The following is a 71,208-nucleotide window of genomic DNA, read 5'->3' on the forward strand; positions in this document are numbered from 1 at the left end:
CCACGTAGCCGGCTTCATCCGTCATCTCCGGAGGGTGACCTTTCTCCATTCCTGGCTGTGGTTTCCCCCACTGGAGCCAGCAGCCTGTGGATAATGGAACACGATATATCATTGCCTACTTCAAGGCTTGCTATCTGTCCTCCTCCCTTCCCAAAAAATCTGCCCCCAGCTGCAAAACAACACAGGCAGGTTTTCCCAGGATCCCTTAAGCTGCTTCTTTGGAACACAAAAATGCACAGAAAAGCTGGATGGAAAGCATCATCACAGGAAGCACCCCACACCTCAGGGTCTGGCTCCTCTTCTTCAGTCCTCCTTCAGAAGTGTGCATATATATCCATTTTCCTCATTTGTTAGACTAGTTGTGTTGCCAGGAAACTATGCACATATGATAATAACATGCCATAAATATGGTACCTGTCCCTGCACTTTTTTGCACTTTCAACTCAGTTTGCAGCAGTACAGTACAAGAAATCTGAAGACAAAGGAGGAAAGTGAGAGGAGGAAGAGACAAACTAAGATATTTTAAAAGCAGCTGAAAAAGTGGGACAAGAGGACTGTCTTTGCCAAATCTGGACAGGTAGAGGGCATGAAATGGCCCTTTTCTGGACGACAACTCCTAGAATCCCCCAGCTGGCATAGAAAAGTGGCATTTTCCTCCCTGGGAGATTTTGGGAGCGATAGTTGCCCCTCTTGGAACTTTTTGAAAGTTTGGATTAGTTTTAGCTCCATCCTTCTCAAGAGTGGCTTTGTAAATGTAGTTATTTACTTGTTTGCTTGCTTCATTTTAAAACAGTTTTAATATTTTATTTTTGTATTTCTCCAAGGAACACAAGGCAGTGTTCATAGTCTGCCTCACTGTTTGATTCTTACAACAACCTTGTAAGGCCAGTTAGGCTGAGAGACAGTGATATGCAGACGGTCATCCACTGAGTTTCATGGATGGACGTGGATTTGAACTCAGGTCTGTCCAGTCCTATTCCAACAACTCTGCCAGGTGCGCCACCCTGACCATATTGCAAAACACAAGCCTCTGAGCCATCATCCCAAAGCCTGGGCCAGAGTAAACAATCATTGGCTTTTGGATCTCCGGCGGTGCCACCGGGTTGCAGCTCCAGACGCTCTCCAGTGCCAACTGGGGACAAAGAAAACCAAGTCACAGATGGTTTCCGCCACCAGACACCGCTGCAAAGAATTCCACTCACAAAAAAGTCAGCTTCAGGGTTTTCGTTTCCTCGATTGTCGGATCCTGCCTTGGATGGGGCTGGTGCTGAGAACGATGCAGGGACCGAAATGCCCATTTTTGGTTTGTAAAGGACCTTAAAATAGAACATGGAGCCTTTGGTGAGGAAGAAGGAACTCTTTTGCCCAGAGAGAGAAACAAGGGAGATTCTCTCTTGTGTTCCTTTGTCAAGGCCTATCTGTGTCTTCCATCTCCAGCTTGGTTTCCTGCAGGTCTCCAGGGGCTCCATTCTTTCTTGTTTTGGAAATGACCTCAGGCGGTTCTCAGGGACTGGCCACCCTGGTCAGAGTGACTAACCCGGCCGGTTGTCTCCATGGCTCCATGGCAAAGGCTTTAGCAATACTCCAAGAGAAAGGCCAAACAGTCAGATGACAGACATTTAACTCTTTGCAATCAGACCTTCAGATGATAATTGCGGAGGCTAAAGATGGGTTTTGTTTTTCCTGGATGTCTATTCATGGCACTGGTTCACACAGATCTGTGCGTCACTCCTTGGAAGGCAAATCCCATCTCTGCCGAGAGAGACCAGAGCTCAGTTGTGGTCAGAGCACAAGCTTTGAAAGCAGAAGAGCCAGACCTATCCTAAGGCAGAGTGAGGGTCAAATTCAACATTAAGTGTGTGCCTTGCAATTAACCTCTCTCCACTTCTTCAGTGGGATTGCCACAAAGATGTGTGCCGCAGCCATCAGACTTATGAACTCAGCCCACGCTTCACCAATTGTGAAAGAAAGAATGCCAAATGCAATATACAGAGGTGAGGACAAACACCTGCTATGGTAAGCAGATGTCTTTCAGCACTCGGGGGAGCTCTTTTTCTAAGGAATGGTCAGGCATGCTAAGCGTTGCCTCTAGCTGGACCCTGAGGCAGATTTTATTTGGGGGATGAAGAAGACTCCTAGCTCTTCCACAATAACTCTCCAGCTGCCCTACTCTTTTGGAGAAATAAACCGGTTTGCTGACCTCTAAGTGATCTGCAAGTGCAAACACAATAATCAAATCTGTGAAAAATCAAATCCTCAAAAGCCAAAGCCCCAAATATGGAGGACTGACTGTCGTGCCATCCATGTTCATGGCGCTTTGCAAACAGTTAGCCTTATCCTCTTTTCCAATGAGGCCTGCTTTCTCATGATGCATCCAAAGTATGACAGCCACATTGCGCCTATTTCCTTGGAAAACAGAAACTCCTGTTCTTTCCTCCCTGTAACAAACTAACATTTTTGGAAGTGGGGGGTCTGGGAACAAACTGTGGTTCTGTGGTCTGCTCTGGAGCCCTAAGGGCCGAGGATTCCCATGGCTGTGTTACATCAAGGCACGCTCTGGTTCCTTTCTTCCTGCCTGGAGCAACCCTGGCCCTGTCCTTTTAAGCCTTGGAGCCGCAACACTGCAGAAAATATTTACTGAGTTGGTCGAAAGTGGCTCTCTCTAGTGAGCGCCTGGCGTCTGCCTCTGAAATATGCCAGACGCCAACCTCTTCAGCAAAAGCTCCCACAACAGGACTTATGGCCCAAGGCAGCTGATAGGGGGAAAGGAAAGGGAGGGCTGCTGCTGGGCCCAGGCGCCTGCCTTTGGATTTTCCAAGGGAGGGGAATTATTCTTCCTTTCATTATTTCGTTTAAAAGCATGCTTGCTTCAGCTGCCTCTGACCTTCTCCTCTAAGCAAATCCCACCATAATGCATAAGTAGTCTTTTGCATTAAGGGCGGTCTCTCCGTTCTGCAGGAGACAAGGCAGCGGTTGCATCCGCATGCTGCAGCATTAATGCAGTTTGACATGGCTTTAACTGCTCTGGCTCCAAGCTATGGGATCCTGGGATGTGTAGTTTGCTGTGGCACCAGAGCCTTCCGACAGTGAAGGCTAAATGTCCCGCAAAAGTACAGACCCCTGAAATGCAGAGCATTGAGCCATGGAGGTTAAAGCAGCGTCAAAGTGAATTATTTCTGCAGTGCAGATGCAGCCAAACTCTTATGTGTGCAAGAGAAGGAACCATTTTTCCAACTTGCTTTTGCTTGCAAAAAAAGGAAAGGAAAATTGTCATCTACTTTACTCAAACTCAACAATTATATCTGACCCTGAAAAATCCAGCTCTTCAGGTGGTTCATATGGGAAACTCCATGGAGTCCAAAGCGGCATTAAATCCCACAGAGTCCAAACTGAGTTTGTGTAGCTCTCCAGCCTTTTGGGGGAAGGTGGGAAGTCAATGAATAAACCACCATGAATGTGGCCTTGGCAAGTTAATTCTTAACCAGTCCAAAGGGCTGAATGCACCGGCAAGAATGAGATGTGTTTCTTTATTTTAATCCCTCGCCATTATTTCAGTTTTTTAAAGGGATGAACTTGACGCTTTCAGATTGCAAATGTCAAATAAGTTGCATTTGTGGGACGGCACATTGTTTCCTTGGATTTCCTTCCAAACAAACCATGCATCTTCTCCCTGGGCAAATGCTTCACAACCACAGCATCCGGTTCTGATTTCAAATGCCATGTAGGGATTGCAGTTCCCATCATTCCCAAACAGCATGGCCAAGAGAACTGGAGGACTCCGGTTTGGGGATCTTCACAGAAGGCTTCAAACCAAGAGGTTTGGACATCTGGAAACAGGGACAGAAATAATCTGGTTTAACACCACTTTAACTGCTGTGGCTCAGTGCTATGTTATTCTGGGAATGGTAGTTCATTGTGGCACCAGTCAGTGGGTGCATCTACACTCTAGAAATAATCCAGTTTGACACTGTTTTAACTGCCTGGGCTCAATGCTATGCTATTCTGGGAACAGTAGTTTATTGCGGCACCAAACCATGGGTGCATCTACAATGTAAAAATAATGCAGTTTGACACCATTTTAACTGCCATGGCTCCATCTGACAGAATCCTGGGATTTGTAGTTTGGTGAGGCACTAGCACTCTGCGGCAGAGAAGGCTAAAAGCCTTGCAAAACTTCAAATCCCAGGATTCCATAGCACTTAAAAGTGGTGTCAAACTGTATTATTTCTACACAAGGGCTAATTTTTGTGTCACTGCCGGAGAACAATTTGCTTGTATTTTATGTGGGTTTTGATGCCTTTGGCGTTGTTGACCTTAAGTGCCTGAAATTATCTGGAGCTTAAACTCTTTTGCACAAGGAATATTCTTTCTATTCTTAGTGGAAGGTTTTAAAAGCATGCCATGGCTCCAAGCGCCAGCTGCTCCTCTACCGCCTCGTGGACAGAGATGGCAATGCAGCATTTGCTCATTTCCAAGGCAACTAAGGCGAACTTATCACGGGGGTTTCTTGGCAAGTTTCTTTAGAGCAGGGTTTGCCATTGCCATCCTTTGAGGCTGAGAGAGTGTGACTTCTTGCCCATGGTCAACCAGTGAGTTTCTGTGGCCAAACTGGGATTCGAACCCAGGTCCCCAGAGTCATAGGACAGCACTCAAGCCACTATGCCAGGCTGGCTCTTCTTCACCAAAACTATAGTCCTTAAAAGATATAAGTTGACTTAAGTTGCCAAATAGTAAGGCAGCCAGCATGGCGCATGGTTTGAGCATTAGACTATGTCGCATGCCAGGGGAACCTGGGATTTTTATCTTTGTGGGCAAGGAAGGGTTCTGTCTTTTCTCTATAGGCAATAAATACCTCAGTGTTTCTCTATGTCTCCCTTTGAGTAAGTATCCCTCAATGTATTCCTATAGGTAAGTATTCCCTATGTCTCCCTATGGACAAGTATTCCCCATGTTTCCCTATGGTCAAGTATCCCCCTATGTCTCCCTATGGGTAAGTATCCCCCATGTTTCCCTTTGAGCAAGTATCCCTCAATGTATCCCTATGGACAAGTATTCCCCATGTTTCCCTATAGTCAAGTATCCGCCTATGTCTCCCTATGGGTAAGTATCCTCCTATGTATCCCTATGGGTAAGTATCCCCCATGTTTCCCTTTGAGCAAGTATCCCTCAATGTATTCCTATGGGTAAGTATTCCCTATGTCTCCCTATGGTCAAGTATCCTCCTATGTATCCCTATGGGCAAGTATTCCCCATGTTTCCCTATGGGCAAGTATCCCTCAATGTATCCCTCTGGGTAAGTATTCCTTATGTATCCCTATGGGCAAATATTCCCCAGTGTTTCCCTAAGAGCAAGTATCCCTCAGTGTCTCCCTATGGGCAAATATTCCCCAATGTCTCCCTCTGGGTAAGTATTCCCCATGCTTCCCTATGGGCAACACGTCTTTCCCTGTCTTTCCCTATGGGCAAGTCTCCTCTGTTTCCCCATGGGGACGTATTGCCCTATGGGTGAGTGTCTGGTGCCATCACAAACTACAGATCCCAGGAACTGCACAGGATGGAGCCATTGCAGTTGAAGCGGTGCCAAACTGCATTAATTGTACAATGCAGATGCACTGCAGTTCCAACAGGCGCAAGCCCCGCCCCTCGGCCCCTCCCCTCCCCGCGCGCTTCATTCAGAACCTGGGCCAGTGGAATGTTGCATAAATATCCCGGCGAGCAGCCAATGGGAGCAGCGGAATTCCTTTCATTCAAGCCACGCTCAGCGTTCCAAAGGGGCGGGGCCGGGCTCCTGCGCCCAGCCAATCCTCGCTCTGCGGAGGCGGGGCCTCCTCCCTTTAAAGGCCAACCAGGGCTTTCGGAACCTGAACTTAATACATTCCAGGGGGCGTGGCCTAGCCTGGCTGACTCTGGCTGGGATTTAACTCTTGTCGCGCTGGAGGGTTTTTCGAATAAGGGGTTTCTAGGGCTAAACCGGGGGTTGCCACATTCCTCACCTGGCTGTGCGCCTCTGCTTTGGAACAGCCAGCCCTGGAGGGGTTTTCTCGGTCCTTTGCAAGGGAAAGATCCACCAGATGAAGCCAGTTCCAGTGTTGGTGCAGAAGGTTGCCAAATGTTTTTCTGGGCCCTGAGAGGACTCGCTCCTTAGCTGTGTATGCTTTTGGCCCTCAACAAGTGTGTGGGCAAGGCTTCTGCCATGGATCTCCGTGGGCAATGACTATCTCCATGTTTCCCCTATGGGTGAGTATTCCCTGTCTCTCTATGGACGAGCAATCCTCCATGCTTCCCTATGGGAGAGTCGTGTCATTTGTGGCTCCAGAGGGGCTTTTTTTTTGGGGGGGTGTACATCCCCCAAAGCCGGAGGGCAGGGACTGGGGAAGGTCCCGCTCTGTCTCCCTCGGGGCAAGGCTGCTCCCTTCTTCGCTGGCTGCCCTGGGATCCCTGCCTAGGGCTCAGCTCCCTGCTTCCCTGCGGGCAAGGGGCGTCCTTTCTGGCGGAGGGTGCCGAGGGCCTTCTTCGGGGCCGCTCCTTCTCCTTCTCCTGGGGGCCTTCCTTCCTTCCTTCCCAGCCGGCGAGCCTCTGCTCTGGCCGGGGGGGGGGCTTTGGGAGGGAGGGAGGGAAGGAGGGCCTGGCGCCGCCAAAGTGTCTAGACTGCTGCTGGCACATGATGGGAGGCAGCCAATGGCTCCTCCGGACGCCCGACGCCGCCGCCGCCTCCTCCCACAACACACACACAGACACACACAAGCCCCGCCGCCCGCAACACACGCCGAAGGGCCGGAGGAGAGGAGAGGCTGCTGCTGCTGGGAGCAAGAGGCGCCTCGGCAGGAGGAGGAGGAGGAGGAGCCCCGGGCAAAGAGCCCCCAGCCCCCGCCTCGGCCCTCCTCGCCGCCTTCGCCTCCTTCTTCTTCTGGTCGGAGTTTAATCTTGGGCCACTTCGGGGGCCAAGGCCAAAGCCATGTGCCTAGTCCTGGCCCTCTTCGTCGGGGGGGCTCCGGGGCTCCTTCCCTCGGCCGCCCCCGCTTCCTAGGAGGAGAAGCCCCCGAAGGTCGCCTGCCTCCTTGGGAAGCGAAGGAGCCCCGACGCCAGCTCTCCCGGGGAAGAAGCCAGGCCAGCAGAGCGAGAGAGCGAGCGAGCGGGAGCTCTATCTGCCGATCCTTCCCTCCCTCCCTCCTCCTCCTCCTCCTTCTTTCGGGTGCATTTTTCTTTTTTGGAGGGGAGCGCCGCCGAGGAGAAAGGAGGCCCGGAGGAGCCCCGAGAGAGAGAAGGCTCGCCTGCTTTGCTTCCTTCCTTCCCTTCTTTCCTCTCGGTTGCTTTGGATTTGCCCCCTTTTTGGAAGAGAAGACCCGGAGGACCTCCGGAGGAGCAGGAAGGAAAAGGCCCACCAGAGAGTTCCCCAGAAGCAGCCCGGGCTTCCCCCCCCCTGCCTCCCTCCCTCCTTTTGGGGCCTCGTTCTTGGAAGGGACGCGCCGTCGAGGAGGAGGGAGACCGACCACAAGCCGGGGGCTTTGGTGGTCGAGGCCTGGGGGCTTTCCTTTGGGGCCGGGAAGGGGCCTGGCGCCGCCGGATGCCCGGGGCCCGGGGCTGCCCTGCGGGGCTGGCCGGCCCCTGGGCCTCCTGCTGCTGCCTCCGGGGCCGGGCTGGTGGGCGCTGAGCCTGGGACGGGAGGCGCATGTTCCGGTCCAGACGGGCAGGGCTGCTCCGGAGGCTTTGGCGAAGCCGGCTGCTCCACTCCTCCGACGACGACGAGGGCCAGCATGAGCCTTGGAAAGCCCCCCGAGAGGCGCCCTCCAGGCGGCCGAGGAGCCAGGCGGGGGCCGCGGAGGCGGAGGAGGGCGCCCTGCCCGGCGGCTGCCCCGGGGACTTGGAGGAGGAGGAGGAGGCCGAGCTGAAGGCGGCTGCCCACCGGCTGCTTAAGCGCCTGAAGGAGCGGGCCCTGGACCAGCTGCTGGAGGCCGTCGAGTCCCGCGGAGCCATGCCGGGCCCCTGCCTGCTCCTGCCCCGCAGCGAGCTCCGCCAGCTCCCGGCCCCGCCGGCCCTCCTCCTGGGACGCCTCTTCCGATGGCCGGACCTGCTGCTCCAGGGGGGCCCCGCCGACGACGCCTCCGTCTCCGCCGCCGGGAGCCCGCTCAAGGCCCTCTGCAGGGAGCTCGCCGGCCCCGGGCTCCCCCGCCAAGCCCCCGACGACGCCCCCGGCTCCGGCTCCGGAGGCTGCTGCTGCTGCAACCCCTTCCACTTCAGCCGCCTCTGCGGGCCAGGTGAGCCCTGGCCAAGAACCCCAGCAGCCCCGCCAGGGCTTGCTTTCCCCGGAGGCTATAAGCTCTGGGGAAAGGGGGGGGGGTGCTGGGGATAGTCCCGGGCTCCCCTATAGACACCTCTTCCGCCAGTGCCCCTCTGTGGGCAAGTCTTCCCCTATGTAGCCTCCCATGCTTCCCTAGGGGAAAGTTGTCTCATTTGTTGAAGTAGATCCAGAGGGTCTTTTGGGGGGGGGGGGGGGGGGGGGGGAACTTATGACTTGGAACCCCCCCCCCCCCCCAGGTTTCTCTACGGGCAAGTATGCCCCCTTGGTATCCCCTATGGGCAGCCTCCTCCCATGCCTTCCTATGAGCAAGCTTCGCCCTGTGTCTCCTGCCATGCTTCTCTATGGGTTGCTCTTCATGATGCCTTCAGGTCCTTCCTGAGCCCTGGCATCTCTAAAGGGCTTTCTTGGCAATGTGGGCCCAGGGGAGGCTTTGCTGTCGCTTTCCCCTGAGGCTGAGAGAGTGTGACTTGCCCAGGGGCACCCAGCAGTTGCTCTTCTGTGTGTCTAGTCTGCCTTCAGGTAGTTTTTGTCTTTGGGTGACCCTAAGGCAAGCCAGTCCTGGGGTTTTTTTTGGCAAGACTGGCTCAGAGGAGGCTTGCCATTGCCTCTCCTGAGGCTGAGAGAGTGTGACTTGCCCAGGGTCACCCAGTAGGTTTTCATGGCAAAGTCAGGAACCAAACCCTGGTCTCCAGAGTCGCAGTCCAACACTCAAAACCTTCTTTCTTGTTGTGTGCCTCCAAGTTGTTTCCAACTTTTGGCGACCCTAAGGCAACCCAGTTATTGAGGTTTCCTGGGGCTGAGAGAGTGTGACTCGCTCAAGATCACCCAGTGGCTTCCCATCATGGATCGAGGAATCCAACCCTGACCTCCAGAGCCATGGCCCAACCTTCAAGTCATTCTGCCAAACATTAGGAAACGTTCTAGTTACTGTAAAAGGTGTTGTTTGACAGTGAAATAGACTTTCTCTGTGGGGATGGATTCTTGTTGTTGTTGTTGTTATTGTTGTTGTGTGCCTTCAAGTCGTTTTCAACTTAGGGCAACCCTAAGGCAAACCTCTCATGGGTTTTTCTTGCCAAGATTGGTTTAGAGGAGGTGTGCCATTGCCTTTGAGGCTGAGAGAGTGTGATTTGCCAAGGGTCATCCAGAGTCTCCAGAGTCATCATCCAACACTCAAACCACTAGGCCACACTCTCCGTAGGGGCCTTTATAGAGAGGTTAGATGGACATCTTTAAAGACGGCAGTAACTGTGTTTTCCTAGAATGGCCTGAGTTTGGTCTAGAATTCAGTTATTCCCAAACTCTGGTCTTCCAGGTGTTTTGGACTTCAACTCCCAGAAGCCTCAGCCAGCTTGGCCAACAGTCAGGAATTCTGGGAGCTGAAGTCCAAAACACCTGGAAGACCAAAGTTTGGGGATCATTGAAGTTTGGGGAAGACTAGATGACCTCTGTGGCCCTTTCTAACTCTTAAGATTTGGAGGATGCCTTTAAAACACATGTCAGAAACTAAGAGCAGACGGAGCGGGTCGGATTTCTAAGCAACGTTTCTATAACTCTGTGCCAGTGAAACATAGAATTTCGCCAGTGAAACATAGACTAGCCACAGCATCCAACCGGCTCCAAGAAATGGATAAATCAAACCTATGATTAGGATTGGACTCTTCCTGCCAGCGTTACATGGGACGCCTTTCAGGAATAAGTCTGGTTTTAATGGTGGAGAGGGCCTGGCAGCCACGTTTTACTCACTTCTTGGCAAAGCTATGCATTCTGGTTCGATTTAAAACACGGAAAGTGGTGTCTATCAGTGAGACGCACAACAGGCACAATATACAAACCAGGGAATTAAAAGGGGGTTGTGTGTTTATATACAAAGATTTGTATGCTGCTTAAGTCCAAAAATAAAAGCAAGGCACACATTGTGCATATGGAGGCTTTTACAGGGGCCCAAAAACGGAAATTAAATTGGAATAATCAAGGAAGGATTCTTGCAAGAACAATTGTTTTTTTAGTGCATGTCGGGGTGCATTTACACTGTCGAAACAATGCAGTTTGACACCACTTTAACACTACAAAACCCAGGTACCAGGAATGCACAGCATTGAGCCCTGGCAGTTAATGTGATGTCAAACTGCACCAGTTCAGCAGTGTGGCAGCAGTCTTGGAACATGCAAACCATAGAGGAGTTACTTTTTGGGGACTATAGTTCCAAAGCTGTCTGGGGATAATGGGTGTTGTGGTCCCAAAAAACCATAACGTTTCCAAATTTTGCAAAGATGGCCCATGGTGACAAACTCCTGATGGCAGAAACTTTAATCATTCTTTTGCATATGAAGTTTCATAAAGGGGTGCTGCTGTTGAAAAGCAGATTGCTCCCCGGAAGGGTGCATCGGAGCATAAGCAGGATGCATTCTGGGATAATGGCGCATTACATTTGTGGTCATAAGGTGTGGCTTTTCCATAAGGTGTCCTAACTCTTGTGTTTATGGTTAGTAACTCCCAGTCTGCCTTATCCTGGGAATGTTGGTTTAAAAACCAGTGTCCCCTAACCTGGTTGTGTGTTCACTGGACATCTTGGACTACAAATGCCCATCATCCACACCATGGGCATTGGAGAAAGGTCAGTCTAAATTTAATTTGCCCAGCCTATGAATGGTTCAAGTTGCACTTTCCGGGGCCACTTTCCAAGGCCTAGTAGTTTCGGATGTCATTAAGAAAGGGTGACCTCTTGGTATTCTTTCAAAATAGGGCTGGGGGAGCATGGGTCCATGCAGCAGCCCCAAAGGATTTTTGCAGCCCCTGATGTCCCTTCCCAGATTTGAAAATTGAGAAGACCCCTTACTCCCCATTATGGGCAAAGTGCCACTAAGCTAAAGAGCACCCCCCCCCCCCATCAAAAGAGACACCTCAACTACAAAAAATTATTCCTGTTTGGGTTAGTTCTCACTCATTTTTGGGAAGCATGGGCCATGATGCAGCCTGCAGTGCAAATTGGCCCTCCCATCATCCACAGGTAGGAGTGTGCTGTGAAATCTTTAGGATCAGGGCGTTTAATATTTTTAGGGTGTATCTACACTGTAGACATAGTGCAGTTCAACATCACTTTAAGCGCTGTAGCTCCATCCAGAGGTTTCTAGTTGCTGACCGCATCACATGTGTCTTCTTCTTTAAGCCTAAATGCTGCTCAAACTGTCAGCCTCGAGTTGGGGAAGGTATAGAAAAATGAATGGATGGATCAGTAGATAATGAATGGATCAATAGATAATGAATGGATCAATGGAGAACCCTCTCCCTGCAGTCCTGTTCATTTAAGCAACCTTTTAATGTGCAACTGCTTGCAAGAAGCGTCTTATGATGTGTGCGCGTGTGTGCGCGCTTTATTTATACATTTTGTGTGGCTTTTAAAGATTCTGTACTCTTTAATGTGATGGTTTTAATTGCTTTGATAAAACTTTATTGTTAGGGTTTTGGTGAATCTTTTTTGTGAGCTGCCTTGGATCCCACTCTGGGAGAAAGGTGACCTATAAATGAGATGGAAGGATGCATGGATGGATGGATGGATGGATGGAAGAAAGGATGCATGGAAGGATGGATGGAAGGAAGGAAGGATGGATGGATTGATGAGGTGAGTTGGACATTGCTTCCTAGATCAGATGTTCTGCCCATAAACCTCCAAAGGTTTCATAGATTGCCAGAAAACAGACAACCCAGAAACGTCCATTTCTGGTAGAGAAAAACATATGGCTTTCCCCCCATTTCCATCAGTGCAGGGAGACCTCTGATGCCTATTTGGAAGGTGAATTGCCTCAGTTGGAGCCTTGCAGGACAAACAGTTGATCCTCTTTCTTCTTTTGCCAGAAAAAGGGCCATCCAGGGGATCTAGAGGAGCTCAGGACCAAACAAACCCGTCTGGGACTCAAACTTTGGTCTCCAGCAAGGACCAAAGCAAAACAAACCTGACCCCCGGAGCACCTTTGCTTGCATGTCAGTTCCACCCTCTTTTGCAATAGATTGTAGCCTAAATTAGGGAAAGAACTCAGGCTCTATTTATATACGCATGTGTCCTTTTATATAGAGTTACAGACAGAGCTCAGAAAAGTTACTTTGAGAGGGGTCTACCACTTCCAGAATCTGTTGGTATGGTCAGCCAGGGGATTCTAGGCCTTGCAGTCCAAAAAGTAACTTTTTAAAAAGTGTGAAGGCTTACAAGAACACACCCCACTCCTCCTCATTTTCATCACTTGAAAAACCATAACAACAACTCTGCTGTGCTTCCATTGATCCATGTCCCAAAACACAGATGGTGCAATGTACGCAGTGGTAATACACCTTAATAATTTGTGGGGTGTTTCAGGGTAGCACCTATGCGCTAAGGCTGAATCTGCACTGCAGAAATAATCCAGTTTGAGACCACATTAGCAGCCATGGCTCAATGCTATGGAATCCTGAGATTTGTATTTTGGTGAGATATTCAGCCTTCTCTGTCAGAGAGCTCTGATGCCACTACAAATCCTAGGATCCCATAGCATGGAGCCATGGCAGTTAAAGCAGTTTCGAAGTGTATTATTTCTGCAGTGCAGATGCAGCCTCAGTCTATGTTTGACCTCCCTGAAGCAGGGGCTGGCAACTGGGAGTTTGTCGGCTGGCTGACATTCCCTAAAATCCTGTGCCACACACCTATGGCTGCCATTGCCATTGCCACAGTTGTGCGAAAGACTTGGTTGTGTAGGATAATGGTTCTTCCTTCCCCAATGTACCTAGGCTTCTGAGGTTTCCCCTAAGCTGTTCCCTTGCAAGCTGTTGGTAGACTGATGAAAGTCAGAGGAAAGACACTCAAGGGTGTGCCACTAGCCTGGCGCATCCTGGCAAGGTTGGGTTGGGAACTTGAGAATGTGGGCAGAGCTGTCTTCTGGCACTTCCTCTCCCATTGGGATGAGGCTCTTTGGAAACCAATATAAGGGTTCAGCCAGAGTTGCATCCTTATACAACAATATACAATCCTGATACAACAGCCATCTCTGTGGTTGCGGGTGTGGGAAAGACTGCAACTGGCCCAGGCTGCATCTACACTGCATTGATGCAGTTTGTATGTGCGTGTTGTGTCCTCCCTTCAAATGGCTTCCAACTTTTGGCGTCCCAAAAGAGAACCCATCATGGCAAGATTGGTTCAGAGGAGGTTTGCCATTGCCTTCCCCTGAGGCTGAGAAAGTGCGACTTGCCCAAAGTGGGTTCAGTGGTTGAGTGGGAATCGAACCCTAGTCTCCGGAGTTGTAGTCCAACATTCAAACTACTGTGCTACGATCTACATAGCTTTAAAGCAGATGATGAAGACAATAAAATAGTTGAAGATTTTTCATACTTTGGCTCAAGACCACAAAACCATGGGAACTGTAGTTTGTCTTGGACAGAGAAGGCTAAATGTCTCACAAAACTACAGTTCCCAGGATTCCCCACTGCCAGGGCAGTTAACGTGGTCACAAACAACTATTTCTGCAGTTTGTTGTGGACCTAGGAAAACTCAGGCTGCCGACTTCTTTCTTGCAGTGAGTCTCGAAGATGCTACAAGATCTCTTTACACACTGATCTTGCAGACTAACACGGCTATCTCTTTGAATTCTACCATTTTTCTATGTCATTGTACTTAATGGGACTTGAGCATCCTTGGATTTTGTCATCCATGGAAACAAATTGCAGCAGATACCAAGGGCTCGCTGTATGTTATAAATGGAGATTTGTATCAGGCTCCCGTCCTGTTGAGAACTAATGGCGTCCCTGAAGTGGAGGTTGCTGGGGGGCATTTTTCGGTGCCCTGGCAATGCAGGAGACCAAAGCCCCTCCTCGCGTGTAGACCTTCCACACGCAGACGCTCATTGTCCAGCCCTGATCTGCATTCCGCTGCTCTTGTTTTGCTCCAAACCTCTTGGCAGGGATTGTGGCACAGCATTGTTTTGTACCGTGCCTGGTGCATGGAGTAGTTGGCGCTCAGTGGAGCATTAAAAGCTGGTGGGAATCCCAATGAGGCTGCCTCGCTTTACCCAACCATCCGCTTCATTTCTGCTTCCAGACTTTTCACCATCCTTGATCCAAAAATGTTCACATGGGTACAAACAGAGGGACTGAGACTTGGGTTGGGCTGCATCTATGCTGCAGAATCAATGCAGTTTGACAATGCTTTAACTGCCATGTTGCAATGCTGTGCAATGCTGGGATTTGTACTCTGTCAGAGAGTGCTACAAACTACAAATCCCAGGATCCCATAGCATTGAGCCATGGCTCAATCCCAGGATCCCATAGCACTGCGCCAGTTAAAGCTTTGTCAGACTGCACTATTTCTGCTGTGTAGATGCAGCCCTGAATTCAAGTTTCACATCACTTCTATTTTTGAATCTTGCAAAGTTTAGGTTTTGGATAGATCCTCTGTCCCAGCCAGCACTGTCACTCAGCTGTCTGGGGAATGCTGGGAGTTGTAGTCCCAAAGTAAATAAACTATCCCAACTTCTAAGCCAGGCAGAAGGCAGCTTTCTTTTTCAGCCTCGGTTTCCCCAGTCGGCTATGGATCTAACTGTACAAGGTTTTAATGAGTCGTTGTTGTCGCTGTGTGCTTTCAAGTAGTTTCCAACTTATTGCAACACTAAGGAGACCCTATCATGGGGTTTTCTTGGCAAGATTGGTTCAGAGGAGGTTTGCCATTGCCTTCCGCTGAGGCTGAGAGAGTGTGACTTGCCAAGGGCCTTCCAGTGGGTTTCATGGTACTGAAAAGCAAACTGAAAAGAGACCTCCTGTATCATTAATGGCTGTGTAAAAGGGGGAATTGCAGCAGGTGTTGCACAACCAGGTACCAAGCAATACAGTACCTGCTTCCTCCCAACCATTAAAAGTACAGGAGCCTCTCCATTTAGTACTCTGGCAATCCTACCAGAGATACAAACTGAAAATTAGAAAGGGTTCCAAGTACTTTTAAAGATTGTGCAGAAGAAGGAAACTGGCTTCTCACACAACAAGCATTTCCATTTTCTTTGTAAGATGGAGAATGAGAAAGCTCCAGGCAATTTGGACTAGGCTTGTCCAAATGTAGGTCTCTATAGATAGTTATTGGGACTTCAACTCCCATCAGCCTTACCCAGCATGGCCAACGCTGGCATCTGATGCCCGAGAAGGGATGGAGGAGATGCTATGGAGATATGTGGAGCAATGCGTGGAAAGTTGCTTTGAAGGCGAATGAATGTAATGCCACGCTGAAGCCGGCGGTGGCATAATGACGGTTCCATTCTGGGTAACTTCAGCATGTTATTATATTTCATTTGTCTTAAATGCAACTTTCCAAACTCTGGGTCTAGCCTGTTGTAAACTAGCCTCCTAGCTTCTTGCGGTATATTTTTGTCCCGGAGTGGTTCCTTCATGTCTCTAAAATATGCCTGAAGTAGGTCAAAACACCCCCTCTCTCTTTCTCACCCTGGCTGCATCCACACTACAGAAATAATTCAGTTTGACACTGTTTTAACTGCTGTGGCTCAGTGCTATGGAATTTGGGGGATTGTAGTTTTGTGGGATGTTGAGACTTCGCCGTCAGAGAGCTCTGGTGCCACAACAAAGTAAAGTTCCTAGATTTCTGTAGTGTTGAGCCGTGGCAGTTAAAGGGGGTGTCAAACTGGAATCAATCAATCAGTCAATCAATCAATCACCTTTACTGCAGGTTAACAAACCATAGGCAAAATAAGAACAAAATACGAGACTCGTCAGAACATAAGAACAAACAAACTAGAATATTTCTGTAGTGCGAATGTCAAAAACTTCACTTTAGAGAACAGCCATGAACCTACCTGAGTTTTTAAGATCTTTAACGGGGGGCTTTCTCTCTGTCCCACCACCAAGTTGTGTCCACATTGCAGAAATGATCCAGTTTGACACCACTTTGGCAGCCATGGCTGAAAGCTTATGGGATTCTGAAAATTGTAGTTTGTTGTTGCAATAGAGCTCTTTCACAGAGAAGGTTTAAATGTCTCCCAAAACTACATTTCCAAGAATTCAATAGCATGGAGCATGGTAGTTGAAGTGGTCTCAAACTGTATCGTTTCTGGAGTGCAGATGCAGCCACAGGGTCCATGACAGAGCCTTCTCTGTGGCTGCCCCCAAGATGGGGAAACGTCTTTCTCCGATCCCTACTCTCTTTTCCTCCGCCAGACAAATATCTTTTTATTTAGGCAGGCCTTTTGGTGTTTGAACAAGTTGCTGCAGACGCGCTGCTTTCTCTTTCGGATGGACGCCGCGTCTGTCTGTGCGTGTGATAAGCTACTACGTGATTTTTTGCATTTTCAAATTGCCCCCTTCTTTCTTCTTCTTTCGGGAGGGTGACACATTCCTCCATATGAAAAAGTCCTGGCTCTTTCCTTTCTTCGGTTGCCCTCACACCTTTCCTCCCGTCCCCAGGTCCCCCGAAAGCTGAGCATTGCCTCGGTTTTCTGCCGAAATTGCTGGAATAGCTGGCGTTCACTGGAGCAGATCATGATAAGTCTCTCTCTGGCTGAAGGAGGGAAGGCGGGAGTGGTTTTCTTCTGCTTTGACAACAAGCACTTTATTATTTGACTTAAAACCCAAACCTTGGACACCCGTTGCAAAGATACAAACTCAGGGTGAATTTAGGAAGATGGGTGCTGGTTTGGGGATGTGGGCTGAATTGTGCAGGGAAAAGCCCCATACATATAGTCACCTTCCTTCCTCCATCGTGTTGGAATGGAAGAAAAGGATCGGAGGAAACTCTAGTTGCATCCACACTGCAGAAATAATTGGGTTTGATACCACTTTTAACTCTCCTGGCTCAATACTGCGGAAGTCTGGGAATGGCAGTTTGCAGTTTTGCAACAAAAAGGGAAAAAATTGCAGAGCAAAGCTCCTGTGCCACAGCAAACTGCGATTCCCAGAATCCTGTAGCATTGCGCCGTGGCAGTTAAAGTGGTTTGAAACTGGATTATTTCTGCAGTGTGGATGACCACCTTCAACCGGCTTCTCAATCCCATCAGAAGTATATTTTACACGGCCATAAAGCCCCATCATCCCACAAGAAGCATGCATTGGGATTGCCATCGTCTTGGGTCCGTTTGCTTTGCAAAACAAAACTTAGGCCTGGCTTGTTATTTTGTGGTAACTGTATCCACTGCGAAATGATGATACAGTATTCTTTTTTGGCAGTGTGGACAGAGAGATAACTCTTTCGTTCGTTCTTTCTTTCTCTCTTTTTTTTGCAAGCGCAGAAAATCACCACTTTCTGAAGGCCAGAAGAAGAAGAAGAAGATGGGAATTAAAGGGGGGAAACACACAGGGACAAATTCCTTTCCCTTTGGCCTGGCATTATCCCCTTTCAATTGAGATCAGTTTCAAGTTGGGCTTAAAAAGCTCTTCCTCCCTCCCTCCTCCTCCTCCTTTTATTTTTGCTTCCCTCCTTCTTTTCCTAAGGAGGGTTCCCCCCTTCTTGCTATTTAGGTGAAGAAGTGGTGATAATACGCAGTTTGCATTTTGCTGGCGCCAGGCAGGCTGGCAATTTATCTGACTGCCTTTCTTAAAGCTGCAGCGGCTCTATTTCCAACTTTTCGCCTTGCAAAGTGGATTCCCCCCTGCTTTTAATTTTTCCCTTCTTCTTCTAAAGCAGCAGAACCTGTACTTCTTTGGGGGGAAAACCCCAAAACCAAGCCATCTCAAATTGAATTTAAAAAAGTTGGTTTCACTTGAATTTTTCTTTCTCGTTTTTCCCGGAACAATGAATTCCAGCAGAATCTGGGAATGAAAGAGTCCCAGAAAGTTTTCTTGGACGCTAGTTGCAAGGTCCTGGTTCTTGTTAACCCGTTTGTGGATTGTGTGTGTGTGTGTGTTGTGCATATATGCATTTTTGGGTCTTTCCCTAATTTTCGTTCTCTCTGTTGTTTCAAGAAGAAGAAGAAAGTTTTGGACGTTTTACTCTCCTCCTTTAGTTGTGTGTTCATGTTTGAGGACGGGTGGGAAATAAACTTTCCTTAAGTCGAGTTTTGCAATCCCAGTGCCTCATGCGGTGCTTCCAAATCCAGTTTGCTCTGTATCTTTTCCTGCAGGGAGTGATGGGATCCTTTCCCTTAAATTCGACACCAGATACCGGGTTCTTTGTAACAGAGGCGCATTGTCGTGACAAAGAGGGTTTTTTGGCTGGATCTACCATTTTTGTAACAACTGCAATGGAAGTAGCTTTCCAACAACTTGACGGCATCCTTAGGAACATTCCAAAGTCTCTCTCTCTCTCTGGCTTTGCTTTGCGAATGAAGATTCAGGAAGGACTCATCCTGCATGTGAAACCAGTTTGGCGCTGCACAGATATAAGCCAGTTTCTTGAGCAGATGTAAACCAGTTTGTTTGACTATCTCTGTTCCCGCAGGAGCTCAGAATTCGTAGTTCTTTTGAGCTGGCCACAAGTTTTGGAACAAGGCACTTGGCAAAGAGTGACTACAGTTCCCAAGTTTCCTTCAAGCTAGGGAAAGTAACATAAAATGTTTGATTTCCCCTCCAGAGTTTGACTTGTTCAGGTCCCTTGCTGTGTGATTGTTCCCTACATTGACTTGCAACTGAGGCTGGATCCCCAGTGAATACGTAATCCGGTTTGACACCACTTTAACACTTTAGCCACGGTTCAATGCTATGGATTCTTGGGGGTTGTAGTTTGCTGTGGCACCCAATGGAGAAGGCTAAGTATCTCCAGAACTACAGGTCCCAGAATTCCATAGCATGGAGCACATGGCAGTTAAAGTGGTGCCAAACTGGATTATTTCTGCAGTGTGGCTGCAGCCTGAGTTGTCTCATAAACATGATCCTTCCTCTCCAGTAAATGCACCCGAGACTTGCATGTAAAAGGGTCACTGCGTGTTTTAACCTTTTATGGTGGGCAGGTGAGGCTTGTCCCCATTACCTTGGTCTCTGTTCCTGCACCATGGCTGTTTGCACTGGTCCTCCCAGTATGTCCATCCCAGGCTGCTTGCTTCTGAGGTCAGGACAGAGCACCCAGCAGTAGGCATAAGACTGTGCATCTTGTGCTGACCTCACAACGAGTGACCCATGGGGACATCAGACACACAGGGATGCCCATATAGACAGCCATGGTGGCATAGGATGGAACGTCCCAGTATCTTCCTGGAAGACCCAGAGCAACTATTGTCCTTGGGCAAGTCACACTCTCTCAGCCTCGGAGGATGGTAATGGCAAGCCCCCTCTGAAGAAAGTGGCCCTATGATAGGGTCGCCATAAATTGAAAATGACTTGGAGCCACACAACAACAACATAGGCTGTGAAACCCTGGTTCTGGTGTGGAATGTGCTGGATGTCATCTGGACTGCTTGCACTACAATTGGGGTTTCGGACATGTGTTGTCCAAACAGTGCAATGTGGGAGGAATAGGTCTTTTTGGCCGGTGCAGACGTCCTGCATTTCCAGTAAATATCCAGGTTGGGATTGACTAACCAGAGCAACCTCCTTGCATTTGATGCTACTACTCTGGAGGGATTATGGGATTAAGAGGTGCAAGTCAGTGGCTTCCTCAAGACCCACATTGTGTGTGTAGGTGCTCTAGGGTTGTTTGGGCTATGTTTAGCAATACCCATTCATGCCCCATCCCCTGGCAAAGGAGCTCCTAGTACTTGGTGTTGGATTACTTTAAAAATCTGATTATTATTATTCTGGGTCTTTCTTGTGAGTCTTTGATCATTTTGGGGTGACAAAATGTTCAGACAGTCTCTCCATGACTACAGTGAATCACTGAGGCGCCACTCTACTGATTTCCTGGCTAGGGAAAAAAAAGGGGTGTGTGTGTGTTCTTGAGCTAGGGTTGTCAAATCTCAGGTCCTTGCCCTGTGTCTCGAGTTTTTGTGGGTCATCTCATTTTGTGGGTGCAAATTATCCAGTTTTGGTGGGAGAGGACTGTGTGCAAATCTCCAGTTCAGCTAGTCAGGCACCAGCTTGCTACTATTTTTATTGGTTATTGCAGCTTGCAAAGACGTTCCTGATGGTCTTTGCAGGTACTTAGAGCCTTATGTTGGGAGGATGCAAAATTTCTGTATCTTAAACTCCCCAGCTGAGTGTTAATACAAGTCTTCCTTCTTTTCCAGAATCGCCACCCCCTCCTTATTCCCGGCTGTCTCCAAACGACGAGCAAAAACCATTGGGTAAGGACCTCAAGACTTTCTTTGCTGTTTGATCCCCCATTTATTTGCACTTGACTGTTGGCCAAGTTGGTTGGGGCTTCTGGGAGCTGAATTCCAAAACAAATAGAGGACCAAAGGTTGGGAATCGCTGCAAGGTAGACAGGTGAAAAACAGGATCAGGGCTGCTGTATCTATAGTAGTTGTTTAGAAGAAGGGATTTCAGCAGGTTTTGCTTGTTCCATGAGTTTCTTCTGCATGGCCATTGAAGGTACAATGGCAACCTGGCAACCCTAGTTTCATGGCCCAATGGGACATGAACATGGATTTCCCAAATCCCAGTCAATTGCAATGGTCAGTGCACTACACTGAGTGGGCTGTTGTACTGTCACTGGTCATGTTCGATGCGCTAACTATAGGATGCAAAGTTCTAGTTATTCTTCTAAGGAGACATGCATTAACAGACTCTACGGTTCAGGCAAAGAGGCGAACAAATGAACACACAGCTAAGCTTGGTTCTGTATCACAAAATGGCTTACTTCTTGATCAGTTACCAATACAAGTAGTCGAGATGCAATGTCCCTGTGCCATGCTCACATCCATCTTTCAAGGATATAAAAGGTTCTGCTAAAGTACAGAGAATGAAAGAGTGATGTTAAACTATACTTGTACTTGTAGCAAAAGAAAGTTAAACCCTTGATATCTCAGGTATCTCTAGGTATTTGTCCTAAAATAGTGTTCCTTCAGGTGCAGTCATTTGGTTAAATGTAAGGGAAGTATATGCTATTCCCATTGCATTATTACAAACAGTCTAATAAAATAATTTCCACATAAAACATGGGACGTGTATGAATATAATATATGTGCTAAATCAGATAACGTTATTTAGAGCAATGGAAAGAGTTCTGTAAAATGTTCCAGTTCTACGTTCTCCAGAAATCCCACAACACTGACAAAATTTTTCACGGAGGATTGGAAAATGCCAGAAAAAACACCAGCAGCAGAATTGGCTGGGAATGTGCTTTAGGTTTTGATCAAATGGCAGGGTTTCTTTAACATTAAACAGCACCTGGCAGGTAGGTAGGTGGGCTACAACCCATTTAAAAGGTGCATTTTCAAGTCTTGGTGTCTTCTAGGAAAAGCAGTCCATTATTTTTGGAGTGATAAGAAGACTAAGGGTTGGTTTGCACATGTAAAATGCTCCTCATCCCAGTTGAATAGAATGTGACCCAGCCACATGCAATTCGCAGGGGTTTGGGCTTTTTGCAGGGCCTTCTCTGAAAAACTCTTAAACCTTGCGCTAAAAGGCTTTGTGGAGTAATTTGCAGAAATGCACATGATCACACTTTTGGCTGTCTGTTCGCTTTGCATGCATTTGGATGGCTGTGAATTTTCAGCAGAGGGAGAGTGAATTGATGCAAATTTGTGCAATTAAGTGAAGGCTCTCGATGCAAATGTGTGAAAATGCACACCAATTTGCATAGTGAACTTAGATGTAGACTAAGCCCAGACCGTGGAGTTTGGCGGGATCAAGGGCCACAAAAACAGTCTTGAGAACCATGCTATTTTTGACTGAAATTGTGGCTGCATTTTCTACATTGAAAGCTTTTGAGTGAGTTGCTCAGGAATGGAAATTTGCTCTTTAAGGTTGGGATGTCTGGAAAGGAAAAGAAGACCCCCCCCTTCCCCCAAAAAAGCCCAACCCAGAGTTGGTTGGTTTTGAAGCAATCTTTTTGAGTATATTTTTTAATTAAAAGGCTATTCATGGTGGGGGGGAACAGAAAGAGAGCGAAAAAAAGACCAACAAAAGACGTTAAACTTGTTAAAACAAAGTTTTCTTGGTTCCAGCAGAGGAGGAAGGAAGGAAGGAAACAAGAATAAACAGCTTCAAGAATTTTAATAGTGATAATTAAGTATAGTAACAACGAGTTGTTTGGAGGCTTAGCGTAACCTTATCCAAGGAGCTCCAAGTTGCTACTCGTTTGATCTGCTCAGCCTTGGTTATTTTTGAGGGCAGTTTGGATGTGTCAGGAAAGTGAACAAAGGGAAACCTCGTCCGCCAAGGGCCTCTTTGCTGGCAAAAGGGTCCCAGGTTCCAGCGCCAGGGTCTCCGTTCAGGAAAGACCCCCTTCCCTGCCTCTGACCTCCAAATGGCATTGCCAGATGGAATGGGAAGTCCTGGGAAGGATGGACCCGTGAACTGTTGTTGTTGTTGTTGTTGTTGTTGTTGTGTGCCTCCAAGTTGTTTCCGACTTACGGCGACCCCAAGACAAACCTATCACAGGACTTGTTCACACGGGAGGCAAAGCGGCCATATCCCGTGAATAAATGACGATTAAATCCAGTGTATTTCCCCCAACAATGGGATTGTTTTCAGATGATATCGCGCGATGTCGCCATTGTCCCGGCATTATCCCGTGAATCGCGTCACTTTTCATTCACGGGGCTTGTACAGGGTTCTTAGTTGCTGGCGGATGGGGATATTTTCATGTGTTTTTCCATTTTGCTGGGGGAGGATTCCTCTTTGACTTGGAGGCAACAATTGCCCGGAAATTACACTGACTTTTTATTGGGGGGGTTAGGGGCTTGCACACAGTCTGGGGCCCATATCATGCCAACGGGGGAGAGTTGAAGGGGAGAAATGCATTAATGTGTTAAATTGCTAGAAATGTACTCAAAACTTTGGCTACAACAGCACAAAAAGAGGAATGGAAGAATCAGCTTGTGAAGAAGGGTTTTCCCAAAACACGGCAGCTGGACAAATAAAACCCTTTTTAATAACGATGGTTTGTTCCACAAAAACGCCGGCGTGCATCTCTCCTTTCCCACCATATTGCGCCCGTGCCAGTTGTAAGCAGCATGGTGGGAGCGCTTTGCACAGATGCTCTCCTTAGTTTGTGATTCCCAGTTGCTGCCGTCTTAGGCTTCTTCTCCTTCTCCGGCATCTCCACCCCATTCCTCTTTTATTGATTTCCCTCAAAGAAAGTGGGTGGGCTATACAACTTCCAGCATCTTGTGAAAAGCTGTCTGCCAGAAAAGGGTTTGGGTAATCCAAATGTGGGCTTCATTATTTCTGTTCAGGAAGGCAACATGTTCATGGATGGTGTGAGAAGAACACCCAGGCGTTTAGAAGGTTGCGTTGCGCTTGCTTGTGCGAATGCAAACCTGGGTTCAGAGCATGTCGCAACTTGCATTTCGTACTCAGGGTTTTTTTTTAAGAATGGGAAAATTAATGCTGTTCATTTAACCATTCCCCTTTCTCATCTTGCTTCCTAGATCTATCAGATTCAACATTGTCCTACACTGAAACGGAGGCTACGAACTCGCCCAATATCACTCCGGGAGAATTCTCAGGTTGGCAGACATTTTAATGTTTTGAATGCAAGTGGCAGCTTCCTCAAACTCTGCTCTTGAGAGGCTTGAGATAAAATTGCCGATCATGGAAATGGAAAACAGAGAGGAGATGGTCAATCATCTCAGATGAGCCTAGGTCCCAGAACTTCAGGATTATACCAAACATCATGGCCTTGTTTGTATTGGAAAGCAGGCCAGAATCAAGGCAGGACTGTATCATAAAGCAAAAATTAGTTTGAACATGGATCTTGTAGCACCTTTGTGCAAAAGACATTGTAGCATGAGCTTTCATAGACCTGGTCTATGCCCTCAGATCCATGGAGTGAGCTAGTGCCCAGGAAGTACCTTTATAATCAGGCTATGTGAACAGCCATGGAAAGGCAAAACTTGTGGGAATGGTGATGTCCCTCAAGTTTTCCATTTCTATGGCTCTTCATACAATCTAATTATAAAGGTCCATTCATTCCTGAGCACCAGTTCACTCCATGCATCTGAGGATGTAGACCAAGTCTACGAAAGCTTCTGCTACAACGTCTTTTGCTCAGTTAATCTCAAAAGTGCTACAAGCATATTGATATGTTCCAGACTAACATGGCTATATGCCTGTGAAAATGAGTTGTTTGGGATCTCATTATATGGGTTTTGAAACCATTACTAAGCCAGGGTTCTTTAGGAGGTGTCATGGCAGGTAAATTAGTTAAGATCAGTTGAAGCTTGCCTTGTAAAAGTCGCCTCAGAGTAGGATTCTTGAAGCCCAAGCTTTATAAGAATTCCTTTTTGGAGTTGACCTCTCAAATAGTTATGCTATCTGGAGAATCCTGGAGACAGTTGCAGTCCAGTTAACTAGCTAACTTTTCCAAGTTCTTGTAAAAGTGCTTATGAAATAAAGAACTCACATCCATTTCTTGCTAGCTGACAGTTACAAGATTCTCTTGCTCCATATTTCTGGCTTGGGGAAGGAAAAACCACATCAGTTTTCCTTCTCTTGGGACAGTGTCTCTCTGCTCTTTTTGGCGGCTGGTTGTTTCCTTCTCAGTCGTCTCTCCTGTTTTGCAGGACTTTGCTTGCCCAAGGGAGCCTTTGCTAATCGCGTTCTCACACTCGCTCGGCTTTGTTATTTGTTGTGGAACCGCAGGTCTGGAGAGAGAGAGAGATCGCTCATTTGAAGCAATCCTGGCTGCGTTTTTTTCAAAAAATAAAAATAAAGTGTGCATCACACAATGAGAGGTGTTTAAATTTAGCCTTGGCTGCCTCATTCAAAACAGCCAGGCTCATGTGGTTCGCTAAAGTCAGCTGGCGTGACTTCTTGGTGGTTTTCCCATTGTGTCCGGTGGTCATTTTCATTTAAGGATAGGCTTGGAAGAGGTAAAGGTAGCCGCTCATTTGCAGGAAATACGGTTTTTCTTACAGTTTGTCTGATGACAGCCAGAGCAGGAAAACCCATCGGCAGGAAAGCCTGCCTGACAAAATAATCCATCCTTTTACGTTCTGCTGAAGTTGTGGTCAGCAAGTGGTTATCCTTCAGGCTGGATCTCTGGCTGTGGATTTGGGTAAAATTGTGCATTTGCCTCTGTTGGGTTTCATTTTATTACTTTCTGCCCAATTTTCTAGTTTGTCTAGGTCCTTTTGAATTCTCTCCCTATCTTCCAATGGGTTAACCACCCCTCCTAGTTCTGCATCATCTGCAGACTTGATAAGGATTCCCTTTGCCATGTCATCTAAGTCATTGATAAAAATGTTGAAGAGTAATGGCCTTAGGACAGAGGACCCTGAAGCACTCCACTCATTCACTCATTCCAGTGTAAAGCGTATTGTGATGATGACCCTCTGAGCATGTCTTTCCAGCCAGTTATTATGACAGTGTCCCTATCTGTTCTGTGTTTGACCAGTTTGTTAGTCAAAAGATGCAAGAAGTAGATGAACAGGAGGGAGATGTTTTTTGCAAGGCTGGACTGGAGAAGGCAGTTACTAGGGGAAACACAAACACACTTTTCACACTCAACACCCCTTCCTCCCATGAAGGAGGTTGCTGCTTTTGGCCATATCAAAGGGAGGAAGGCATCTGCACACATCTTTGAAGGGAAGCCACACCAAAATGGTTGGGACAAGGCATCTCTTAATGCACAGGTAACAAGTCCAGAGGAGGGTGACCAAAATAATGAACGGTCTGGAAACCACCAGCTGGGTATGTTTAGTCTGAAGAATAGAAGGTGAGTAGGGTGACATGGTAGCCATGTTTAAATATTTGAAGGGAGCTCATGTTGAAGATGGAGCAGGCTTGTTTTCTGCTGCTCCAGAGACGAGGACATGGAGCAGTGGATGCAAACTTCAGGGGAAGGAATTCCACCTAAAAACTAGGAAGAACTTCTTGATGGTCAAAGGTGTTTGATGGTGGAAGATGCTGCCTTGGAGGGTGGTGGAATCTTCTTCTTTGGAGGCTTTTAAACAGAGGCTGGATGGCCATCGGTTGGGAATGTTTGGATGGTGTCTTCCTGTAGAGGTTGGAAAGAATGGCTTTTGGGGTCTCTTCCAGTCTATGATTCTGTTTTCTGAGATGCATGTTTATTTGGGGCCATGTGTATATTTCCTTCACAATCCCTGCCTCCCTGCACCCTCCATGCCCTACCTCTTCATTTCAGGTTATTTGGCGTTTCAGTTTCAGATCACCGACAATAGTCAGGCCTTGGCTGAAGAGGCTTCTTGTCGAGCTAACTCTGTCTGTTGCCAAAAAATGACAACTTTGATCCAAAAAGAAAGAGGAAGAGAGAGAGAGAGAGAGAGAGAGAGAGACAATGTCTTGGAGGTTCTTTGATCAGATGTTTCCCATTGAACTTTTTTCCCCTCGGCGGACTATTTTGCCGATGGGAAATTTTAAAGAAAGGGAGCGTATTTCTTTCCCAGTTTGCTTAAAGTATAACAAAATCCTTCTGAGCATTTCTTCCTCATGGCTTTGGACTACTCTGCAAACCTGTAAAATCCGAGAGCGACAGCATGACTGAGCAGTTTTGTAGCTTGAAAAAAGAAAGGGGGACAGACAGGGTCAATACATTCCTTTCCTTGGTTTTTCATGCCACCTTTAACCCTTTTTGGGGTGAGGTGGCAAAAGTAACTTCTTGGGTTTCCAGAGCAGCTTGGTCTCTTTTCTTCCTCTTGACAGATAAAACTTTTTAACTTTCCTAACTTTTAGGTGGGAAAAGTGTGCGTCTCCAAAAGGGTAGGCCTGCTCTCCCCATTTCAGACAAAATCACAGACTTGAGTGGTTCCTCGAATGCATCCAGATGTATTGGGGTACTCTTACAGGTATCCCCAAAGTGTAAGATTCAATGACATTTGCATGCATCATGGTTGAGCTGGCGTTCCTTCAACATGGCATGGCATGCAGTTGTCTTACTCAAAGCCCAGGGTTTGGAAATAATACTAGTTATTACAAAAAATAGCAGTTACGTATAGCTATTTACTTGCAAGCCATTGGTTACCTTACCTAATGCCAAGCTGAAGAGAGCCAACATGGTATTGTGGTTTGAGTGTTGGACCAAGACTCTGGAGACCAGGGTTTGAGTCCTGGGTCAACCATAAAACCCACTGGGTAGCCTTGAGCAAGTCACAGTCTCTCAGCCTCAAGGGAAGGCAATGGCAAAGCTCCTCTGAACAAATCTTGCCAAGAAAACCCCATGATAGGTTCGCCTTAAGGTTGCCATAAGTTAGAAATGACTTGAAGGCACCTAACAACAACAACATTGCCAAGCTTTAGTGTGTTTTGAAAAAGGGGGACCAAGATGGTCAAAGGTCTGGAAACCAAGCCCAGGGAGGAACATCTGAGCAGGCTATGTATGTTTAGCTTGGAGAAGAGAAGACTGAGAGGTGGCATGGTGGACATCTCTAAATTTCCAGAAGGGTGTCATGTAGAAGGAGTATGGAGCTTGTTTTCTGCTGCTCCAGAGACTGAGACATGGAGCAATGGATGCAAACTAGAAGAAAAGAAATTCCACCTCACCATTAGGAAGAACGTCTTGAGTGTAAGAGCTTTTTGACAGTGGAATATGTTGCCTTGGAGGGTGATGGACCCCCCCCCCCATCTTTGGAGGTCTTTCAACCAACATTGATGGACATTTCCCAGGAGTGCTTTAGTTGTGTATTCCTGCATGGACAAGGGCTGGATTTCCTGACCACTTGTGACCTCTTCCACCACTAAGATTCTATAATTATATGAATACAACTTAGTGGAAGCTAAGCTTAAAGGACCCAAAAGTAACCCATCTGGTTACTTATGAGAAAAAAGGGGAGTTGCTTTTTAAAAATTATAATAGTGATGGTTATTAATGAGTTAGGAGCTTAAGAAAGCTTTGAACTTCAACAGTAACAGATCCTTGTCTTTTTTTTACATTTCCGGTGATGGAGTTTAGCTCGGTTAGTCTGTTGCAGCGAAAACAACTTCAAAGAGTCCAGAGGCACCTGAAAGGCTAAAAGGGTTTTAGTTGGCACCCGCTTTAGTGGGTGGCAGCCCATTTCCTGACATACATGGAGCATTGCCTCGGTTGGCAGGCCTTGATACGAAACATGTTGGCGTGAGAGCGGGATGCAAAGGAATTAGGAATGCAAAAGGTGCAAATATCTGTGATTCATTTAACAGTGCTGATTTAGGAGGCAGTTGGGAGGCAGCAGTGCTCCATGCTTCCAACCAAATAGGATGCAGTCCACAAAAGCTTATGCCAGATAAACCTAGTGAGCCTTTAAGTTCTGCCAGACTCCTTCCTTAAAAGTACCGTTCCATCAACAAAGTGTGATGGAACAATAGAGAAGGACCTCAAATTGTGTCAAAGCCTTCAGGATAACTTTTGGTCTTACTTTATGCTTAAGTCCCATTATCTAGTCCCAAGCAGAGTCAACCCATCGAATCAAGTGTTGAATGGTGGGTCAACATATAGGCAAATCCTATTGATTCAATGAGTTTAATCTAGAGAACCAGCATAGTGTAGTGGTTTGAGTGATGGACTAGGACTCTGGAGACCAGGGTTTGAATCCTTGCTTGGCTATGAAGCCCACCTTGGACAAGTCACACTCTCTCAGCCTCAGAGGAAGGCAATGGCAAACCCTCCTCTGCAGAAACCTTCCAAAAAAACTCTATCATAGGTTTGCCTTAAGGTCACAGTAAGTTGGAAGCTACATCCTTCCCCTTGAAGAAAAGACCTAAATCTCAAAGCAAAAAATGGAAGTCAGCAGGTCTCTTCATGCATCCAGCCTTTTCCATGCAAATGTTTATAAACTTCTTTATGGCTGCTGCCACACTGCAGAATTAATGCACTATGACACCACTTTAATTGCTGTGGCTCCATCCTAGGGAGTTGTGGGATTTGTAGTTTATTGTGGTGCCAGAACTCTCAGAGAAGGCTGAATATCTCACAAAACTGCAAATATAGAATTAACGTCTGGCTATGTTGATAAAGCGCATACAGAACATAAATTAATTTTCTGTTTAGACTTGGGTCCCATCCCTAAGATATCTCATTATGTACATATGTATAAATGCAGGTATTCCAAAATCCCAAGCAAGTATTTTGGGTAAGGGAGACTACTTTTACTGTCTTTTAATGGTATTTTTCTGGCCTGATGTTACATAACGCTGTTTAATTGACGGCAACAGCGATACTGCGTTTTATGGTGGCACACATTTTACTTTGATGCTTTTATGGTATGTTTACCTTGTGAACTTTTTTTAATCTTAAAAGGCAGTCCAAGAATAATTAAACAAATTGCTTTAAAGCAAAAAGAAAAACAAATGATGGGCCATCAACCACAAATATATCTTTCACTTTACACATAATATTATTACAGAGTAATTCCTCTGATCACTCAGAGGCCGACTGTACCTTAAGGCTGTGTGTATAAAGCAGTGGTTCCCAACTTTTGGTCCTCCATTTGTTTTGGACTGCAGTTCCCAGAAGCCCCAGACAACCAGGCCAACAATCAGGAATAGTGGGAGCTGAAGTCCAAATCATCTGGGGGGACAAAGATTGGAAACCACTGGTATAAGGTGTATGTGAAACATACTGCATATGCCCTTAAGTTTTACCCTTGGCTTATCCATGGGTCATAGCAAAATCCACAATTTTGGCCCCCAAACCTGCCCTCAACTTATACATGAGGTCGACTTGGAGTCGAGTATATATATGGTCAATGAATTCCAAAGTGCACAAACTGTGTTTCATGCACAAAATTATTAAGAGTCTTGTGTATAAAATTACCTTCAGGCTGGGTGTATACAAAACATAAATGAATGTCATGTTTAGACTTGGGTCCCATCTCCAAGATAGCTCATTATGTATTATGCACATGCAAATATTCCCAAGTCCGAATAGATAAGTCCAAAACCCAAAATCCTTCTGGTCCCAAGCATTTTGGCTAAGGGAGACTCTCTTCTAAAGCTGTATTTATGGGGAAAATATTAGCTAGTTTGATTTGCTTTTTGAAGATGGAAGGAGAATCTGGCTGCTGGCTGTAGATTATTTACAGTGCCTGAAAATGAAGTCAGGAACTTAGGGGAAACTCTGGGTCCTTCTGGGAACCTGTTGAGAAAAGTTACAGTAAAGGAGGGATCTTCCTCCTTTCCTCTCCATCTCTTTTACGCTGCTCTGAAGACTGGGAGGCGTTTCTAACCTTTGCTTCCAAACTATGTGACCAAGGTTTTTCCACGGAAATAACTTATTAAATGTGCGGCGATTGAAGTCCGCCCCTTTTGGGATTCATCAAAGGTGCCTCCGTTCCTTGGCGACGATGCCAAATCCAAACTCAGCAATTTACTTTTTGGGGGGAGAAATTTGCCAGTCTCAAACGGGGGGAAAGAAGGGGGGGAAGGTCCTGTTTTGGAGAGCCGGAGGTGGGGCTGGTGGAAGAAAAATTAACAAAACTCAGAACCATCCCAAGACAAACTTAGGGAGAGAGGACTTTGGAAAAACATCCATCATTTCAAAGAGCTTCTGATGGCTGGATCCTGCCGCCTTGGAACAGTCAGTGTTTGTGTGGATTCAGCTCAGAGGAACGTGGCAACTACCGTTTCTGGTTAAGGCTTTGAAGTACTTTGGACTACGGCAAAAGGGTTCGGACTACTTGTTTGGAGCAGTGCTTCTTCTTCTTCTCTCCCCAATGCTCCCACTTTCTTTTTGCATGAAAGAGCAAAGTATTTGCATCAAGAAAATGAGTAGGGCCAGCCCTCCATAGCCACAGATTTTTTTCTTCATGGATTCAACCACCCATAGCTTGAAAATGCAGTACTTTTGAAAAATATCAATTCCCAAAAGCAAACCTTGCTTTTGCCATTTTATATAAAGGATGTCATGTTACTGTGCCATTTGAGCACCCACAGATTTTGGCATCCATGGAGGGTCCTGGAAATAAACCCCAGTGGATACCGAGTGCCCACAGCATTAATCTGCAAATACCATGGATGGGTAAAAAGATGAGCAAATGGGTCCAAGAACAAATAAGGCCTCAACTTTTCTTAGAAGCCAAGAAAACAAAGTTAAGGCTCTTTTACATCAGCCCCATCATGAGAAGGCATGGCAATCCAATGGGTCCTAGGACAAATCGAGCCTGAACTCTCGCTAGAAACCAAGATGACAAAATTGAGGCTGTTATACTTTGGCCACATCATGAGAAAAGATGATAGTGCTTGGAAATACAGAAAGCAGTAGGAAGAGAGGAAGATCACACGCCAGATGGATAGACTCAGTCAAAGAGGACATGATCCTAAGAAAATTCATGTGGTCACCATAAGTCACCAGGTGACTTTGAAGGCACATGCACACAATATAACACAGGGCCTCCGTTTCCTAAAGGCATAGACCCTGTCTGATTTTGGAAACTGAGCAGGGTCAACCCTGGATTAGTGTTTGGATGGGAGATGGCCAACAAATCTCAGGTGCTGTAGGCTGTATTTCAGAGAAAGGAACTGGAAAAGCCACCTCTCAGGATTCCTTGCCTAAGAAAACCCTATGAAATTTATGGGTTCGCCATGGTAGACAGGCGACTTGAAGGCACATGCACACACATTTAGAGTTCTTAGCTACAAACCCCAGGATTTCCTAGGATATCATAATTGTAGTTCAAGTGGAATAATAGCACTATAATTCTGTAGTGTGAATGCACCCCAGGAAAGCCTGTTTTTCCTCTTCCAATTTATTTTTGACATTCAAGGCATCACAGAGGCTCCCTGGAGGCCACAGAAGCCATCATGGGGGCCTTGCAGGGTCCATAGGCTACTGATTGACCACTTTCCCTTTACAGTATACCTATTTGCCAAAATTTGGGAAGAGGCAGAACTGGAAGAAGGAGAGAGGAGCAGAGATAGATGGATGGGGGAACATGCCTTTAAACATAGATGGGTGGCTGTGTTGGGTTTGGGGGGGCTCATTCTTTGCCTTTGGGAGCCACTGGGGACCCCAGGGACTGCCCAAAACCCCAAATCTGGAGGGGAATCCCCCAAAATAGAAGTAGCCACATATCCAATTTTGGTTTTGAAAAGAAAAAAGCAGCTTGCATTTTTAAGGTTAAACATTAAAGGGGCTCCTGTAACACATTTAAAAGATGGATTTTAAAACACGGGCTTTGAAGACCCCCCTAAATTCCCACCTGACATCACCCCTGATCTCCGTAAGCTACAGTCACTTATGTAGTTACTTCAGATCTTTTCTTTTTTAAAAAGAAATCCTTTTGGTTCTCAAGGATTGGAGGATGATTGATCTAGAGGGGAAAAAGAGAGATGTAATACCTAAGGAGAGCATAACAAGGAGGGAGGTCTGGATTAACCTGTTCCAGATGAGGCCTTCCAGCTCCAAGGATGGCGGTGGTTTAATGGATGGAAATGTGTCGAATTGATGTTTGGCTTTTGTGTAACAACAAAAGTGCTTTGCATTGGAGTTGCCCCTTTTGGCTGACCTCCTTGCCGGCTTACAAAATCTTGGATCCAAAGGGCTGCAGCCCTTTCGTGTTTTGGAAATGAAATATTTCTTCATGGTGGCGCAGGGGAGAGCGGGAGGCAAGTATATTAAGACACGATGCCTCCAGCTCCTTTTCTTTGGTTTTGTTCAGAAGAAGAAACACAGAAATGAGTGTCATGGCTTATACTGAGTGAGGTCCAGAACTTGGAAAGATTTCTGTCTTGGACTACAACTGCCAGAATCCCCCAGATGGCAATGAGAAATGGCATGTGTCCAAAATCTGTGGGTTGGGTTGGGTTGGATTGGGAGGTACATAGGTCCAGCTAACTGATATGGAGGCAGTCTTCTGGACCAGATGGAGGGTCTGGTGGAGGTTTGGAGGGTCTGAAATAAGTGTAAATTTATAGTGCTGTATAAATAAAGCTTAATAATAATAATGTACAGCATAGGAGTAATTCAGCTTGACACTACTTTAACTGCCATGGCTCCAAGCTACAGAATGCTGGGATTTGTACTTTTGTGATGCACCAGCAGTCTCTGGCAAAGAAGGCTAAATACCTTGTAAAACTCCAAACTCCAGGACTCCATAGCATGAAGCTACATAATGCATGTAAACACAATCTTGTCACCCATTACTTCCCAGTTCTTGCTTCTTGTATTGCCTTCTTTGGTTGCAGACATGTCTTCCAGTTGGGATCCCATTGATGTGGAAGCCTGCTGGATTCCCTCTTGCCCTTGCCTTGCCTTGGGTAGCTTGTGAGTTGGGCGCCTCTCTGAAAAACATGCGCTTTGAAGTCCGTGGTGTTTTGGCACCACCCCGGTATATTAGACGCAGGGAATACGTGCCAAACCAAACAGTACCTAAGATGCTGAGGCAGATAGCGCAGGCCTCATTTGCATTGGGGAGACGACAGCCCAGGATAAGGATCGGCAACAATGGCGGCTCGCTGGCGGTAGCCGTTCCCTGCCTCTTTGTTCCTAGCTGGTTTTGCAGCCAGAAGAAGCCAAGGCAAGGCTCCCCTCTGGAGGTTTTCTGGGTTTTGGGGTTTTGAGCTTATTAAAGTCAGGGACACCACCACCTGCCCTGGATCCAGGCGCCCATCTCTGTAGCTGATGGTGGCCTTCCTTCTATCGCTTCATCTCTCTCTCTCTCTCTCTCTCTCTCTCTCTCTCTCTCTCTCATTTTCATCGTTGAGATTTGGATGTAAAATGTTGATTTGGTGCTGCAACCAAACTGGTCCTGGTAAGACGGTTACAGAAGGGCCTGAATCTTGTTTTTAGTCCCAAATAGAGTAGACTGTAGAATCAACATGGTTCGCGTAAGTGATGACTCGCCAATCAACAGTTGGTTCAAACCCTTGCTAGGATTACCATAATTGAGATGTCAACAGCTGTAACCACATTTCAAGAAGGAATACGGAATTTGACTATTGTTTGGCACGTGGCTGGACTGAGTTTGCAGGGGATGAGCATCTCTCATGCGTGGAGATATCCTCCTTAATATTTCCACCTGGACACATTTGTGAGGCAGTGCTCTTGATGGAGGCAGTGATGGTAGTGGTTTGGTGGCTTGGAGGCAGACAACATCTGTGAGAGAAGGAGGTAGTTGATTTGTCTTTGACCCAACATATCCTAGATTTAGCCCACTAGACATGGTTGACTCCAATATAATTGCCCAGAGAATGATGAATAGATAGATATCCTATGGATAGGTAATCCCTATGGAAATCTCTGGCATGATGGAAGGGCTATGCCCAGATGAACATTTGGAAGTTGGCTTCAGCATGTGATGTTGGGAGATCCTTGCCTAACAAGATGTTATAATGATAACTGGAGGAAGAAGTGAGCGTCTCCTTCTGTGCATAACAGGAGAGAAAAAATAAACAAATCCAAGGGCCAGGAACTTCCGAAGGGTCGGCTTTCGAATCCGGAGAAGCTCAGGAAGTACATTCTGAAATCTGAAAAGTGTTTTATGAATCCATTGGGAATGCAGGCGGGAAAAAATTAGGAGCAGCTCGCCGCTTTTCAGTAGAAGAGGGCTCTGTATTTTGTCGGCTGCCAAACGTTTATGGGATTGGCCCAGCGCCGGTGGGCCAGCCAACTCCGGCAGGCTGCGTCCTTCCTGCTTTCCTGCTTTTGGAAGTCATCTGTGTGTTTTCAAAATAATAAATAAAGTGAGCCTTGTTTTACAGTTGGGAAATGCTTTTGGATGGAGATTGCTTGTCTTTCTGGGGGTTTTTTACTTAAGGGTGTGTGTGTGTGTGTGTGTGTTTCCCTTTCTGCTTGCTTTCTAGCCAAGGCCATTGTTGTGGAAAACATCGGATACGGGTTAGTTGGTTTTTGCGAAGTGTTTCCGGGATCCAGTTTCTCTTTACCCAAGTCATAGTGTGGGGGATTTTCGTATTCCCCTTGATAGCATAGGAAGGAGACATTTGGTCCCAGGGCTGCGCCTCCGGTCACACGGCGGTCAGCCTCACCAAAGGTCATTTGGCCAGCCGGTCCTCTCCAAGGTGGCCACCCAGATTTTGGCCTCATTTACTTCTCCTCTTGTTGTTTCTACAGTTTTTGGAGTTTTGGAGCTTCCTGGCCTCTGCATGAGTCCATTTGGATTTGCAAAATGAAAGCTATTCTATGCAGAACCACTGTTGTGTCAGTGATGAACGTAGATTTGGGAGATCCATGGTTTTGTAACCATTAAAGATGTGAAAGCCAAAGGGGGAGAGACTGGAAAAAATCAGGAAAATATATTGAGTCTCCCCCATTTTTTCTTGAAGCCTTGAGGCTGAGGTAGAAAGGATTAGCAGCATTATCCTCAACACATTTTCTTGTCTTAAAATCCTAGCGTTGGAAGAGATCCCAAGGGCTATCTAGATCAACCCTTGCCATGCAGGGATACACATTCGAAACATTCCCCGTCGCAGATGGTTATCCAGCCTCTGTTTAAAAACCTCCAAAGGACGAGACTCCACTACTCTCCAAGGCAGCAGCATCTTTCCATTTTCGAACAACTCTTACCATCAGGATGCTCTTCCAGTTTTTAAGTGGAACCTCTTTTTTCTGTAGTTTGAAACTTTTGGAAGTGTAGAATCAATTGTGCCAATGCCATCCGACCACCAAGCTCCATTTCCCAAGACATCCAACCTAAATATGGCCCCCTTACACACAAACACAAGAGCCAACATGGCATAGTGGGTTGAGTATGGACTACAGTTCTGGAGACCTGGGTCCAATTCCCAGCATGATCATGAAACCCACTGGATAACTTTGGCAGGTCACACACTCTTTGCCTCAGGGTCACCATAAGTCAGAAACGACTTGAAGGCACACAACAAAGGCCAACATCAACTGAAGATGTTAGAGAGCCCATTGCTTCTTTTTCAGTGGAAACATTCCATGCGCTTCCATATATTCTCTTTTTAAAAGTTAGCTTCTCAGATAATTGCAGCCCACACATAACTTGAAAAAATGCCTTCAGTGTTTTCCATTTCAGCGCCACTGATACCAATCTGGCGATCTGAAATTGGATTCAGCTGGGGCCCAAACAGCCAAAAGGCTCCTTGCGGAACATGACGCACTTCCCGCAGCACATGCTTTGAGGGCTTGTCTTGTTGAACTTGGGCAAGAACCTTTGTCGCTTTGTGTGGGAGCTGCCCTGGCGAAAGGGCTAGCCTTGCTGTTGCTGTCCAGGCTAATGGCCTCCTTGCTACCTACCTTCAGGCTCTAATGGGTAGAGTTTGCCTCTTGAATCTCTCATAACAATCTAAGAGGAGCTGTGCTTGGATCAGGCTGAAGGCTTATCTAGTCAGCCATGGCTACCCGTCCCTTTGAGCCAGATTTCTTCCTAGCCTTACTAGGAGTCTTGGCTCTTCCCTCTTTGGGGGTCTTCCATGGGAATAGTGAGTAGGATGACCACTCCATCCTTCTCTGCATCCCTCCCATTGAAGGAGACACAGTATTGTTTTAAATCACAGTATTGGGCAACAGGCCATGGGCTAAATCTGTCCTGAAACTCTCTAGAATCTTATTCCCACTACGTTTTAAACCAGTTTGCAAATCAGCTTGAAGCGGTTTAAATGACCCTGGTTCACACTTGAATTGAATCGCTGAAGCGATTCGGAGAGCCGGGGGGGGGGAATGCACTAGACCCATTTAACCCGTGTCTTTTTAGATAAATTGATTCTGCACAAGTGTGAACCAGATGCGGATCAGAATCGATTTCAAGAATCAAATTCACGAATCAATTCAGTGGCAGTGTGAATGAGATGTGAATCAGAATCGATTTACTTTGACGCGATAAGGGGTCGCCAGGTGGGGAAGCGGAAATTAACAACCTGCGTCTGCCCGCCCTTCGACCCTCGTACAGAAGTATGTGAATGCGATTGCATCGATGGACAGAGAGAGAGAAAACGCCGCTGAAAACACTTCAGATTGAACCGATTCATTTGCCAATGTGAACAACAAGTGGGTTATATTGAGAGACTCCCGCAGGAAACGGTTTAAATTGAATCGATTCATTCGTCCATGTGAAACCCGAGTGGGTTATTTAATTTTGTTTTACAGGAAGAAAATGCGATTGGGGCAAATCTCTGCTGCTGAACCGATCCGTCGATTCAGATCGCAAAGCGGTTTATTTGTAAGCGGGAACGAGGGCATGATATGTGCAGTTTGCTCCAAATGCAAGTGTTGGTGTGCACACCCAGCCCTCCATATCCACAGATTCTTCATCACAGATTCAAGCAAAATACATAAAATATATACATTCCATAGATTTGGGAATCCATGGGGGATTGTGGAACTAAACCCCAGCAGATACCAAGGGCCCACTGTATATACAGTGGTACCTCGGGATACGAAATACCCAGGTTACGAAATTTCCGGGATACGAAAAAATCCCATAGGAAATAATTGTTCCGGGTTACGAATGTTTTTTCGGGTTACGAAAAAAATTTTGGTGCTTTTCGGCGCTATTTCACACGGAATCGCGGCTTTTCCCCATTAGCGCCTATGGCATTTCGGCTTACGAAGGCTTTTCAGGTTACGAAAGCGGCCGCGGAACGAATTAATTTTGTAACCCGAGGAAGCACTGTATGTATAAAAACTGGACACAAACTGGGTGTGCTCTTCTTGTTTGGAAAGAATGGACATTTTAAAATGCTAAACAGCTCAGCCTCCCTTCTTCAGCATATTTCAAAGGTCATTTGCCACCCATGTTGGCTTCTAGGAAAAGCAGTCCATCTTTTGGGAAGGAACAGGGGGCCGAGGACCACAAAAACTAGGGCCACATCTGTCCCCCCTTGTTTTACCCCCTGATCTTTCCTTTCCCCTTCCCTCCTTGCCAGTTCTGTTCTCTCCTTTCCATCTCCCCCAAGCGACCACCCCACTTAATTTAGGCATGCTTGTGGGGGAAAGGCACAATTAAAAACAGCTGGTGATGAATATGAATGTTTTCCCTCGAAGGCAGGAGCAAAACTCTGCATGGGTTGGAGGTTGGGGGGGAAGGCTGGTTGGATGTGGAATTGGCAGCGTTTCTGCCGCTGCATGTTCTTTACTTGTCTCTTAATGCTGCCTGGCGGCCTTTCGGCTCCCCTCCTCGGTTGCTTTTGAAATGCGCCCAGTTTTCATGCTCGCTTCCAACCCCTTTCTCCCTTCCAGCCTCAACAACAAGGGTCGCCCCTGGGCAGAACGTGAAAAATTCCCAAAGTCATGTTTTGCAGGGCTGGATTTCAGTGATGCACATTTGCATGTAAAATGTAGAAGTTCCTGGCTGTGCTTTAAAAGCCAAACAGAAACAAGAGTGATGTTTCAGCACATGATTCAACAGTTGCAGATAGAAATTCTGCAGGGAAGCACCAGCTCCAAATACATTGGAAGGACATTCCACCTATTTGGAGACTCCTGAGGATGAGGTCTCAGAGAGCATTTGGGATGCGTCTGCTTGTATTTCATTACCTCTCAATGAGTCTCATTCAATAGGAGCAGAATGTAGCAAAGAATATATATGGAATGTGGGAGCCAGCATAGCTTTGTGGTTTGAGTGTTGGACTAGGACATTGGAGACCAGGGTTCAGATCCTGGCTTGGTCATGTAAATGCACTGGGTGATGTTAAACAAGTTACACTCTCTCAGCCTGAGAGGATAGCAATGGCTATCCCCCTCCTGAACAAGTCTTGCCAAGAAAACCCCATGGTGATGCTGCCTCTTTTTTCCTCAAAGATTGGCCTGATTCCCACTACCTTTTAAACTGGATCGCAAATCGGTTTGAACCGGTTCATATGACCCTGGTTCCCACTTGAATCAAATCACTGAAGCAATTTGGAGAGGGGGGGCATGCACTAGAGCCATTGAATGCGCATCTTTTTGACGCTGATTTTTTCTGCGTCTTTTTTGGATAAGTCGATTCTGCGCAAATGTGAACCACATGCGTATCAGAATCGATTTAAATTTGCCCTTCGACCTGTTGGAGCGGGTCCATTTTGAATTGACCCATAAATGGGTTATTTTACAGGGAAAAAATGTGATCGGGGCAAATGTAGTGGGAACCATGCTCCGCTGTCGAATCGATCCACCAATTCAGATCGCAAACCAATTTATTTGTAAGTGGGAACGAGGCCCTAGAAACCCAGCAAAAATGGTTGCAGCAGGACAAGCAAACCCATTTCTTTGTTTATTAGGGAAACCTGGCCTTACCTGCGCTCCACTTCGCTTGCCCTCCTCTCTATCCTGCCACTCCCCCACTTTTTCTTCTTTTCTTTTTGCAGTTTAGATCAAATTACAGCAGGGTTGCGGCTGCTTCTTAAAGGAAACTCTCTCCATGTCGGTTCCCCTTCTGTGAAAACTGAATTGGTTGTGACTCTGAGTTCATCATAAAGGCCTGCTTTAGTGGTCGGAGAGCAGTCTTTTCCATACTACACAATTATAGCACTTGCATACCACTTTAACTGCCATGCCACCATGGTATGGAACCTGGGATTCCTAGTTTCATGAGAGATTTGGAATTCTCTGCCAGAGGGCTCTAATGCCAAACCCAAACTACAAACCCCTGGATTCCATGGGATACAGCAATGCCAGTTAAAGTGTTATACTTGACCTCAGGGAACAATTCTTGATGAGTATTGACCCCAGCAGATACAGTGGTGTTTTGGATAGGGCAGTGTGGCGTAGTGGTTTGAGTGTTGGACTAGGGCTCGGGGAGACGGTTGTGGGAACTCACCTTGGGCAAAGTCACACTCTGAGCCTCAGAGGAAGGCAGTTGCAAACCCTTCTGAACAAATTGTGCCAAGAAACCCCCATGATAGGCTTGTCTTAGAGTTGCAATAAGTCAGAAATGACTTTTTGAAAATCATAACAGCGACAATGGTTGGATGACATGCTCTTGTTGCAGACCAGAGCAAGTGAGCATCATGCTCCAGCAAACAACTTGTGTGTGAACAAGCCAAGATTTCTCTTGACTTCTTGACCAGTCCTGTCATCTGTACCAGGTTCATGTGTACCCTCTAAGGACCATTCCACACTGCAGAAATATACCGCCATATGCCATATTTCCATCTAATAGACTTTGCAATTTGGGGAGAGTTTTTTATGATTCTCTGCCAGATTCTACAACCTTAATACTAACTCCAAACCCCATCCATAGGATGCTGCCATGACAGTTAAGGTGGACTCATAGGGCTGTCATTGCATAGGATGCAATACTCCTTGGTCTATGAGAGGACCAGCCAGGACTAGGCATCCTCTAATGATCAACAGGTCTCAAGCCAAGATAGAAAAACTATTTAGCCTGTCTCATGTTGCCATTATCTGCCCCTGTTAAAGAAAAACATCTGGGGAGCGATGGGGGAGAGGAACATGGAAATTAGTTCAGAACGATCCGTGGTTGCATTCTGGAGACATAACAGGTTTACTTTAAATGCTTCTGTCGTGTAAATGTTTAGAAGTACTTCCTAGAATGTATACAGTGTGCTTGGTAAAGCCTTAAATCTTTCTCAGAGCTTGCTAAATAGGTATCTTTTCAGAAATAGTCTGTGCAGTTTGGGGAGGGGGGGGAACCCAAACACAGATCTTTCCAAATGCTAATTTTGGACTCAGTAGACTATACATTCGCTATAAACTTTTTGGTTGTATTGGGAGAGTTAGAGAAAACTCAAGGCCACAAAACTCATGTTCCTGATGCTCGCAGTGGAGGTTGTGCTGAGATACACAAACACATTACAACAAATAAACTCCAAGGGTTACCTTTCTCTCTTTCTGTTCGCTCCAAGAGTTTAGCATGGCCACTGTCACTCTGGAAGTTTATGCAAGAACTCAATTCGGGGAACTTTTAACAGACACACAACACACCGTTTGCCAGCCTTATGCGGCAAAATGGCTTGCTTCCCTGCCATAGAAGCCGCGAAGTGGGCCGAGGCAACAAGTCGGACGTTTTTCCATTACCCGGAGCCCTCGCTTGCGTCAAAGGAAAAAAGATGCTACACCTACAAATACATGGGTAATGAGTGCGGTTTCCATCTGGAAGGCCTTGGAGACTTTGCGGTCATTTGCTTGGTCACCTCATTCCTCCCCGGTGCCAGCTGTTGTCAGCAGTTGCATCCAGGACACTCAACTTTGAACTGTTTCTTTATTGGAAGCAGAGCAGAACAGAGCTGAAAATGGGTTTTAATAGAGGAGGGGAGAAAGAAAGGGATGGAGAGAGAGAAAAAGAGTTTTATTAAAAAGCTGAGATGGGTGTGTTTATTTGCCCTGCAGAAGACGGCACAGACTTGTGAGTGAAGGACTTGCAAGCAGAGCTTTGGAAGGCATTTCAGACGAAAAGCTCAAAGAAAGAACAAGAAGGTCTCCTTTTTCAATTATGCCCTGGCATAATGTTTTCTCACGCTAAATCATTTTTCGCCATCCCCACATTCCTGGCGTTTTGGGGACGGCAAGTTTTTATGTATTGTGGTAACCTCGTGTCCCCGGCGTTCTTGGAAGTGAGACCGTTTGGGGGAAAAGGGGGAGACTTGTTTCAGGACACTCAAAGATTCTTTAGTCTGGCTGGAAGGAGGGGACTGTACAAGGGCTGGCTTGTTTTCCTTTCCAAACAGCCAGCGAGGTTTTCCAGGCCTCTTGAAATAACTCTGCAAACAGAAGGAGGTCGGTTCTGCTCTTTCCAACTGTGATCCTGCAAGCAAGAAGCATTTAGACTGACTGGATGCACTCTGGATCCGAGGATCTGCCGTGAAACTCACATACTTTGTGAGCATTAGGGCCACATTTGCCCCATGCATTCCCCAGCCCAATGTCTAGGTATCTTTGGTCATTCCTGTATCCCTTTTTCCCATTTGAGTTGCCTGGGAGATCTAGTGGTACAGTGATTAAATGCCAATAATGCAGCTGCAAGGTTATGAGTTCGATCCCAGGGGCTCCAGGGTTGAACCAGCCTTCCATCTTTTCTTGGGTCGATAAAATGAATACCTAGCTTCTTGGGGGCAATTGGCTTCCAGATTGCTTAGAGAGTGCTGAGTTCACTATTGAGTGGTATAGAAATTTAAATGTTATTGCCTTTGGTCCGTTTAAGACCATGGAGAAAATGTTGAGATGCTCATACAGGAAACCAGCAACAAAGGAAGCTATATGCTAAGGAAGGAGTCAACTTGATGGCCAAGTCAGTGGTGGGATATGAATTAACTTAATAAAACAAAAGGCCAGAGATTGGACTCATTCTTGCGAGCCTGAGAGGCAGTAGACTCTTATTGAAACCACCAATAAACCCTTTGGGCCATAGAAACTGGTGCAGGGAAAGAGATGGTTGACAGCTCCTGGCTTGGGGAGAGCATCATACAGAAAAATGGATTTATTTTGTGATCTCTTTGCTGGCAAGTGGTCCATGAGAGCCTCTCATTTGATGGGGTTTGGATCTTTTTCTTTCCTTTTTTTCCTTCTGGTGCTGGCTTTTTGTTTTCTGCAGGCAGAACGACTGAGGGTTCTTGCTCCGTTTCCTGAAATGCCGTTTATCCGGCTAGGGACGGCATGCGGATGTTTAGACCACGGAGGAAGCAAGTTTGCTGCTTTCTCAGCTCTGTATACAGTGGAGAGTCTTCCAGAATAACAGACCGTGGTCTTTAAGTGCCAGGAAAATTGCACAAAGCCAGAGAGAAGCCAGTCTAAGCAAATATTGGTGGTGGTGCAGCCTTGCTTGCTGCTGGATCTTGCCTCTTGAAAAAAGCCAAGGTTTTGTGGGGGTTTAGCCCCAAAGTTATTTTAATTGCCTTGGGAGTTTGAAACTAAGGCTGGAGTTAAAGAAAGGAAGCCTACCGCAAAGAGCAGCTCTGCCATTTAGCCTCAGCAAATTGTGTCTTGGGTTTCTTTTTAAGGAGACAGATTGTACCCTGGCCTTTTCTTCTTTGCTTCATGGTGCAGAATATCATTGCAGACAACTAGTGTGGTGTAATGGTTCGAGTGTTGGACTACGGCTCTGGAGGTGAGGGTTTGATTCCCATGATAGAGTCATCTTAGGGCCATCATAAGTCAAAAACAACTTGAAGGTACCTAACATCAAATCATTGGAAGGGATGGCAGTTCACTCTTTTGTACTACTGACTGAAGGATGCTGCCAGGCAGATGAGAAAAGTGTGATTGCACAGTGTTTCCCACAGTTTCCAAGAATACATTTGCTCCAAGCAAACTTAATTCTGTTTCCATATGCTTCTAGGGTTGGGAAGAAGTATTCTTCCAGGAGCTGGGCTTTGCACACTTGCTCCAGGCTAGCCCTTTAAACCATGCCTGTGCCTGCCTAGCCTGAGGCTGCATCTACACTGCAGAATTAATGCAGTCTGACACCGCTTTAGTTGCCATGGTTCAGTGCTATGGAGTTCAGGGACTTGTAGTTTTGGAAGATACTGGGCTTTCCCTGCCAGAGAGCTCTGGTGCCACAACAAACGTCAAACCCCAGGATTCCAGTAAGAGGGAGCCGTGACAAACTGCATTAACTCTGCAGTGTGGCAGCAGCCTAACCACGTTTTGCCCAGGAAGCCTGCCTTCAAGAGCAGCATTGAGCTCACCCTTGCGGCCAAAGCCCTCTGCACAGACTTGCACTCTCAATGTACTTGTGAATTCATTCTGGATTTTGCAAAGAGGCTCTTGAGAGGCCTCTCTTCTCCTTTATTCCCCCATTAACCCTTTTAATCTCCGCAGCAGAGAAGATCTTCCTAATGTTATAATTACCTGCAAAAACATTGTGGGAAGCGAAGGGGATCAGGAGCCAGGTTGCCTGGAGGAAAGGGGGGATTTTCTTCCTTTTTTCCTCCTAAGGGCAGAAAAATAACTTGGGATCGCCGTCTCTTGCAGTCGTGCCATCATGGTTTAAGGCAGGGCTTAAATTACAGGCTTGGCTGTGGTTTCTCTTCTCTCCTCAACCCACCCCTAAAACCTCCCTTTTCTTTTTCTCTTTCAGAAATTTTTGCCAAGTTGCAATTTGCTTAATGAAATCCTGCTATTTTGTTTTAGTGGAGATATCTTTTACAGATGTTGATTTAACCCATGTTGGTGGATTTACTTACTTACTTATTGTAAAACGAGAACGGTTCAGTTCGGTTTCCCCAACTTGTTGTTGTAGTTGCTGTTGTTGTTCCGGTTGGTTTGGGATTTGAAGCCAAATTGGGATTCTGCTCTGAGAAAATGCCCAGTCCTCCTTGCATGCCAGGGATGAGGTGAGTTCGATTTCCCTCTCCACCTCTCCCACCCAAAAAGCAATAGGAAAGCTTAACAAAACTAAATCATAATAAATAGTACTTGGGCACTATGTCATTGTCACCTGATTATAAACACATTAAAATATCAAATCTTTCACCCACCCTCCAGATTCACAACATAAAATCATATCAGATGTCTTCCTGACTTCTTGTGTTTTGCTTCTGTTTCTAGTATAGGCTGCATCTACAATGCAGAAATTTGCTCTGGTGCCACAATGAACTACAATTCCCAGTATTCCATAGTGTGGCGCCATGGCAGCCAAAGTGGTGCCAAAGTGGATTGTTTCTGCAGTGCAGATGCAGCTAAGCCCCGAGGTTTATTTTTAATGACACTTCTGCCATCCTTGAGGCCGGTACAGGTCACATCCCATCCCAAATCTTGACCGTTTGTGAAACTGTCCGGTTATCCCTGTTTTGGGAGGGATGGACCTATGCCTGGATGATGGTTGAGGTTTGGTTTGGGCTACCAGTTTGCTGGCATGGCTTGTGACCAGGGCTATGATGCCATGGTTGGGTCTCATCCTTCCTCAAAGACATTGCATTCACAATGAAGGCAAAATGTATATTTAAAGTCAAAAGTGGAGTCACTCTGTGCATGCCCAGTGGCACATTGTTGCATTCATAGTCAATTCTCAGGCTGTTCCATCAAAGTAGGATTTCCATCAGCAAATAGCTTTTAAGACAAACAAATAGCTTTTTTTAGAGGGGGAAAAAGAAGCCAGAAGGTTTGGGGGATTTCTTTGGTGTAGAACGCCAAGCTACAAATGTTCTTTCCTACGTCTTGCGGTCACAGTATTGTGAGAAGTGGAAAGGAGCTGGCAAGCGCGCCAGCCTGTGCCCACTGCCTCAGCCAGGGTAGGAAGCGGTTAGGCTGGCCAAGAATGTAGCGCGCACCCTCAAGATTAATTAATAGCGAGCCCTGGCGCGGTGCCACACTCCCAGGGAGCAGAGAGATAAAGCCAACACAAAAGACAGTGCGCAGCCTCCACCGGTTGACAAGGAAGGAAGGCAGGCAAGCAAGCCGCGATGGAGGGGGAGGCGGTTCATGATGGGGTGGTTTCTCTTGGACCTGAAAAAGAACATCTTTGTAGGGTGATGCTTCCAGAATGTGCACAACTATTGCAGGTTTTCTATGTGATGCACCCAGAGCAGAAGAGCTGAAACCGGGAAGGGAAAAAAAACCATTGGTGTCATTCCATCTGATGTCCTTTTTTACAGGTGGGGAATGACTATAGAAACATGCAACACAATCCCAGATTGGTGTGTGTGTGTCTGTCTGTCTGTCCTTGGTATCCACTGGGTTTTGGTTCCAGGACGTCCTGTGGATACCAAAATCCATGGATGCTCCATTCCCATTAAATACAATGGCATAATACAATGATGTCCCTCCTATAAAATGGCAAAATCAAGGTTTGCTTTTTGAAATATATGGATGGTTGAATAAAAAACCAGTGGATACTGAGGGCCCATTGTATACACATACATAAATGTATGTATGTATGTATGTATGTATGTATAGGCTGAGTCTCCCTTATCTGGAATTCCAGAATCCAAAATTGCCCACATGAGTGGCTTTGCTTTCTGATGGCCCACTGTACACAAACTTTGTTTCCTGTACAAACTTATTTTAAAATATTGTATATGAAATGACCTCCAGGCTATGTGTCTGCTCCCAGAAGCCCCAGATATCCAGGAATCCTGGGAATTGCAGTCCAAAACATCTAGAAGACCAAAGTTTGGGCATCACTGCCCTAGACATTGCTATATTGGCTCCCTTTGATCCTACTTCCTAGCTCAGGGTTGCTTATCCTTTCCCAACTTGGTCAGCACTGAGATGTAACTGGTAGCCATGTTGGCTAGGGGATTATGGGTTCTGTGGTCAACAGTTGGAAGTCTTCCAAGCTCTCTCACCATCAGATGCCAGAAATATACTACACTCATCCCTCCGCATTTGTGGCTTTGACTTTTGCGGATTTGATTATTCACAGATTTTATTAATATGTTCTCTCTAGGAATCTCTAAGTCCTCCAACGCAACTTGAACCAAAAGTTGCATGGAAGGACCTAGAGGTTCCTAGAGAGAACACTCCACTAGCTCTCCAGCACAATTTTATGGTCAAAGTCTGGCAGATGTTGACCACAGAGTTTGCGCTAGAGGACCTAGAGAGTCCTAGAGAGGTGTTCTCTCACGTAAAAACATAGCATTTTTGTTACTTGTGGTTTTCCCACTTTCACGGGGGTCTTGTACCCTTAACCCCAGAGAATGTGGAGGGACAACATGGTCTTCTGCAGTAGCCACAATGGTTGGGGGCCGCTCTTGGGGCGCCCTGCCATCCATTTGGACCCATGGGAAGCACGGTTCATTTTCTGGCCCTGGGTTGAAACTCAGCAAACAACTTGTAAGAGGCAGGGAAGGGTCTTGGAAGAAGAGCCGGGAGTGGAGGAAAGCGAGGAGTAGTTTACTACGGCTGAGGACTTTTGGAGTGACTTAACTCTGAAGGTATGTCTCTGAAGAGCTGGCTTGTACAAACAAGCTGTTTGGGGCTGTGAAAGCGCAGTAGTTCTGCAAAGGGCCCGACCTGTCACGAAGTGCTCTCTCTCTCTGGTTCTGGCTTTGTGTGCAATGAAATAGCATGTGTGAGTGTGTATATACACACACACACCCATGGTTCGGGGGAGGGAGCAGAGGGGCTCCTTGGAAGCAAAGGCGAGTTGGTGGTGGGCCATGCCGCTTGTAAAAGTTTCCACCGCCAGATAAGTCCCCTCTGCTCCCCTCCATTGGTGCTTTGCATGTAATGGGATAGCCTTGGAGGCTGGCTTTCACTGGGTTTTATAGTGATGCATTCCAGCTGAAACTTGTAAGGCTGAGGTATTTTAAGTATACTGCCTTGATGAAAACTCAAAGAGTTCTTGGGGCAGGATGCGGGAAAAGGGAGGCCGACAACTATGACTTACACCTCTCCTCCTCCTCCTCCTCTTCATCTCCTCCTCCAGCCCTTTTTCTTCTTTCTTTCTTTCTTTCTTTCTTTCTTTCTTCTTTATCACCTCCTCCTTCACTTCATCTTAATCTTCCATTTCCCCCTCCCCTTCTGCATCTTTTCCTTCCTTTTTCATCTCCCACTCTTCATCCTCATCTTCATCTCTTCCTCCTCCTTCTTCATTCCTCCTTCCTTCCTTCTTCATCTCCTCCTCTTCATCCTCATCTTCATCTCCTCCTCTTCATCCTCCTCTCCCTTCCTTCCTTCCTTCCTTCCTTTCCTACTTTTCATCATCTCCTCTTCCTCTTCTTCTTCCTTCCTTCCTTCTTCATCTCCTACTCTTCTTCATCATTTTCATCTTCTCCACTTTCTCTCCTTCCTTCCCTTCCCTTCTTCCCTCCCTCCCTCCCTCTTCCCCTTCCTTCCTTCCTTCCTTCCTTTCTTACTTTTCATCTCCTCTTCCTCCTCCTAATCCTTCCTTCCTTCTTCATCTCCTACTCTTCTTCGTCATTTTCATCTCCTCTTTCTCTCCTTCCTTCCCTTCCTTCACTTCCTCCCTCCCTCCCTCCATTCCTTCCTTCCCTTCTCCTTCCTCTTCCTCTACTTGGCTTTCCTTCCTTCCTTCCTTCCTTCATCATCATCATCATCTCCTCCTCTTCCCCCTCCTCCTCCTTTGCTAATTTTGTCCTCAAAGGAAGCTATGAGTAACTTTAGCCATTTTCTTCCCTCTGCAGCATGAAAGTCTTTTAAAAAGTGCACAAAGACTCGCCTCAGTTTGGGGCCAATTCCACCCAAATTCACGGGGGTCCTGTGTCTCTAACCTCAGCAAATGTGGAGGCCCCACTGAACATTTAACAAAAATCCTAAACATGCCAACAGCAAATCCGGTCAAAAACCCACCGAATAGAGATACCTTTATTGGCCAACCAAAATGAACAATATACACGTTGCAAGCTTTAGAAGCTTCGCTGCCTTCTTCATCAGGCAAAGTGTTGCAAACCAAACAGGAGAAGAACAACTGAAGGTGTTAGCAGCACATGCACCAGTTAATGTACCTTGAAGCCATCTGGGCAAAGGCTGAAAATGAAACCTCTTTCCATTTCATTGCACCGTGGTCAGACATAAGGGTCCTCCTATTTTCATCTCTCCTTTTGAAGGGGAACATTAAGGGTTAAGCCGTGCTTTCTTTAAAACCCACCCACCGCACCCCATATAGCAGCCGCCTGCTGTATCTAATGGGACTGCTTTGGAAAGGGCTGCAGAGGGTTAAATAGAAAAAGGCTCTCTTAATTGTTCCCAGATTCCAGAATTTACAGACGAAAAAACCTCCCCGTTCTGCTGGGACTGTGGCATGACTTAGAACAGGAGGGTGCATACACACACACACACACACACACACACACACACACACACTTTTTTCTTCTTCTCAAGAGGTGGGCTTGGAGTCAAGTTGGGGGCTGAGTTAATATTGAGTAGGTGTGAGTGAAAACAGAGATTTGCCCACATTGGGATCTGGGAAACTTGTGGCATCCATGCCTGCAATCTGCAGTGCAGAAGCAATGCAATTTGACACCGCTTTAACTGCCGTGGCTCAATAATGCTATGGAATCTTGGGCTTTGTAGTCCTTGTGGCACCTGAGCGCTCTCTCTCTTACACACACAGAGAAGATTAAACGTCTCACTAAACTACAAATCCCTTAATTGCATAGCATTGAGCCGTGGGCATGTGCAAACTGGATGGATTCTGCAGTGCAGATGCAGACCACCTGTTTGTTTTGGAGAAGCTGCAAATAGTCCTCCTTCTGCAGGTCATCTGGGGATGGAAAGTCCACTTGCCAGAGCAAAAAGGAGTTTGCTTCCACACTTTGTGAACTCCGTTCCTTGCAAACAGAACCAGGCAACTGTTACAATAAGCTGACTCAAAGTGGTTTCCTCTCCGTTGGTCATCCCTCGCTCCAGATGCCAGCGGGTTTTTGCAAAGGCCCTTGGTGCGTTCTGGAGCAATGGGTCATGCCAAGGGTTGAGTTGGAGGCCTTAAGTCATGTGCTTTCTATGGGTCTTCTGTCCCCTTTGACATTATGACTTTCGGAGTTCAACAGGAACTGTGTTTTCCGCCACAAGGTTGGACAATTGGGCAGCATTGGGCTCTTTGAATCCTTTCCCTGAAATCCAAGGTTGGGTCCTAGGTCTCCAAGGGATGTCTCCCCAGGAAAACTGTGAACTTGGAAATCCTCCCGTTTTTGTATTGGCAGCTGAGAGCGGCAGTGGTAAATACTTTAAATACATACATGCTGACATCATACATGGATGCATTGCATACATATGCTTGCATGCATGCAAATTGATACAGGTCGAGTCTCCCTTATCTGAAATGCTTGGGGACCAGAGGTGTTTTGGATTTCAGATTATTTGGGGGGTTTTGGAATACGCGTATTTGCAAATAATGGGGCCCAAGCCTAAACACAAAATTCATTTATGTTTCATATACACCTGATACGCATAGCCTGAAGGTAATTTTATACACAGTGTTTTGACTAATGTTGTGCATGAAACAAGTTTGTGTATAGTGAACCATCAGAAAAGGAAGGTGTCGCTATCTCAGACATCCATGCAACAAGTTTTGGTCTTTGGAATAATTCAGAAAACCTGGTAAGGGAGGCTCAACCTGTATATGCTGCCATATAGAAGATACGTATAGGTGATAGAGAACAGATGAAAGCAGTGTATATTCTTAAGGAAAAGACCAAACCGTTTTTATAAAATAGTTTTAAAGACCCCACAATTAAACTCATTGCACTTTTGCCCATTAAATAAACTTTGCCTTCAGACCCCAAATTTCCAGCAATGCAGTGAGACATTGGAAATAGTTCACACCCAAAACTCTTAATTTTGATGCAGGCATGTGCGTTCCCTTGGTCATTTTGCCTGCCCTTTTCCCTAAATGCTTGACAAGTTCTAAGTTACTTGCAATGCTAAAACTAAAGAAAAACGAACCGTGTGTGTGTTTAGGATTCTTATTGGGGACAGCACCTTCGTTCGGCCCCCTCCGCACTTGTACTCTTGGGGCTGGGCTTGTACAAAGCAGTTTCCTTTTGCGTATCCGATCTTCAGCCTTTGCCATGTTACCTGCTCTGCACCTGAGCTGCTTCTCCCCACCTGTCATCAGTACCTTTCCCACCTACTTTGATATCAAGCCGCAACCTGCGTCTTCTCTACCTGCCACTGTTGGGACCTGACTCGGAGATTTTGGCTTTCTCTCACCTGATTCCCCACCTGTGAGCCCAAGGCCCTCGATCAAGGGATCATCATCTTTGAATGTGGATTTTTGAAAATGTATTTTGGCCTAATTCCTGCAATCCCCTGCTTCACTTTTAAAAGGTACCTCATAGTATGGCTCTTTCTTTGTGCTGATTCTGCAAGAGGTGTTTTAGAACACATGTCGGCCATACTTATTTACAGTCAGCTCTCCACATTTGCGGCGTTGACTTCTGCAGATTTGATTCTTCACAGATTTGATTAATATTAGGTTCTCTCTAGGGATCTCTAGGCCCTGCAGTGTAAATTTATGGTCGACCTCCACGCTGGAAGACCTAGAGATTCATGGGGTCGATCTAACTTTCTTTGGTCCTAAGTTGAGGCGTTGCTTCAGCGAAAACCCTATTACATTGTGCCCATTAATCCAAGTTCACAAGTTTTTTGGGAAACGCATTGGATTATGCCTGTGGAAACCAGAGTTTGAGTCTCCATATAGCGATGGAGCGCCAAAGTAGTCTGTTTGAATTTTATAATAATTTTAAAGGTATAATCTGTGAGCCGCCTTGGGTCCCTCCGGGGAGAAAGGCGGGATATAAACGGAATACATGAAATAAATAAATAGAAACCTATGGGATGACCAAGGCAAAAACCCCTCTGAACAAATCTTGCCAAGAATGCCCCAAGATAAGTTCGCCTGAGGTTTGCCATAAGTTTGGATACGACTTGAAGGCGCACAATGACAAAACTATCACTAAGGGGAAAACCCAGCATTTTCTACAGAAGCTTTCTTCCTCTTCTTGACAGATAAAACAGGAGACTGTTTTCTCTGTTTTCTCTTTCCCATCCATTCTCGATCCATGTCTGGCCTGAAGGGGTGGGAAAAGCAAAAAGGATCTCTCTTTGGCTTCCTCCTTGGCCCTCCCCACCATTCCCTTTTAGAATTGCAGAGTTACAACTCAAGTTAAACTCTTAACAAAGCAGGGCAAGTTCAGAGGTTTCTCCTTCCCTCCGAGGTCTCTTTCCCCCTCCGCCAGTGAAATCTGAGAATGAAAAGGGAACCGGAGGGGGAGGCGAGGCCTCTGTTTTTGAAATCCGGTGAGTCAATAGAGCCTCTCAAGCAAAATGATGGCATCAGCTTGTGTGCAAGTTAATCCGACCTGATGGCCCCAAGGCAGAAGGGTTAGGAGGCCGCCGTCTTGTGATAGATTGTTAGGGAGCTGAATACCCGCCCTATAAGAAGCCAGAAGGGCCCGGTGAGTTGCTAGGCTTGTGTGGTGTATACTCATGGATAAGTCTAGAAATTTAGGTTGACCCCAAAAAACTGGGTCAGCTTATCCACGGGGTCAATGTAAGTGCTGTACTTGGTGAAAGGCAAGAGTTTAATCTGCCCTGGAAGTACTGACCCCCTTCTACTCTCTCATCCATCCAGCCTTTAGCATGAGCGCAAATAGTTATGCCTGATGGGGTTTTGTAAGTTTGTTGGCATTGTTTCCCTTTGCTTTGTCATTTACATCCTTCATTACACGCCCCCAAGTTTTACCTTCGATTTATCTACGGGTCATATCAAAAGCCATAATTTTGGCCCTCGACATATACACAAGGTCGACTTATGGTCGAGTATATATGGTAATTCCAGGGCTCCGTCTTCCTCCCCAAACCAAGGAGGCTCTGCTGACATTGTGCAGTTGCCCACAAGAGGAAGCTAAACCCATCCAGAACCAAAAAATAAAGGCCAGCTCTTGCATGGAGCAACCGACCAGGACTCCATTGAGGTCTCCCTTGTTTTTCCTCTTCGCTGGGCAATTTAAGGGCATCATTGTTCGGAAACTTTGGCCAGCAGGGCTTTATAACAAATGGATAGGATGGGAGACTTGGCAAGCAACTTGTCCTGGTTCTTCGGAGGAAATGGTTTTTCAGCGTTTTGGGCACACTTTGAAAACTTTGGCTAGCAAAAGGATGGGGTTTATAGCAAATGGATAGGACGGGAGGCTTGGAAAGTGACTTGTCCTGGTTCCTCAAAGGAAACAATTTGGTGACATAGTTGTGTTAATCTGGAATATCAGTACTGTACGCAAAAGGATTTTAGTAGCCCCTTTGAGAGTACCTGAGCAAAAGACATTGTAGGATAAGCTTTTGTAGACTTGCTCTCCTTCCTCAGATGCATGGAGTGAAGTGGTGCCCAGGAAGGATCTTTGCAATTAGATGGTATGAGTAGCCATAGAAATACAAAACGTGAGCGAGACCATCATTAAAACTGAACTTGTCACTTCATCACCATACCTGCAAGTTTTGCATTTCTATGACTGTTCATACAGTCTAAAGGTCCTTCCTGGGCATCAGTTCACTCCATGCATCTGAAGAAGTAGACTGAGGCTACAATGGGACAATATCTTTTGCTCAGTCTCAAAGGTGATACAAGATCCCTTTGAAATTTTCTAGGGACAGTGTTGCTCTCAGGCCTGGAGGAACCTCAGGAGGACCTTCATTTAGATCAGGGGTGCAACTTATGTGACCCATAGGATGCACAACCCCTCCAGGCTAATTTTGTTGGATGGCCTTAACACATGAAAATGAGTATTTCTGCTTCAGATGGGAAAGGGAGGGTGGCCGGTGCAGTCCCTGAACTGTCCTCAGGTTGAAAAATTACTTTCCCATCCTGGGAATAAATTATCCCAAAGTGGCAGGAGAGATGCCAAGTAAGTGGCACAAATGTGTTGCAGCTTTGGCATCAGAAGGAAAACAAAGCTGAGCAAAAGACGGAGGGGGACAGAATTGACACAGGCAGGAGGTTTGGATGCTTCGATTCCTGTTTGTTTTCACAGTCATCCTTGGAATCCACCATCCCACCTCATTAAAATGGTTTTACAGCAAAGAACCATGTCTAGCCTACCAGATGATAAATTTGGGGAAAGGACAGCTTTTAAAGATGCAGATTTCAGCACTGAGCTGTTTCCAGACAGGGCTGCAGAGGGCAGTCTGTGGTCTCTTTTGCCTTGCTTCCATTTCCAGGAGCTGAGAAGTGCAAAAGGAGAGGAGAGGTCTGCAACTCTTGTCTTTTAAGTCCCAACAAGTGCTTGACTTGTGTTCATATCAGGCCCACTTGACTGTTTTTTCAGTCCCAGAGCCTAAGCGAACGTTGTGGAAATGACATTCTGGGAGGGTAAGAGAGATGAGATGCTGGTTGGAGACGCACCTTGGTTTCTCTTGCTTTGGAATGACCCACTGTTTTGGTTTCTTCTTTCCCACAGATGCCAGTATGTCGCCTGATGCTATGAAGCAAAGCTCCTGGTGTAGCGTCGCCTACTGGGAACACCGGACGCGGGTCGGACGCCTCTACGCAGTGTATGAACAGTCTGTCAGTATATTTTACGACCTACCTCAAGGAAATGGCTTTTGTCTTGGACAGCTAAACCTGGAGAACAGGAATGAGACTGTCCGGCGGACTCGGAGTAAGATCGGGTATGGGATTTTGCTCAGCAAAGAGCCGGATGGCGTCTGGGCTTACAATCGCAGCGATCACCCAATCTTTGTCAACTCGCCAACACTGGACATTCCCAACTGTCGAACTTTGATCGTGCGCAAAGTGATGCCCGGCTATTCGATAAAGGTCTTCGATTACGAGAAATCTTGCCTTTTACAACACACCACTGACTTGGAGTATCCCGACGGGCCTTACGACCCCAACAGCGTCCGGATTAGTTTTGCAAAAGGCTGGGGACCCTGTTATTCGAGACAGTTTATCACCTCTTGCCCTTGTTGGCTAGAAATTTTGCTGAACAACAACCACAGATAAGCCATCATCATCAACCTTTGAGGGAGAGCCAAGCGGAACACCAGACTGTCCCAAAATATCATCTACCTAGATTTAATATAAAAGTTTTTATATATATATATATTATATATATATATATATATATATTTTATAAAAAAATATATATATTATACTTGTAATTATGGAGTCATTTTTACAATGTAATTATTTATGTATGGTGCAATGCGTATATGGACAAAAAAAGGAAAATGCACTTTGGCTTATAAGACTTTTCAGTACTGTTGTTTTTTTAAGGAGAAGAAAACTATACTGTACAGCAAAAAGAGAGCGTTTACCAACTTTTTGCTGCATAGTTTTGTTTTGATAATTTACATCCAGACACAAAGCTAATACCAGTCACTCATTGATAATAAAAAGTATTTGCATTATAGGCTCCCCCTCCAAAAATTGTATGTTTTTAAAACAAAAAGATGGAAGGAACAGCTGTTTTTATGATGTTGACGGAGCAGCTTTCTGGGATTTAAACAGGAGACGTCATGTAACATGTCTGCAGTTTTCTCTCCCCACTTTTTAAAAAACCCACAAGGCTTAAAATAGATGGGAAGCCACTGGGCACCAGTTTCTGCCTCCCTCCAGACCATCTCCCCAAAACCAAACTGGGAATGTCCATAAGGTTTTATCCTTTGGGTTCAGACTGTCAAAGGAGGTACAGTTGGGAGAAAACAAAAGACTAGCATCCTGTTAGTGTTGCTGTTGTTGTTGTTGTTGTGTGCCTTGGAGTCATTTCCGACTTATGGCAACTCTAAGGGCAAGACACTGGGCAAGTTTCTTCCAAGAGGTTAGCCCATGCCATCCTCTGAGTCTGAGATAGTGTCCCTTGCCCAACGTCACCCAGTGGGTTTCCATGGCTGAGCGAGGATTTGAACCCCGGTCTCCCAATGCTCAAACCACTAAACCACACTGGCTCTCTTGTTAATGGCATATACCACCATAGGTCCAACTTCTGATCTCAGAAGCTAAGCATGTTCAGGCCTGGTTAGTACTGAGATGAGAGACTGCCAGAGAATATTGTGTGCTGTGGAATATATTCAGAAGAAGCCATTGGCAAAACCTCCTCTGAATAAGTCTCACCAAGAAAAGCTTAGGAAAGAGTCTCTGCATATCAATGTGAACTTGGCAACACATGACAACAAGACTGAGAAATCAGTATGGTGTGGTGCTTTGGGTGTTGGATTGAGTTTCTGGGTTCAAATGCCCACTCAGACACAAAGTTTGGCTTGGACAAAGTCATGCATTCTCAGCCCAAAAGCAAGGCAATGGATCGAAGGCTTTCATGGCCGGCATCCATAGATCTTTGTGGGTTTTTGGGGCTGTGTGGCCATGTTTCATGCAAGTTTATAAGGGCAATGGTGCCTTTGAAGAAATCTGGCCAAGAAAACCATAAGGAGGAGATCACCATAAATTTGGGAGCCAACATGATAAAGTGGTTTGAGTGCTGGATTAGCAATACTGGGGTCAGATCTGCACTGCAGAAATAATCCAGTTTGATAGTGCTTTAATTGCCATGACTCAGTGCTGTGGAATTCTGGGGTTTGTACTTCTGTGAGGTATTTAGACTCCTGTCAGAGAGTTCTGGTGCCGCAACAAACTACAAATCCCAGAATTCCATAGCATTGAACCATGGCAGTTAACGTGGTGATCTCTCACCATCGGCCATACTGGAACTGATGTTCGAAACATTGGGAGGTCTGTAGACTAAAAATGGTTGTTCTTGATGTCCTTTGGAAACAGTGGCAGCCACTGCTGAGATTTTTCACCTTTCCAGATCATGTGTGTGTGTGTGTGTAAAGGAGAAAAATATTTTTGTGTAAACAAGGTTGAGTTTGGCAGGAGAAACATTTTAAGCAGAGCGTTGTGTTTTGCACACAAATACGTTTTTGCAAAAGAAATAAGGGACGAGATCCTAAGTCACCCTTTCATGGAGGAGTCAATTGGATCCAGACCTGAGTTGCACCAGGCAGCCTCCAAATTAGTCTTGGGTCAAATGGGGTTGCTTTCTGACTTGTGATCCGAATTGAATGTTGGGGTCAGTTCAGACATACACACGCATCTCAACCTTTGGCAATGGCACAGACTACCACCAGAAGAATTTGGATGGGCATCCAGCAAGGATATATGGTAGGGCTGGGTCAGAGAACTGGTGGCCTTCCAGAGGCTGGACTCTAACTCTCATCATCCCTAATAGGCTTGGTAGGCCTCAGGTTCCCAACCCTCCCGTCATTCATCCTGAACCACAGAGCCTTCCTTGCTCAGTGGGTTGGACATAATGTCCCTCAACTCTCCTTCCAGATCCATGTTTTGTAAGTATAGGGATTCAACCTTGGTGACATCTGTATTTTGCATCTCAGACAGTTAGCATGCTTTCTCTCTTCTCTTCTCTTCTCTTCTCTCTTCCATGTCTCCAACTGCTTCACGTTCTGGGTCACCAGCTATCAAGAATGCCATGCTCTTTTTGACCGATTCGTTCTGTGATCCCACTCCCCCGTTCCTCTTTTGGTTCAGCCACACAAAATTTAATTACGAAGGGCACCATTGCTCCCCTCCGCTTGCTCTAGTGTTTCCACAAGTGAGGTCACCAAATCCCCTTTTAATGAAGGTTTTAATGCAGCGTCTGAAAAGCGTGATCAAATCCCAAACTTCCCAACACTTCCGCCTGTTTATAGCAACCTGTTTCCAGCTGGATGGAGGGCATGGGGTGCGTGTTCCCCACCCAGAAACCGGCCCTTCTTCCAACTATTGCTATCCTGACGCTGCTTGCAAGGCAACCATATGCCTTCTTTCCTTGGAAGAATTTATTTGGAGGAGGTTTGCAATTGGCCTTCCTTTGGGGCTAAGAGAATGTGACTTGCCCCCAGATCAACCTGATGGCTTTCCCTGGCTGAATGGGATTTGAACCCTATGATGGGAGAATCCAAAATGAAACGAGAGACAACACTAGAAGATGAGACTCCCAGGTTGGATGATACTCAATGAGCCATATGGAAGACAGCCATGAGTGAGGTTAAATGATACAACTGGACTCAAGCCGAAAGGATGTTCAATTGTTGAAATAAAAGTCTAAAGCTGCACAACATATTATGGGAAGATGCAATGTAAGAAGCATGAATTGGGGAAGCTAGAGATAGTAAGAGAAGAAGCTATAAACACTGCAGTTCTTGAGGCAAGCAAAGTAAAGTGGACAGGAATGGGACATTTTGAGTCAGATAAATACAGAACTGAAAATCTAAGAAGAAATGGGGTGGCATTAATAGTGAGGAGAGATGTAGCAAAGGCTTCAAAGGATATAACGCAAAGTCTGACCGAATCGTATCAATAAGACTTAAGGAAAAACCTACCAATATAACCATAAGCCAAATTTAAAGGGAATGTGAAAAACAGACATGCGCTATTGAGCCTAATTGAAGAACTTGGGCTGAAGCCAGGGACATTGTGAGCGAAGGATGCAAAAAGGCAGTCTCTGCAGCCAAAAAGAAAGAGAGAAGCCTCAATGGATAACAGATGAAACTCTTCCTGCAGTTAAGGACAGCGGAGAAACAAAAATGAAAGGGTGTGAACCCTAGATGCAATGTTCAAGGACTTGTGCTCAGGGACAAGTAGTCTATAAAAATCAATGCAGAGAAGTAGAAGGTGACAGCAACAAAGGAAGAACAAGAGACCTCTTCTGCAAGATCTGGGAAAAGGATACCATCCTAGACCTACTTTCTAGGCAAAGGGGTGAAGTCCTTTATGATTTGTCCCTCTTCATTCAATTGATTTGTGGCTCGCCTCGTGTGCGCTATCTATAAAGGGAGCCGTGTGCTTTGCGTGAACAGCTTGGGGTTGCTCTCAAAATAACACTAAAAAACTCCATTGGCATGCAATTATATTGCATTCTATTAAATTAAAACACATAGCACATATATTACACAATAAACCGCAGCTATTTCATGGCTCAAATTAAGTTTTATTTGGGCAAATTACAAGCTTTCTTACAGTTGTGTCTTTGTGGAGCCAAGTCCTTATTTTTTTCAGTATTTCTTTTTTTAAAAAGCAAGCATATTTGGCAAACTGAAAAAACAAAACCCAAACCACCATGGATTCCCTAGAATCGAGCATGTTTCTGAGATACATGGAAAACGACAATATCTATGCGCACGGTCACACTGTTTTGGGTTTTTTTGGTTCAGGTTGTGAGGCTAAGGACTTCTTTCTTGGGATGGATCCAAAATAAAGGCAATTCCTACCTCTCTTCATTCAACTTATTTGGCTGGTTTCACACATTGGCATATATATGTATATATTAGTTTGGCTTTGGAAAGCTGTGCCACTGAACCTTGTGACTCATTGCAATGGCAGCCCTGGCATTTCCCAGTATCCTTGGAGGAAATAGGACTCCCCAACCTACTTTCCGATGCCTTTTTTGCTCCCACGAGTTAAATAATAAATAATTAAAAACAATAATAAATAATTAAAAACAGCAGCTTTGGTCCAAAGAAATAACTTTTCCAAGTCCTCAGCTGTCTTGTCTTCTTGAGATCTTCTAAGTGGTTTATATTCTCCATTCCCAGCAGATTGAAGCCAACATCTTCAGAGCATCTCCTGCATCTGGACTCCTTTTTCTATTGCGGTTTCGATGCAAAACAGCTTTGATGGTGCATCCCCTTAAAACTGAGCTGTTGAAATTATTTCAGTTTTGTTGCTTTTGAAACAGGAGTTTCATTTTGTTGTTTTAAGGTGGGACGTTTCGCTGTTGCTAATCTGGGCACTTTGGGACCAGTGATGTAGTTACTTCTCATTAGGACCATTACAATTAATCCATGTTTAATGTTACTCTTAGGCCTGATTCCCACTGCCTTTTAAACTAGATCGCAAATCAATTTAAACTGGTACAAATGAGCCTGGTTCACACCTGAACCAAATTGCTGAAGCAATTCGGAGAGGGGGCCATGCACTAGATCCATTTAACCTGCACCTTTTTGACGCTGATTTTTTCTGCATCTTTTTGAATAAATCAATTCTGCGCAAGTGTGATCCAGATGCAGATCGGAATTGATTTAAATTTGCGCTTCGACCGGCTCATTTGAACCGATTCATTCATGAATGTGAACCACAAGTGGGTTACTTTATTTTATTTTGCAGCAAAAAAATGCAATTGGGGCAAATGTAGTGTGAACCGTACTCCGCTGTCGAATCAATCCATCAATTCGGATTGCAAGCTGATTTATTTGTAAGTGGGAATGAGGCCTTAAAGTCCCTTTCCAAGCTATTATGTCTTCCAAGAGAGCGAGTGACCCCTTGTGGATCATGTAAGACTGGTTTGGGTTTGTTTAGAAAAAGCTTCTTTAAGAAAATATCGACTCTCGCCTTGGATGACTTCTCCTTGATTCTGAATTATCAGAAGATTTATTTTTAAATGGAGGCGCAGTGCTAATTCGAGGCATTCTGCTTGGAGCATCCGGTGCCCCGGTTTCTGCGTTTGGAAGACGGAGGTTTCGAACTGGGATCTCGGCTGAACGGCGGCTGCTTATATATATTGCTCTGCGGGGAATAGAAGAGCGAAACACCAGCTGGCCCTCTGTAACCATTGGAGAGATCCTTCTTTTTGACGAAAGGATAATCTCCATCTGGGCTTAATATAAAACACAATGGGTTGACCTGGGATTTCAGGGGGTCAGGTGCAGCCTGGAAGATTTGGCCACTCTCTTGTCATGAGAACTGCTTCTGGTCTTTGGCTTGAGCCTGAGTTACTCTTGGTTGGGCATGAGTTACTTTGGCTTGAGTTACTCTTGGCTGGGCAAGACCCACTGGGGACACCTTGCTGCCCAGATGCCCATGGATTTGGGCACAGAAGTATACGGTTGTGCTTCTCAATCTCTGGCTCTCCAGATGTTTTGGAGTTCAGCTTCTAGATAGTTTTTGCCCTGGCACTAGCCCTAACTCTAATGTGAATCTGAAACCTGAACCCTAGCAAAAGCATTTGTCCTGGCTTTAGCCCTAACCTGAATATGAACCCCAACCCAGTCCCTTACCCTAGCGATAGTGCTTGCCCTGCCTCTAGCCGTAACCCTAATCTGAACCTGAACCTTAACCTTATTAGAAGCTCTTGCCCTGGCTCTAGCCCTAAAACTAACATGAACCCCAAACCCTAACTCCAGCCAGTGTGGCCAATAGTCTGGAATTCTTTCTGGACCACCAGCATTTGAAGACTAACATAGGATATATCAAATATGGATCAGAATGGAGGCTGAAGCCAAGAAATCAGAAGACAAATAGGAATGGGAAGGGCAGCCATAGAAGAACTAGACAAGATTTTAAGTGTAAAGATACACAACTTAGTACTAAAGTTAGAATGGTCCGAGCTGTTGTTTTCCCCATCACCAGATAAGGATCCAAGAGATGGACAGCGAAGAAAGTAAATAAGATCAGAAGATAATTTGAGCTGTGATGCTGGAGAAGAGGGATGACGCCCGCAAGGAAAGTCACTCATTTTAAGGAACTACCTCAAAAGTAACCAGTTACTTCCAAGTTTTGCCTTTGCAGGCCAGATTCTAATCTGAGTGATATTATCCACGTAACTCTGGAGGATAAGGTTTGGCCCGCTTTCCTTGGGACACCCAGGCAGTTTGGCTCCAAAGAGGAGGCTGATGATGATGGGAGAGGAAAAGTGATTTTTAAAAAGTCCTGGCAGAGGCTCCCTAGCGCTAATCGGGTTATAGAAGACCGCCATGAATCGCTCCGAGAGACAAATGAGAGAAGGGGGCAAAACACAGAAAAGGGGGGAAATCCTCTTTGTTCTCCTTTGGAAGGGGAGTTCAAGCAAAGGTTCAACAAAATGAACTGGTTCCTTTGTAGAGATTCTCTGTTTCCAGCTTCCAGCAAAGGGTTGCAGCCAGGAATAATATACACACAAAGGCCTCCAGCTCTCATTACAGCGTTTCCAGATTTACTCAGAGAAAGCGATGTCTGTCTCTTTGTCTGTCTCTGTCTTCTATCTGATAGCTGTATGGACAGACAGACAGACAGACAGACAGATAATTGGACACCAAAGTCAGGATCATCCTTTCAGTAGGACTTCTGGTTTCCCGCAGGGTTGTGAAAATTGTTGGGAGGTTTTTAAACCAGAGTCTGGATGCTTTGGTGTTCCTGCATGGCAGAATGGAGTTGGACTGGATAGCCCTTGGGTCTCTTCCAACTCTAGGAGGATACGATCCTATGGTTCCATCAGCTGATGGTAAACTGACCAGGTTTCAATCCAGATTTGGAAAGAAATCTGCAAGATGGTGAGCCCTATCCTGGATAGCTCCTTTCTAAAGGGATCCAAAACCCAGAATGGACTCAATGCTCCAGTGACATGAAGCCACCATGTTCTTTTTCTTGGCTCTTTTTCCAACTCCCAAGTGACAGGTCTAGTAGCAATGTCCAAATGTATATAGAAAGATCTTGTAGCACCTTTGAGACTCACTGCAAGAAAGCAATTGGAAGCATGAGCTTTCGTAGGCTTCAGTCTACTTCCTCAGATGTATTTAGATGCAATAATAATAATAATATGTAGAATGATCTTGTAGCACCTTTGAGACTCACCGAAAGAAAGAAATGGGCAGCATGAGCTTTCATAGGCTTCAGTCTACTTCCTCAGATGCATTACGAAAGCTCATGCTGCCAACATCTTTCTTTTGGTGAGTCTCAAAGGTGCTGCAAGATCTCTCTAGATACTGATTCTACAGCCATTTAACATGGCTATATCTTTGAATTCTCCCAATGGCTCCTCCATTTCCTTCCAGCCATCGCTGCCTCCTCCTGCTTTCCCTCCCATAGTGTTGCAAGGGCAGGTGTTGCTTTACATTATCCGGTTCAGGTGATCTGCCCAAAGCTTTGGCTGGCTGCCTCTGCTGCAGAATCCCATGCAAATGAATTAGGAAGCAATTGCACCACAGTCTGGAGAAAGGATTGCCGATCGCAGCCGATCAATTGGCAAGTTGACCTCAGCCAAAATCTGTGCCAACTCTCTTCTGGCTGGCAGCTCCTTACTCCTCTCTGACGTAACCTACTTATCGCCTGAAGCAAAGGGGTGAAGGCTCAGTTCAGAAAGGGATGATTCAGGAAAACATGGGTGTTTTCAGGAGAGAGTGCTGCAGGATACCAGAGGATGAAAGGGCTTGGCTTTCTTCTGCAGCCCTTGTTAGGACATGGACCATCTTGGGCAGCATCCTATTGGGGACCTCTCTGAGCATAGATGCCCAATTCTCCCTTTTTGGATGGGATACAGGGAGAGACATTTTAGTCCTTTTCAGAAGCCAGCATGGCATAGTGGTTTGAGCTTTGGACTATGACTCTGGAGACCAGGGTTCAGTTCCAAGCCATCAAGAAAGAGAAAAGGAAATAGCTTATAAACCTCTCTATTGTGTCTTTTGTTAGTCCTCTTCCCCTCCATCCCAACCAAACTCAGGTCTTGGGCCGGTTACGTTTTTGGAAGTAATATTGTCCCCGAGAACAGGGCTGCAAAAGTGAACCTTGTTTTTGCAATCCCCAAAAGCCCGTCGCCAGTCTTCAAAAGCTTATCCAGTTTTATAAAAACATTCAGAATGATGATAATGATAATGACTGTTATGTTATACATTTATATCCCTCCTTTGTCCCCAGAAAAGAAACTCAGGGAAATTTGTTGCTAGAGTTTATCACACAAAGGAGATCGGGAGTTTATCCCGTGAATATCCCAGAATAATCATGTAATGACACAAAACGATTTCACACGCCGTCGCACAAAACCCGCCATTAAAGTGGTCACAAAGAAGCATTAACGCGCATCTTTTTACTTTCGGGATTTCAGAGACAATGCGTTTCCGACATCGCTTTATTTGCTCAATTGCGTGTGATAATCATTTGTGCGATTACTCACCATTTTCGCTTTATTTGCAGGATGCTTTAAATGCGCTTCAATCTCTCTTTAATGCCAAAATTAGCCCCAGTGTGATAAACTCTGTAGTGAGCCTTCAAATCATTTCCAACCTACAGTGACCCTAAAGCAAAGTTAGGGCTTTCATGGTAAGAAAACCACAACACCACAAGTATTTTTAAGACGGCCTTTCCTTCCTTTGATTACCAAATAGAAAGTTATCTCCCTGCCATCTCTTGGAAACAAGACCCACGCCATTGTTGCTGGAAACATGCAGAGTTATTTTAATGCCATGTATTCCTTGGCTCAAAGACAACCGGTGTTTTCGAAAGTCTTGTTCCAACATTGGCGAGTGTCCCGATACGTTTTTCATGCCTTCCTTAGGCTCCTTTATGGGTCTCCTCAGGAGGAGGTTCGACTGAGTTCAGCGGGGTTTGCTCCTAGATAAGCAGGTGACGGTTTGCATTTCTGGAATGCGAAGGACTTGGAAAATAAACCAAAAATGTGGTGCGCCGCTTTCTTGAAAGGCCCATTAAGGCAACCTGATGAAACGTGACCCTGTTTAAACCTGACGGGATTTGTACCTCCGATGCGGAGGCCATTACAGTTATTATTGGAGGCCGCCTTTGTGGAAAGGGAGAAGGTGGTGCCAGGGAGACATTCCAGAGATAACTCCCTCCAAGAATGCGGCAGTTATTCTTTAGGTGTGTCCAAAGGAGACTCTCTTTGCCCCAGTCTTTCCGATTGTGCTGCTACTGAGTAAGCCAGAGGATAAAAGGGGGCCACTGTAAGGCTCTTGAGATATTTTCCTTTTTCTCCCTATTAAAACACACACACACACATCTACACAACTTAACACTGGAGCTAAATCAGATTGTTTTCTTTTCTGCAGGCTTTAGGTTGCAAGTCGAAACAAGACATACCAAAAGGCTTCATTAAAGATTGCCATATATACTCGACTATAAGCCGACCTCGTGTATAAGTCGAGGGCAGGTTTTGGGACCAAAATTATGGATTTTGCCATGACCTGGGGATAAGTCGAGGGTAAAATTTAGAGGCTCATAGCAAAGGATCTAAAGCAGTGGTCCCCAAACTGGGCTCTTTAAGGGATTTTGGACTTCATCTCCCAGAATCTCAGACCATTGGCCAAAATGGGAGATGATGGCAGTGCCAAACTGCATCAATTCTGCAGTGCAGACGCAGCCCATGTCTCTCATAGATAGATGGAATTCATAGACAGACAAACAGTCTAAATCGAATTGTTAGTTTCGGCTTGGTTAGACGTACTGACAGTATGTGCTGGCGGTCCATTCAACAGCTATTTCAAGGGGTTTACTCTAGTGTAGACTAGCCGCATAGATCCAGGCCACACAGAGATGTGTGTGTGTCTACTCTAGTGTAGACTAGCCAAATAGATCCAGGCCACATAGATATGTGTGTGTCAGTGTTCCCAGGATAACGCACACATGGTTGCAGTTACGGACGATGCAGAAACCTGCCTCCCTGTTCAATGCAAACCTCTCCAGATTCCCCTTTGCTCCTGCACTCCTAATGGAAGAGGACACTGCCATAGACATCTGCAGGCCTTTGCCGCAGAGAGCGGAGCAGCCATCTGTCTGGAGAGCCCTGACTCTGGATTAAATTAAAACAAAAGTAACCCAGAAGTAAAAAAAAAATAAGGGCTTAGAGGCGAAAGCACGGAAAGCACGGCAGCCTTGCTTGTTTTGACAGCCATTTGAAAAGGCGACTTTATTTAATTTCCTGTGGGTAAGAGATACTAGCGGTCCAACAAAGCTTTCTTCTGTGCCGTAAATGCTAGTGAAAAGCACAATTAGGAGGCTGGGGCTTGTGGAAGGAGTGGATTTCGCCACTAATGGGTTCCACATTGGAAGCCAAGAAAAGGACAACCCTCAGGAAATGATTTTTTACCCCATTATGGTTTTGTTCCTTTTCTTTTGGATGAAACTTTTCAGATGGGCCTCTGCTTGAAGCTCTTGAAACAATGTACTGAAGCAGTTGGACAAAATGATTAATAATAAGGTTAAAGCAAGAAAAAAAATCAGATTTCTTTTTTAAAAATCCACAAAATAATGTAACTGATCTGCAGAAAGCCCTAAGCGTGGGAGGGCAAGGGAAAGTGCCCACGGAAGATTGCTTTCCAATTCTGGGGTTGCAACCCATAAGGCCCTGCTTTTTGGAAAAGTCAGTGGGGCTTCCAAATAATTTGAGACTTGCAATTGGGCCTCCGGAGCCAGGCCTAAAACTGGTGGATTCTTATGGAAGAATATATCCCATCCATGGGATTTATATGTTAAAAACAAGTGTTTCTCCTTGGAGAGCATAAGACAATGGTTGCATCCGCACTACAGAATTAATGCAGGTTGGCCCCACTTTAACTGCCATGGCTCAATGCTATGGAAATCTGGGATTTGTAGTTTTGAGGTATATTTGGCCTTCCTTGCCAGAGAGCTTTGGTGCCAAACAAATTACAAATCCCAGGATTTTATAGGATGGAGCCATGGCCCTTAAGGTTGTGCCAATCTGCATTAGTTCTGCAGTGTAGATTCAAGCTTAGTGTGGACCTTAAAGTCAGCATCAACAATGCTGGGCTTTCCCTCTTAAAATGGCTCCAGCCGCTTGGATATCTCCTTTAAAATTCAGACTACAACAAGGTAGATTTGCTAACCAAAAATCCCTGCCAGCGTTGCCTTTGCATTTGAGGCGAGGCATAATAAATTCATCAGTTGTAGGACCTCAATCCAAGAGCGAGTCCTTGGTTTCTTGAGCCCATTGCCAAGGAAGAGATGCATGTCACAATGTCACATCTAAAAGTGTGCCGTTCTTTACTGTCTTGCATCTTTTCCATCTGCGCTCAATGTCTCCATCCTTTGCTTTCAGACACTTTCCCAGTCCCACTTTCATGTTTTTCAAGTTCCGCTTCTCCTGCCCTTTAAGTTTGAGAAGGATTAGAAATAATTGTCTGGAATTGCTGTCGCGGGAGATTAGGTCACTCCAGCGGCACAAGTTTTCTTTCTTGCTTGCATTTCTTTGGGCTTGGACATCTTTTCCTCCCTATTTAAAGATCCCTTCCTACTTCAAAACCAGCTTTAGCATTCATCTGGAGATGCAAAATATTTTTCACTGATTTATTTCTAGGCTTTGCAGGTGAGTCATTTTATAGGTTTGCTGGGTCCTGATAGATGGGTCCCCTGGACACTGAGGATATGTCTCCGGCTGTTCATGCAATATTTAAGAGCTCCTAAAGTGCTCAAGTATTTGCAATTAAGCCAACATTGATTAACATTTGGACTTTGCAAGACTCTTAATCAAGTCAAAAACAGGTTTCAGTGAAACCAAAAAGCTGGCTGTTGCTTCCCAGCCATTGCTTCTTAATCTGTTGAGGGGAAATGACCCTGTTAGTGTCTTGCATATGAAGGACCTGCATTACCTTGCTTTGAAAATTTAGGACAAGAGTCATGACTTGATCTTTCTGAATCATATTACGTTCCATCCCAGTTCCACAACTATAATATGCTTTGTACCTGTCCATTTACAGTCAGCTCTCTGTAGCCAAAGAGTCTCACAATTGCACAAATGCAGAAAGAAGTGTTTCTATAATGTTACTGCTAACGCTGCAATCACATGAAAGGAAATGTGCAAATGCAATGGAGACGCACGTTGATGCGGTTATCTCCTATAGGTGTGGGGTTTTTTTAATTGTTTTAAGCCACTTTGAGCCACGAACTGAGGAAAAGACAGGCAGGAAATAATAATGATGATAATAATGATAATAATAATAATAATAATAATAATAATAATAATAATAATAATAGGTTTTGAAACGTGGCTAGCTAGTGAGGCCTCATCCAAATGCTTCTAGCACTGCTGAAAAGGCAAGATCGAGTGGGAACCTTCCCACATTCCCACCCATTGACCCAGAGCTTAAGTTTCAACTCCGCAGAGGAGTCCGATTGTTCCTCTCCGCTTTCCTGACCGTAGCAAGATGGAAATATCTGGAGAATGTTTCCCTTCCATCCCGGGGGTCATTCCCCCTTCCTCTTGCCACCCAGCCCTAAACAGACGCAGCCACGGAGTGCCAAGCCTCAGACGCTTTCTCAATTGCTGTCGCCAGTTTTTATCTCGGTGCATAACAACAGCATAAAGGGAGCAGTCTTAATCCATTAATGAGAACTATTAATACGATGCCTGTCCACCATCAGCGCCACCTCCACACGCCTCCTTAGGAACGTCATTTTAGGCTTGGGAACAAGAGGTCCCATGGGTGGCCGGTCATTCCAGGGTTGCATTGAGACAGACTCGGGGGCATTTCTTTCTGAGCCAGCGCCATCCTGGCCTGGGTACATCCTTGGGCCCTGCCCACGCTCAGGCCATCTGCGATCCCAGCTTGGCGACAAGAGGTCTGCTGGACGATACAGATCCTAAAGAGAGGGCCTTTTCCTTGGCTCTGGTGGCTTTGGATGCCTCCGCTGCATGGGGTGATGTAACGGAGCCGGTCGGTCCACAGCGTCTTGCCGGCAACAATGCCACCCAGTATGGAACAAGGGCCTAAGAGCAAGTGGGTGCCACCAAAGAAAATTGAAACCCCGCTTGGAAATGTCAGAGGAACCAAAACACTATTGGCCTTGTCTGCAGAACAATCCGCTGTGTGTTGTCTGATGAGAATGAGCTGGCGGAAGGCATGTCAAATGTTTGTTCTTTGGACTGAAGATGGGTGGACCATGTTCTTGAAAGACCCGGGCTTTTTGCAAAACATTTTAACATAGAGTGGCAGAGACTGATGGCAGAGAAGGGGTGGCCATGGGGCTGCATGTGGCCCTGAGGCTGATTTTGTGGCCCTCTTGGCAGGTTGGAGACACACCAAGAGCAAGCAGGACTAGACCACTCAGGACTAGAAAGCATAGAAAGGTCCGAATAACTATCTGTAAACCTCTCTGAGATCCTTAGGGCTGAAGAGTGGAGTATAAATACCCTAAATAAAAATAAATAGGAAGCATTAGATGGACCCTGAAAATTGAGCGTGATTGGAATGGTCATTTTTACATTTGCAGTGGAAGAATGTCAGCAAAAGAACTGGGTTGCATGTGCAATTTCCCCATTCCCTTCTCATTGTTGGCAACCCAGATCAGGTTTCTGTTTTGGAAGCATGGAATCTGGACATTTCCTTCTTCCTTCTTTCCTTTCCTAGATACGACTGACCTACCTCCCACTCTCTTCCTTATCTTCCTGCGTTTTGGGCCCTGATGAAATGATTTTCTGCTTCCAACCGGAACTCACTCCTTCAACATTACATTTCTACTTGGCTTTAAAAAATAACAAATAACTAAATAACCCGGTGCTGGGCTTCCTGGCTTGACCCATAATTCTCTCCAGTTGGTTATTCCCTCCAAAAAAGAGACCCTTTGCTACCGTTCTGGACTCCAAACCAAGTCCCAAACCAAGCGAAGCCCGGTCCCACCCCAATCCTTCCAACCCACCCCAGGCTAGAAGGAACAAAGTACTGCATTTATGGTGTGTTTTTATGTGTCTGTTTTCAAATCCCTGATTTTGGCAGGAAGAAAGTGTCTGGCGGGCGATCTGAGGTCTCAGGTTCGTATAATACAGTTCAAAAAGCTGCGGTGTTTTGTTTTGTTTCTTAAGTCCAAAAGAGACCAAATCCTATTTGCTACTCGGTTTGCAAAAGGATATATTTTTTAAATGTTCACTAGTCAAGAGAAGTGGAGTGAGGACATGCATTGACAAACCCTTTCCCCATCTCTTCCCCAATTCTCTGTCTATGCCACAAAGAGCTGGTGGCCTCCATCTCAGGAGGAGTTGGTGCATCTGCTCTGGGTTCTAGTTTAAACTTCAATGGAGTTTTCCAAAGTGATGAAAGATATCTCCTAAATCATGTCCGCACCTTGGGCAGCTCCTTTAGCATTCAAACTAGAATACAGAGTGGATTCTCCACCATGTTGACATGGAAGATGCCAGCCTCCGATGGCGCACAGTGTTTGGGTGCATCTGTAGAGTCCTCAATTTGGGGATAAATGATCAGTTCAAAGAACAATGATGTTAATTTCAAAGGAAGGAAAAGGTACTAGAAAATCCTACCAAGAAAGCTATATTTTAAACCAGCGTATCTATAGACTGTCATTATTGTTTCAGTTTTCCTTGAGCTTTCTAAAACTGACTTGGCTTCAAATCTGCCCTTTCAGAGATTGTCCCACTACATTTTGGGGTTTTTTTTTTTGAGAGGGAAAGTCTTGATGCCATTGTGCGAGAGTTGCCAGGTTGAAAAATTGAGAGAGCTCCTATACCTTTAATGATTGCATAAAACAACCTTGGGCAGATCACACGCTCTCAGCCTCAGAGGAAGGCAATGTCTTGTCCTTCTCTGTAATCATTAATAACTTTTCCCATCTTGACCACACTCTGATATGTCCTGGGCCTCATTCCCACTTGCAAATAAATCACTTTGCAATCCAAATTGATGGATCGGTTTGGCAGCAGAGCGTGGTTCACACTACATCTGCCCAGATTGCATTTTCTTGCTGCAAAATAAAATAAAACAACCCACTTGTGGTTCATATTGACAAATGAATCGATTCAAAATGGACCTGCTCCAGCCAGTCGAAGGGCCAATTTAAATCGATTCCGATCCGCATCTGGTTCACACTTGCGCGGAATCGATTTACCGAAAAAGATGTGGGGAAAAATCAGTGTCGAAAAGACGTGGGTTAAATGGGTCTAGCACACGGGCACGGCCCCCCTCTCCGAGTCACTTCAGTGATTTGGTTCAAGTGCAAACCAGGATCATTTAAACTGGTTCAAACTGATTTGTAATCCGTTTTAAAAGGTAGTGGGAATGAGGCTTTGGTTTCCATCTGAGAAATGTTGGAAGGTATGGAATCACAGAGGAGAAACTCTTCTGGAACGCTCTGGATGCCTGCCAAATCCTGGGCCTCCGAACCAATTGTGAATGAGAGATAATAAGGAAGTTGTTGGGCGCTCGCTGGACAGGTGTTAACAAGCCTGGCTTCCTTTATTCCCCCCTTCTCTGGACCAATGCTTTAGCCAGGCTTTGCCTCTTGACATGTCAGCATCTCTCGCTATCTTTGGGCTAATGGCTTCCAAATGAACATGGTTTGCAGGGAAGGGTACCCATGGATCCATGGCTGAGTTAAGGTGCATGGAGGAATGTGCAATGATTCCAAAAACTGACCACCTCTTTGTTGGAATGGTGGTACTCGCAGTACTATTTTGGGGACATTTGCATTGATAATGCGGCATCTTTTTAAGTTGCTCTTCTTGTATTGCTGACGGCAAAGCATTTGAACCAGCAAGAGCAAAGACTTTACATCGATTTGATACTGAAAGCAAACAAAGGCAGTTGGCTGGTTTGAAGGGTATCAGCACTGTGTCAATTAATGCATTGTTTGTTCTTCCTCAAAATCCTTGGATTCCAGACCTTGGATCCTCTTGGTCACTTTACTTTGGATGTATTCCAGGTTGTCCACATCTTTCTTGAACGGTGATGCCCAGAACTGGACAGCGATTTCAGACCAAGTCTGACCAAAGCAGAATAAATTGGCATCATGCAACTTCCCTTGATCTGGGCCCTAAGTTCCTGTTGCCGCAGCCTCGAATTGCACCGGCTTTTTGGGGGTCATTTGCATCTGCGACTATTTGACAAGAAATATGCAAACTACTGCCATTCTGTACTGGGATGAATTCATCACCTTGGGAGGAGGAGACTGGAGGTTCATTTGTTTTGGTTTGCCTGTTCCTTTCTCAGGCCAAGATGCTCCAAGTCGGAG

At 45.8% G+C, this 71,208-nt stretch overlaps 1 protein-coding gene and 1 long non-coding RNA gene across 2 annotated transcripts; one reads left to right on the top strand and one right to left on the bottom strand.

Annotated features, from left to right (window-relative positions):
* Positions 1-3,508: 3,508 nt before the first annotated feature.
* On the bottom strand, positions 3,509-6,200 carry LOC121934459. The gene is made up of 2 exons (XR_006104627.1): positions 5,994-6,200; positions 3,509-3,827 (listed from the first exon to the last, which is right to left on the bottom strand). It is a non-coding gene; the product is annotated as an uncharacterized LOC121934459 (long non-coding RNA).
* Positions 6,201-7,598: 1,398 nt separating this feature from the next.
* Positions 7,599-54,889, top strand: SMAD6 (SMAD family member 6). Its single transcript, XM_042474969.1, has 4 exons — positions 7,599-8,255; positions 20,410-20,466; positions 23,719-23,796; positions 53,936-54,889. The coding sequence occupies exons 1-4, from the start codon at positions 7,670-7,672 to the stop codon at positions 54,478-54,480; spliced, it is 1,266 nt and encodes a 421-aa protein (XP_042330903.1). The 5' UTR covers positions 7,599-7,669; the 3' UTR covers positions 54,481-54,889.
* The last annotated feature ends 16,319 nt before the right edge of the window (positions 54,890-71,208 follow it).

Source organism: Sceloporus undulatus, chromosome 6 (assembly GCF_019175285.1).
Source record: "Sceloporus undulatus isolate JIND9_A2432 ecotype Alabama chromosome 6, SceUnd_v1.1, whole genome shotgun sequence".
NCBI lineage: Eukaryota > Metazoa > Chordata > Lepidosauria > Squamata > Phrynosomatidae > Sceloporus > Sceloporus undulatus.

Excerpts from the sequence above, each read along its gene's own strand:
- SMAD6 (XM_042474969.1), top strand. The coding sequence starts at position 7,670 with ATGTTCCGGTCCAGACGGGCAGGGCTGCTCCGGAGGCTTTGGCGAAGC. Across the intron at positions 20,467-23,718 it reads CGACGAGCAAAAACCATTGG|ATCTATCAGATTCAACATTG; the intron begins GTAAGGACCTCA and ends CTTGCTTCCTAG. Across the intron at positions 23,797-53,935 it reads CACTCCGGGAGAATTCTCAG|ATGCCAGTATGTCGCCTGAT; the intron begins GTTGGCAGACAT and ends TCTTTCCCACAG.